Source organism: Typha latifolia, chromosome 13 (genome assembly GCF_019914945.1).
Source record: "Typha latifolia isolate L0001 chromosome 13, TyphaL0001v2, whole genome shotgun sequence".
Lineage (NCBI taxonomy): Eukaryota > Viridiplantae > Streptophyta > Magnoliopsida > Poales > Typhaceae > Typha > Typha latifolia.
In genome coordinates this window covers 8,108,276-8,180,364 of record NC_133098.1, presented here as the reverse complement: position 1 = coordinate 8,180,364, position 72,089 = coordinate 8,108,276, and the positions used below count along the sequence as shown (strand labels likewise).

General features: G+C 38.0%; 2 protein-coding genes across 12 annotated transcripts; both read left to right on the top strand.

Moving 5' to 3' along the window:
- The first annotated feature begins 33,281 nt into the window (after nucleotides 1-33,281).
- LOC140800323 (histidinol dehydrogenase, chloroplastic) lies at nucleotides 33,282-44,172 on the top strand. Of its 2 annotated transcripts, none has more exons than XM_073155050.1 (16): nucleotides 33,282-33,435; nucleotides 33,617-33,711; nucleotides 38,594-38,670; nucleotides 38,890-39,011; nucleotides 39,101-39,153; nucleotides 39,274-39,346; nucleotides 40,923-41,024; nucleotides 41,107-41,208; nucleotides 41,317-41,388; nucleotides 41,458-41,520; nucleotides 41,604-41,645; nucleotides 42,213-42,272; nucleotides 42,760-42,870; nucleotides 43,194-43,364; nucleotides 43,523-43,613; nucleotides 43,715-44,172. In XM_073155050.1, the coding sequence occupies exons 4-16, from the start codon at nucleotides 38,919-38,921 to the stop codon at nucleotides 43,987-43,989; spliced, it is 1,308 nt and encodes a 435-aa protein (XP_073011151.1). In that variant the 5' UTR covers nucleotides 33,282-33,435; nucleotides 33,617-33,711; nucleotides 38,594-38,670; nucleotides 38,890-38,918; the 3' UTR covers nucleotides 43,990-44,172. The 2 variants fall into 2 exon arrangements, with proteins under 2 accessions (XP_073011151.1, XP_073011150.1); XM_073155049.1 differs by having other exon boundaries at nucleotides 33,285-33,435; nucleotides 38,532-38,670.
- Nucleotides 44,173-55,743: 11,571 nt separating this feature from the next.
- LOC140800092 (probable beta-1,4-xylosyltransferase IRX14) lies at nucleotides 55,744-69,269 on the top strand. Of its 10 annotated transcripts, none has more exons than XM_073154746.1 (7): nucleotides 55,752-56,790; nucleotides 56,884-57,432; nucleotides 64,846-64,965; nucleotides 65,057-65,300; nucleotides 68,473-68,505; nucleotides 68,787-68,920; nucleotides 68,986-69,269. In XM_073154746.1, the coding sequence occupies exons 1-4, from the start codon at nucleotides 55,997-55,999 to the stop codon at nucleotides 65,199-65,201; spliced, it is 1,608 nt and encodes a 535-aa protein (XP_073010847.1). In that variant the 5' UTR covers nucleotides 55,752-55,996; the 3' UTR covers nucleotides 65,202-65,300; nucleotides 68,473-68,505; nucleotides 68,787-68,920; nucleotides 68,986-69,269. The 10 variants fall into 10 exon arrangements, with proteins under 10 accessions (XP_073010856.1, XP_073010847.1, XP_073010848.1 ...); XM_073154747.1 differs by having other exon boundaries at nucleotides 65,057-65,314; XM_073154750.1 differs by lacking the exons at nucleotides 64,846-64,965; nucleotides 65,057-65,300 and adding an exon at nucleotides 67,278-67,375.
- Nucleotides 69,270-72,089: the final 2,820 nt, after the last annotated feature.

The following is a 72,089-nucleotide window of genomic DNA, read 5'->3' as shown; positions in this document are numbered from 1 at the left end:
ATGCGAGACGGTATAGATGATAGTTTATATAGAAATTGAGTTGTACCAGTATTTGATATTTGTACTCTTTTGTATGAGACGATGATCTATATAATACAGGTCGAATCATGGCGTACTCTTATATTAGTTGTTTTAATTGTATCTTGATGGTTTATTGTGGCCTGTGTGGGTCCTGTCATATTATGTAGTAGTTTAATGTATATATTATGGACTGGGATATTCATAAGTTAACAGGTTTATTTAGTTAATAGTATGATTTATCTGATGATGGATTATGTGATCATGGATAGGTTAGTAGGTTTTATTTGATGATATCATAATTTTATGTGCACAGGAGAATCTATGCGTGGCAGGCCCCGCTCGACCTATCGCGTGCGCCGTGTGTGCCGTGTGGGCGCGTGGGCAAGCACATGCCTATGCCGGGCGAGGGTGTTATAATTCAGGTGGTATATGAGCCTAGGTTTAAGAATGATCTAGCAAACCATCAAGTATAGTAGTTGTCGATTTGATTTAGGGTTACGCTAGTAGTCAATCTCGATGAGTTTGATATTAATTAGTTGAGATAGAAATCTAGGTTCTGATGTTGAGATTATTAAGTTTTGATACTCTGACGATATTGATAGAAATAATTTGTGATGTTAGTATATTGAGAATTTATTTAAGCGGCTAATGAATAAGAAGAGATATTACTAAATCATGCATTGATGTTATTGATATTGAGGTGTTATAGTCTGTGAAGCCTAATATTGGATATATAGACTTACTCATATGTTGTGATAAAGTGTAGAAATTGTTCAATATGTGGAGATATGTATTTTGTGCAAAAAGACTATTATCAGTAGAGTTGAGGTTATTTTTAGCAGATATATCATATTTTGAATTTTTGATCTTTTATGGATATATGTGAGATTAGGAGATTGATGTCAAAGATATATGTGTAGAGAGACTATTCTGATTTTTATGAAAGTTATAATTATGGATTGTGAATGGATGAGTAAGACATATGATGATTTTGTATAGTGGAAAAGAAATTATGTGTTGTGATATAGGTGATTGTAGATTATATATAGAATTTTTTTTTCGGATGACTAGTATGATAAATTATGTTTGCAAGATACTTGTGTTAGTAGGTATGAAATTTTGAGTGTATCGATAAAATGGGTGATTTAGTAGGGATATGTGTGTCTAATAATATTATTAGTGTGACACCCAACTCTAAACACGTGCATGGCACGAGCCCACACGGCACATGCGTAGCACCTGACTATTTGGTTAGATACTAACAATCAAATAAACCTGTAGCAACATCATAATTTTATCCACAACCTCTAAATTAAGAATAACTCAAGTCTCACTGTCAACAGCATACAAATAACCCTACATGAGCCCTACACAGGCCACAACACATCATCAAGAGCTTTTCACAACTATATCTACACAACAGTAGTATATACATAATTATACAAGTACAATATCACCTGCTAAAATATAAGGCAAGGATACAAATACACTTTGGAGGATGTCCACTAGTACATCGGATAAGATAACTCATCTGGCATATAACACTAACCCCACTCTACTCCACACTCACCGGCAAGTCTAAGGGAGTATCTTGCTCCTCTCGTTCACCTGAGTTTTTGGAAATGAGAAAAACAAGAGAATCATGAGCTAAAGGCTTAGTGAATAGACCTTACCCCGAATCAGTGATGCCAAACAGAGAGTAAATCAAGTACTAGATAATATAAATCAGAAAGAGTATCATGTCATGAATGAGTACATGAATGTGTCATCAATAATACATAAATGAAATATAGATAACATGTCATAACTGATAAAAATACATAATCCTCGACAATGAGTAAACAGGTCACCACATCATATGATCCTCATAACTCTCTCTCAAATATGATATATGATGCATGCCGGCCATGATAATGCTATGATATCAAATGTAATCATATGTGATGTATATTGACCACTAAATAATCAGGTATATCAGATAATAATGAAATCATATGCATTTCTCAACATCACGATCATCACCGCCCCTTGCAGAGTGCAGCCAGGGAGAGAAGGGAAGAAGGAGGAGGAGAGGAATAAGAAAGAGAAGAAGAAGAAGAAGAAGACGAAGAAGAAGAAAGAAGAAGAAGAAGGTTGGGCCATGGGGGAGGGGTGCGGCCGCTGGTGGCCACTCAGCAGCCGGCCTCTCGCCGACGGCTCAACCCTCTGGCGGTCCGAGAGAAAGCCGACAAAGAGAGAAAGAGAGGTAGATAGAGAGAGAAAGAGAGAGAGAGAGAGAGAGAGAGAGAGAGAAAGAGAGAAGAAGAATGAGAGAAGCTCACTGACGTTAGTGGATGTGGTGGCGGCAGTGGGTAGAGAGAGAGAAGGAGTGTTAGAGAGAGAGAGAGAAAAAGAGAGAAAGATGAGAATGAATCCGAGAGAGAGAGATAGAGAGAGAGAGAAACGGTGGGGAAGGGGCTGCGGCGGCGGCGGCAGGGCCCACTGCGCCAGCTGGCTCGGCTAGGTTGGTCGAGCCGGCGCTTGGGGCGCGTGGCGCCCATCACCACTGCCACTGCATGGCACGAGCTGTCGTGCCATGCAGTGCAGTTTTCATTTTTTTTTTTTAACTTGGGCTTGGGTTATTACAGTTAGAGGATTAACGTCTCATTTAAAGCTTTGAGTTGATTACTAAATAGGGTAATGGGTATAGGAAATATGACATGGATATAGTTATTGGATTGTGAGTGATGTTAGTAGTTGAGACATAAGGTATATAGTTTTGGACGACATGATAGAAGGTTAGTTTAGAAGTTCCTAATTGTGTGAATTTGATTAGATGAAAAGAATGATAATGAACTGAATAATATAGGGTGATGATAGTTGTTAAGTTGATAGCCCCATGACATATATTGTATGATAGCGAAAATATATGTCGACTATTAGTTTAGTTTTGGGCTTTGATTTAGAGGATAATAATATTATAGCATGACGATCGTGTGTTTTGGGTGATGAAGTCTCGCTACAAATATACAAAATTATTTTTAATGATTATTAGGTGATATTAATGTTGTGATAGAATGATTTTTTTTATGATGCTATAAGATTAAATTGTTTAGTATAGGTGGGGGACTTTATATAGAATTATAGAGGATGTGATAGAATATCAAGTTGGGACTATTAAAAAATATGAGGTTTAAGTGATTTAATTAGAAATGAGATATATTGGTAAAGATGTTAAATTGAGATATTATGTGTTTTGACATGTTAGTTGTTTCGATGATACTAATTGAAGAGATAACTTGATATAGTTATTCATAGAGCCTATAGATATAATTATTTATTATGACTGATATATGATTTGGAAGTTGAACTAATTGCTTCATAGGACAGCAATGAAAGGAATATAGAGGACTATGATATTTCATATACAGTGTATCGATCGATGGATGTTTATTATACTGCTAGATGATGAATGGATAATGATGTATAGGAAAGTGATTATATTAGCATTTGTTTAACCGTTGGCTTACATGTTCGATTATTACTGGAGGTTATGGAGCGAGCCTTTTAGAATGATGAGGTTGATCTTAATGATTGTAAAGACTTACAGGTTTACATTTAAGTCTTAAGATAAAGATACTTGATTAGGAGATAATAATTTCATAATTGGGATATAATGATTTCATGATTAGTTCTATTATAGTTTGTGGAAATTTAATCTTTTAATGAATTGCAAAGTTAAGATTGCGAGAAGGTTATTATCTATATTTTTGGATATCTTCTAATCTATAGGAATCAGTTAGTGTCAGTTAGTTTATTAGCATATCATAATAGCATTATCAATTCGGGAGATTAATCTTAGTAGCTTTAGTTCATGTATAATGGTTTTGTGGATTTGTTTAAGATGTGTTTATGTATTCTTAAAGATCAAGGATGATGGATTAGTAAATATTTGTGTGGCAATGGATTAATATTATGAACTAAATATTATATCTGTCGAGATATTGAAGAGATTATTGGATTACATAATAGAACTCCGTGGATAGTCTTTGGATCTGAATATCGATATCATTAAGTGATATTTTGGTGGATATACTTGTAATGATAGTAATTAAATAGATAATGATCAAACTAGAATTATATGAATTGAGGAATGAATAGTTTGGATATAAAAGTGATTGATAGAAAGATCATTATAAAGTTTATCATGTATGTTTCTTGAAATAGTTTGAATTTTAACCTTTCAGATGTTGCACATTAAGAAGGAAGATAATGTGGAGAATCAGAAGGGTGTATAAATTCGTTTGAGGTTGCATTAGGATTTACATTGATAGGTTGGAGTTGATGCACTACACGTTATTCTAAAGAATGTATTATGAATACATATTGATATTGTAGCCGAGCCGCCAGCGAGAGGCCAGCCGCTGGTTGGCCAGCAGCGGCCGGTGCGCTCCCCGCCGGCCTGGGTTCGCAACCCCCTCCCTCACCTTCTCTCTTTCTTCTCTTCCTCTTCTCCTGTTCTTCTTCTTCTTCTTCTTCTTCTTCTTCTTCTTCTTCTTCTTTCTTTCTTTCTTTCTTTCTTTCGTTTTCCCTTCTTCCTCGGCTTCTTCTCCTTATTTTATTTATGTTATTTATTTAGGTATTTTTCTTCTTAATTAATGCAAATATATTATTTAGACATTAACTATTTTAATAATATTATATATTCTTCAATATAATTATATTAATGATAATTTTTATAATTAATGATTAATTAGGTATAAATATAGGTAATACTTATATTTATTTATTTATTTATATGTCTATTAGATTAATAGATAGATTTGTAAATTATAATTATTAGATTTATATTCTAATGCCCTCATCATATATATTTTAAGTATTTCTATTAATTTTTTTTTATATGATTATTCTGCAACAAATAAAATACTAAGCTTATTTAGTTATTTATTTATTATTTTATCGAGTAAAGACTGCATTGTCCCTAATTAATCAAGATAGTGTATAAATTATAAAATTAATTATAATTAGACCTTGTTTATACTTATAGTTATTTAGCCTTTTTTTTTATTTTATAATTATATATTTAGAAATATTCTCATATAAAAGGAAATAGACATCTTCTCCTTACGTTATAACTAACATTTTATGATAATAATATAATTATAGTATTTAAATTGTATGTAGAGGGAAAGAGAGATATAGAGGGAGAAAAAGAGGCGGTGGAGGGGAAAGAGCGGTGGTGCCGGGGCCTGCCGCAGCCAGCTAGCTAGAGCCGGTTGGCTGCAGCAGCAGCGGTGGGTGCGTAGCGCCTCACCACGCAAGATGCTCATGCGGCTTGCTTGGGAACGAGGCCGACCGTAGTGTGGTCAGCTACGTCGTGCCCAAATTATTATTTTTAATTTATTTTTAATTTTTTTAGGGCAGGTTGTTACAAACATATCCCTATTAAATCATCCATCTTGTCGGTACAATCAAAATTTTATACCTACTAACACAAGTATCTTGCAAACATAATTTATCATACTAGTCATCCCAAAAATTCTTTTCCATATACAATCTACAATCATCTATATTACATCATCTAATATCTTTTCTACTATACAAAATCATCACATATCTTACTCATCCATCGAGAATCAATAATTATGACCCTCATAAAGAATCAAAATAGTCTCTTTGCACATATAACTTTTTGCATCAATCCCCTAATCCAAAATTCCAAAAATCCAAAATAACCTCAAATTTACTAATAATAATCCTTCTGCATAAACTAAATATCTCTACATGTTTATGAATTTCTACACTCCACGACATCATAAGAACATGTATACATCTCCAATATTAAGCTCCATAGATTATAACACATCAATATTAATATATGTCCTTTGTAGTACATCAATGCATGATATAGTAATAATTCTTCCCTGTCCATTGGTAGCTCTGATAAATTCTCAATCTATAAATATCCTAAATTATAATTTCTATCGATATCACCAAGTATCAAAATTTTTGAAACTCAACATCACAACCTAGACTTCTATCTCAATCAATTAATATCAAACTCATCGAGATCAACTACTAGCGTAACCCTAAACCAAATCAACAACTAGTGTACTTGATGGTTTGCTAGATCATCCTTAAACCTAGGCTCTAATACCATCAAAATTGTAACGCCCCCGCCCGGCACGGGCACATGCATGCCCACGCGCCACATGGCATGTGCGACTTATGCGACAGGTTAGGCAGGGCCCATCACGCACAAATACACTCCTGTGCATATATAATCATGACATCATCAAACAATACCCGCTAACAAATCCGTGCTCATATAATCCAACACCAAATAAATCATATTATCAACCAAGTAAACATGTTAACATATGAATATCCAAGTCTACAATAATATACATTAGACCACTACATAATCTAGCAGGACCCACACAGGCCACGACAAACCATCAAGATATAACTAAACAATTGATACACGAGTACACTATAATCTGACATGTACTATACAAATTATCGTCTAATACAATAAAGTACAAATATAATAAACAATGATACAACTCAATTTCTATACAAACTATTATCTATACCGTCTCGCACCTATAGCTCACCTTATCAATCTAAAATATCTTCTTGGGATATCACAAGTCGCTATCACGTACTACATATCTTAAAGGGTTAGAAAAGAAATAAAGAGAGTCATGAGCAAAAGGCTTAGTGAATATACCTTACCCCGAATTAGTGATGCCAAATAGAGAGTAAATTATGTACTGGATAATATGAATCAAAAAGAGCATCATGTCATAAATGAGTATATGAATGTATCCCCAATAATATATAAATGAAAATTAGATAACATATCATAACTGATAAAAGTATATAATCATCGACAATGAATAAACAGATCACCATGTCATACTATCATCTTAACTCTCTTTCAAATATGACACATGATGCATGCCAACCATGACCATACTTGATACATTTAGTTAGGATCTTTTCTTACTGCATTAGTTATTTATTTTCATTAAAATTAAATTCATGTAAGTCGCGTTCGAATGCCCTTACGAATGCTTGCATTAGGTCCGCAAATACAGAGAACGCATATTGTGCGTTGGAATGCGGTAAGGCGAGTTTGAATGCGGTCGGGTGAGTTCGAACACCCGCGTTCAAACGCCTGCATCGTGTTCGCACATACAGAGAACGTCTTTTGTGCGTTCAAATGCGATCGGGCGTGTTTGAACGCGATCGGCGGGAATCTTCTAGAATTATGGTTACATATTATTTTAGGACTTCTTGGCTAGTCTCTATAATATGTGGATGGCAGCCAATTCATTATGCTATTGGAATATTGATTTCTTGCCTCTCTATCATCTATCTACCCTAATCTCCCTACTCCCTCTTCACCATCCTTCCACCTCTACCGTAGGCAAGGTTTCTCCTAACTTATAATCTCCCTCGACTGTCGAGCCACCCCTCTTCTTTGGGATTTCGACCACTTCGTTCCCTTCGTCGATATCCTTAAATCACATCCACAATCCACCTTCACCTCCATATCCATCCATAACCCTAACATCCACTCCACCCGTCATCACCACCATCACCCACATTATTTTGTATTTTTGTCCTAGTTGTAGTTTGAATCTGCGAATGGCATAAATACGAAAGTTGTAGATTAGGAAGTTATGGATCTAATCCACTTAATTTCATAATTGTCTAACTACCGGAGAATATTTGATAAATATTTTTCCACGATTACGCGGACTAATTCTTGTAATATATTCAGATCTTGAAGGAATTGTTGCATAGTCTATCTTTGGTGCGAGAACCTATCAATGTGGTGCCAAAACTTATCATTTGGTATTAGAGCTTATCATTTGGTATCAGAGCTTATCATTCGATATCAAAGCTTATCATTTTAGTATTAGAGCCAGATTTCGATCCTAGGACCTGTGGGTTACGGGCCCACCACGCTTCTGGATGGGCTCATTTTTGTAGGAGGATTACATATAGATTTGGGACAACGGCATATGAAGATTTTGCTGCTGCATTAAGCAAGATGGTTCAAAGGACGACTATATTGGAGTACCAAGCTGAGTTTGAAAGAGTTAGTAGTCGTTGTGAGCCACCTTGGCCGGAATAGACATTGATGAGCATATTTATTTCAGGGCTGCGGTAAGAGATACAGGCAGATATTTGTGATCTTTTTCCTACTACTCTTGAGGAGGCCTTTGAGAAGGCTGTCAGGATGGAGCAAAAATATAAGGCTCTAAACATGACAGCGAAAACCAATTGGGGAAACCGAGAGGGGAGGTTTGTACCTATAACGCCGACTGGAAATTCTACAGGTTCAAAAATAGCAATTGCGAGTACTAGACCACGACCATCTTTGAGACCTTCTTCTGATGTTAGAGGAGGCATAAGACTCCCCGTTCGAACTCTCACACCTAACCAGGTGGAGCGAAGAGCGAAGGGCCTTTGCTTTTGATGCAATGAACGTTTCACCCCCAGTCATTAGAGTACCAAACCGATCGGGAGTGTCATGCTCATTGATGTCTCAAAGAGGATGATGAGGTTGTTGATGATGGAGAGTGTCTAGAGGAGGCCTACCAGGAGGCCGTTGAGGTGGGTGCGGAAGAAGATATCCAAGCTGAAATATCGATGCATACATATTCGGGTACTTCCGCACCGAGGACGTTACGAGTAGACGGACTCATTAGAAAGCATTGTGTGCATATCCTCATTGATTCGGGGAGTACACAACTTTCTAAATGAGAGGTTGGTGAGGAGATTGGGTTTGGATGCCAAACCGACCACGGGATTTGACATTACTATTGGAGACGGCACGATGCTTAAGGCGGAGAGCTTGTGTCGTCGGGTCGGTATATGGGTGCAAGGACACGACATCATTATGGATTTGTATCCGTTGGCACAACAAGGAGCGGACATTGTCCTTGGTACTTAGTAGTTACAAAGCTTGGGACCCATCACATTTGATTTCTGAAGCATGTGGATGAAATTTAAACAAGGAAACAAAGATGTGTGGCTTGATGGCGTACGGTCTTCGCCGATTCTGCGATGCCAGCCTATGGTGGGGCTGCCTTGTGCGTATGATTTGGCCTATCTTCTTCAGTTAGGACCAGCAGGAGATGAGCCTCAAATGAGTTCAGGTACTACCATTGAATTGTCTAATTTATTAGATAAATTTTCTGGACTATTTGAGGAGCCACAAGAGTTGCCACCAAGTAGAGCGGCAGACCATCGCATGGAGATTATACCCGGGGCTGCACCGGTGAATGTGAGACCATATCAGTATCCATTCAACCAAGTCATAGCTCATACTCATCCCCCGTGCTATTAGTGTGAAAAAAGGACAGGACATGGCATTTTTGTGTTAACTATCGGGCACTAAACGCTATTACCATCAATGATCGATATCATATTCCCGTTATAGAGGAGCTACTAGATGAGCTTGTAGGGGTGACTATATTCAGCAAGCTTGACTTGAGGGACGGGTATCATCAAATTAGAGTTCACCGAGTGGATATGCACAAAACTGTGTTTCGAACTCCGGACGGGCATTATGAGTTATGGGTGATGCCTTTTGGTCTCACTAATGCTCCAGCTACCTTTCAAGGCCTCATGAATGATATATTTCGGCCTCTCTTGCGAAGGTATGTCTTAGTATTTTTTGACGACATTTTGGTGTATAGTAGGACTGAATTGGAGCATTGGAGGCATTTGGAGGATGTGCTGAATTTGTTGAAGCAAAACCAATTGAAGATCAAGAAGTTCAAGTGCCTATGGGGAGTGCCACAAGTGGAGTATTTAGCCCACATCATTTCAGCGGATGGTGTAGCGGCGGATCCTCAAAAGGTTGCATGCATGACCGCTTGGCCTATTCCTACTACTACCACCGGATTGAGAAGATTTTTGGGGCTGACCGGATATTATCGCTGATTCATTGTCGGATATGGCAAGATCACTGTCCTCTCACTTCTTTGTTAAAGAATGACTCTTTCAGATGGATGGATGAAGCCACTTTAGCCTTTGAAAAACTAAAAACAACAATGATGACGGCGCCCGTTCTAGTGCTACTACTAGACTTCACCAAAGAGTTCATTGTGGAATGTGATGTGTCGCGTGTTGGCATAAGAGCTATACTAATGCAAGGAGGACGTCCCATTGCCTATCTTAGCAAGGCTTTATCACAAAAATCTCAGCAATTATTGACTTATGAGAGAGAGATGTTGGTAATTCTGCATGCGGTGACAAAGTGGAGGCCTTATTTGATCGGTAGACGATTCATTATACGAACGAACCGATCAAAAGAGTCTTCTATACTTTATGGGACAACATATACACATTCCGACATAGCAGAGATGGGTCACAAAATTATTGGGGTATAATTATGAAATCCAATATAAGAAGGGAACGGAAAATAGAGTGGCAGATGCACTATCGCGCCAATCCGATACCATCGAGCTTGCAGCCTATTCTTCTCCTATCTTTCCCTTCCTTGACGCGCTGAGGTATGCATGTACATCTGACCTAGATGTTTTGAGATTGTTGTAGGAGGTGTTGGATGATCCGAAGTGCCATCCAGAGTGGGAGAATCGAGGTGGTTTGCTGCTAGACCGCGGATGCATTCGAGTGCTCGCAAATGATGGATTGCGGTAGAAATTGTTGGAGTACTTCCACCAAACTCCAGAGGCTAGTCATGAGGATGTCTTGTAGACTTATCCGTGCATACGAATTCTGTCAAATGGCTAAAGCAACCATATTGAAACAGGCCGGATTACTTCAGCCTTTACCTATACCAGACCTTGTTTGGGAAGACATTTCTATGGATTTCATAGAAGGTCTTTCGCTAGTACATGGTTATATTATCTTTGTGGTGGTTGACAAATTGAGCAAGTATGCGCACTTTTCGACATTGTCACATCCGTTTTCAGCCAAGTCGGTGGCTGAAATTTTTGTGAGATATGTTACTTGGTTACATGGCATGCCATGCACAATTGTCTCGGATCGTGATCGTGTATTTATGAGCGACTTTTGGATGGAGTTTTTTAAATTGTAGGGGACTCGATTGAATTCAGTTCGGCCTACCATCCATAGACGGACGGCCAAACCGAGGTGTCAATCGAGGCATTGAGCAGTACTTGAGGTGCTTTGTTGGAGAGATACCGAGATAATGGTTGGAGTTTTTACCATGGGCAGAGTGGTCCTACAACACTTTCTACCATAGTAGCATTGGCATGACTCCATTTGAGGTGGTGTATAGACGCACGGCTCCGACGTTACGCGCTTATGATCCAGTGGCATCGGCAGATCGGATGGAGGTGGACTTAGCTTTGATGGATAGAGACGCCACATTGAGGAGGTTGTGTACCCATCTTAAACTTGCTTAGAACCGCATGAAGCAAGTTTATGATCATAGCCATAGGGAGTAGGAGTTCGACATCGACAGTTGGGTGTTTATGCGAGTACAGCCATATTGACAGGTGACCTTACGTCTGATGCGTAACCAAAAGTTGGCATATCGCTACTTTGGTCTATTTCGGGTGTTAGAGCGTATCAGTCCAGTTGCATATCATTTGGAGTTGCCGGAGGGATCGAGAGTGCACCCTATCTTTCATGTTTCATTATTGAGGGAGCGGATTGGAGATCATGAGGTTATTGGATCAGCTCTACCAGAGCCATTGAAGGAGATAGAGATCGTAGAGCTAGTTCGTGTACTTGCTAGACGCCAATGATGACATGGTACCAAATTGGAGATGGAGATTCTAGTTGAGTGGCTTGGCAAGCCATCCAATGAGGTGACACGGGAGTTGGAGACTGATATTTTAGAGTGTTTCCCCGACTTTTCACCTTGAGAGCAAGATGGGGGAAGCGTGGTGGACTGATACATTTAATTAGGATCTTTTTTTACTGCATTAGTTATTTATTTTCATTAAAATAAAATTTATGTAAGTCGCATTCGAATGTAGGAGGGGTCGCATTTGAATGCCCTTGCGAACACCTGCATCAGGTTCACAAAAACAGAGAATGCATATTGTGCCTTCGAACAAAGTCGGGCAAGTTCGAGCGCTCGCGTTCGAATGCCTGCATCACATTCGCACATATAGAGAATGTCTTTTGTGCGTTTGAACGCGATTGGCCATGATCAAACGCGATTGGGCGCGTTCGAATGCGATTGGCGAGAGTTTTATAGAATTACGGGTACATTGTTTTAGGACTTGTTGGCCAGCCTCTATATATATGTGGATGGCAACCAAATTCATTATGCTATTGGAATATTGATTTCTTGCCTCTCTATCATCTATCTACCCTAATCTCCCTCTTCCCTCTTCACCATCCTTCCACCTCTACCGTTGGCAAGATTTCTCCTAACTTATAAACACCCTCGACTGTTAAGCCACCCCTCCTCTTTGGGATATCGACCACTTCGTTCCCTTCGTTTACATCCCTAAATCATATTCACAATCCACCTTCACCTCAATATCCATCCATAATCCTAACATCCACTCCACCCGTCACCACTACCATCACTAATGTTATTCTATGTTTTTGTCATAGTTGCAGTTCGAATCTGCGAAGGGCATAAATACAAAAGTTGTAGATCAGGAAGTTACGGATCTAATTCACTTAGTTTCATAATTTCCTGACTACCAGAGAATATGTGACGAATATTTTCCCACAATTGCGCAGACTGATTCCTGTAATACATTCAGATCTTGAAGGAATCGTTGCGCAGCCTATCTTTGATTCGAGAACCTATCAAAGTGGTATCAAAGCTTATCATTTGGTATCAGAGCTTATTAGTGATATTGTACTATATGCAACCATATATGATGTATATTGACCACTCAATAATTAGGTAATCAGATGATAATAAAATCATATACATTTCTCAACTCTTAGTCATCATTGTCAGCTCTATATGTCATTATCATACTAGACCACTATGCATAGTGAACACCTGGAATCCGGTCCCAACATCATGCCCGAAGGCTCAGAGCCTACTCTACCACCCGCAAGGAGTATCTCAAATATAACCATACTCTGCCACCCACTAGGGTATCAACATCTTTCTAGATCGGGGCACCCTTCTAGCTAATAGAAATCTCGTGAGGATAACTCACCACATATGCCCAAGCGAACGGTATATGTCCGAATGTCTACTGCGCACACAAACTAACGACCTTGGACGTAAGGCCACAAGATCACGACTATGCCAAGCGATCAATCATCCACCAAGTGCATCCTAACCCTCGCGCCCACTCGGGTATCCTCATGCTTTCTATTAACTATCCTATCAATCACATTTTATGCTCTCCTTCTAAATGACAGATCATATGCATATATCCAGTACAATAACAAGTCAATGCATAACAGAAATTTAGGTGGAACAAGAATCAAGAGAAAAATAATGCAATGTAGTCTCCAACCATGTATCTAACACATGCATAATCCTGCTAGTGTATCACATGCACACTCATGATAGAAATCATCTTGACATAAAACTATAACAATATAGTCATCTCCAATCATCTTTATATATCACCAATGTACTCATATCCCAGATCAGCCTAATCAGATGCATAATAAAATATGCCTGACTGAAATCATCTCTAGATAAAGTCATATAATCATGCTGGCTACCAAAACATACACATACATAATTATATAATAAATCCTAATTTGAGAAAGGCATCTAGGGGATAAGACTACTCACCCCTGATCAGAAGACGCAAACCACGTATCCTTCACATTCGCTAATCAACCGAGTGACAACTCATTGCTAGCAAGGTCCACGAGGTCTCAAATAAGGGGGTTTGGAATCTGAAAATATTTAAGTAGTATCATGTTAGCCGTTTATCCAATTAGAATTAATTTATATAAAATATGATGATTTATTAGGTTTAGAATTTCTCTTTTTATATTTTATTAACTATCTAGATTTAATTATAGATATAATTCTGGTAATATAAATATGCTATTATTATAAAATGCTATCCATGGAATAAGAATAAAAGGTTTGTTCTTTTTATATAAAAGTAGTATAAGTATATAATTATAGAATAATAATAAGAAGCTTATATATATAATTATAACAATATAAGTATAGATAAAACCTAATTATAGTTAATCTTTGCAGTTCTTACTCTTTACTTTAATAATTGCTAAATACAGGTAAAATAATTATTATTCAGTCATATAAAAATGATTATCAAAGTTTAGTATTTTATTTTTATACAAAATAGTATATATCAATAAAGTGCTAGAAATACATTATATATATATATATATAATGAAGGGTATATTTATAAATCTCATGACTATAATTAATGAAGCTCAGTATTAATCTATTATATGCAAGTAATATTATATGTAAATAATACAATTAGGTGTCTATAATATAATAAACTATTAATTCTACTAATTATAATTAGCTAATAATTATATTACTGAATATATATATATATATATATATCAATATAGTTAATTTTCTATTTAGACTAGTTGCATTAACTATGTAAAATACTTAGTTAAAAAGGAAAAAAAAATAAAGCTAAAATAAAACCCCTAACATAGAGTGCTGGGCCGAGCCCAGCACTGTTGTAGTCAAGAGATAGCAATTGAGGTGGGAGGAGAAGAAGAAAGGAAGAAGAAGGAGAAAGGAAAAAGAAGAAAGGAGGAAGAAGAAGAAGAGAAGAAGAAAGGAAGGAAGGGGAGGAGGAGCCGGGCCAGCGGGGAGGGGCTCAATTTCGGCGAACCTGAGAGAGAAAGAGAAAGAAAGGAGAGAGAGAGAGAGAGAGAGAGAGAGAGAGAGAGAGAGAGAGAGAGAGAAAGAGAGAGAAAGAAAGAAAGAAAGAGAAGGGAGGAGAGGAGAGAGGAAAAGAAGCTCACCTTGGCTATCATGGCAATGGTGGCAGCAATGGCAACAGCGACGGTAATAGTGGGAGAGAGAGAAAGGGAGTTTGAGAGAGAGAGAGGAGAATGAGCGAGAGAGAGAAATATAAAGGGGGGAGAGAGAGAGAAATATAAAGGGGGAGAGAGAGAGAGAAATATAAAGGGGGAGAGAGAGAGGCGGTGGGGACATTAGCGCTACGGCTGTGGCGTCGGCGGGCCCACTAGAGCTAGCTGACCTAGCCTAGTTGCCTGAGGTAGCGACTAGGAGTGCATGGCACCGCCAGCCCGTGCCAGCCCAGCATGGCATGGGGCCGGCCACATCGTGCCATGCAAAATTTCTCTCTTTTTTATTTTTTATTTTTTTATTTTTTTAAGGATAGGTTGCTACATCGAATGTTGGCTGTGCAGAGTGGTCTAGTATGATGATATTATACCGAGATATCAATGATGATCGTGATGTTAAGAAATGCATATGATTTTATTATCATCTAATATACCTAATTTTTGAGTGGTCATTATGCGTCATATGTAAGTACATTTGGTATCATAAGATAGTCATGGTCGACATGCATCATATGTGTCATATTGAGAGAGTTATGATGATGGTATGATATGGAGATTTGTTTATTCATTGTCGAGAATTATATACTTTTATTAGTTATGACATGATATCTATCTTTCATTTATATATTATTGAGAACACATTCATATACCCATTCATGACATGATGCTCTTTATGATTCATATTATCTAATACATGATTTATTTTCTATTTGGCATCACTAATTCAGGATAAGATCTATTCACTAAGCATTTTGCTCATGACTCTCTTTATTTTTTTTCTAAACCTCCAGATATTATGGTACGTGATAACGACTTGAGATATTCTGAGGAGATAGTTTAGACCAAAGATGAGGTGAGCTATAGACGTGAGATGGTATCGAAGATAGTTTATCTAGATATTGAGTTGTACTATTATTTGATATGTGTGCTCTATTGTATAGACGATGATTTGTATAATACAAGTCGGATTATAGTGTACTTATGTATTAGTGATTTTAGTTGTATCTTGATGGTTTGTTGTGGCCTTGTGTGGGCTCGCCAAATTATGTAGCTGTCTAGTATGGTTGTTGTGGACTTGAATATTCATATGTTAATAGATTTATTTGGTTAATAGTATGATTTATTTGGTGATAGATTATGTGAGCATGGATATGTTAGCAAGATTTTATTTGATGATATTGTGATTATATGAGCACATGTTTATATCTGTGCATGGTGGCCTCGCCCGACTTGTCGTGTCTGCGTGCGTACCGTGTGGGCACATGGGCGTGCATGTACACGTGCCCGTGCCGGGCAAGGGCGTTACAATTCAGGTGGTATTAAAGTCTTGGTTTAAGGATGATCTGGCAAACCATCAAGTGCACTAGTTATTGATTTTGTATAGGTGATGTGATATAGATGATTGTAGATTGTATATAGAAAAGAATTTTTGGGATGACTGATATAATAAATTATGTTTGAAAGATATTTATGTTAGTATGTATAAAATTTTGATTGTACCGACAAGATAGATGATTTAATAGGGATATGTTTGTCCAATAATATTGCTAGAGGATTAACGTTCCTTTTAAATTCTTAAGTTGATGATTAACAAATAGGATAATGAGTATAAGAAATATGACATCGATATAGTTATTGGACTATGACTGATTTCAGTAGTTGAGACTTAATGTATGTATTTCTAGATAACATGATAGTAGGTTTAGTTTAGAAGTTGCTAATTATGTGAATATGATTAGATGGAAAGAATGATAATGAAAGAAATTATATAGAGTGATGATTGTTGCTAAGTTGATAGCCTCATGACATATCTTGTATGACAGTGAAAATATATACTTTAATTATTAGTTTAGTTTTTGAGCATTGATTTAGAAGATAAGAATATTATAGCATGATGATCATGTATTTTGGGTGATGAATCTTAGTTACAAATATACATGATGATCATGTATTTTGGGTGATGAATCTTAGTTACAAATATACAGACTTATTTTATTATGACTATTAGGTGATATTAATGATGTTATAGAAGAATTTTGATGATGCTATAAGATTAAATTATTCAGTATATGTGGTGGATTTTGTATAGAGGATGTGATAGAATATTAAGTTGAGACTCTTGAAGAAATATGAGGTTTAAATTATTTAATTAGAAATGATATATGTTGGTTTTTTAATCAGAGATGTTAAATAGAGATATTATGTTCTTTGTCATGTTAGTTGTTTTGAGAGTACTAATTGGAGAGATAACTTGATAGAGTTATTCACAGAGCCTATAGATTTGATCATTTATTATGACTAATAGATGATTTGGAAGTTGAACTAATTGCTTAATAGGACAGTACGGAAAGGAATATGAAGGACTATGATATTTCATATACAATGTATCGATGGATGTTAATTATACTGCTAGATGATAAATAGATAATGATGTATAGAAAGTGATTATGTTAGCATTTATTTAACTGTTAGCTTACATGTTCAATTATTACTAGAAGTTATTGAGCGAGCATTTTAGAATGATGAGATTGATCTTAATAATTGTAATGCCTTATATATTTGTATTTGAGTCTTAAGATAAAGATATTTGATTGGGAGATAATGGTTACATGATTAGTTCCATTATAGTTTGTGAATATTTGATCTTTTAATGAATTGCAAAGTTAAGATTGTGAGTTGATCTAAAGTAAAATAGAAGATATACTAGTAAGATTGTAATTTATATTTTTAGATGTCTTCTGATCTATATGAATTAGTTAGTGTCAGTTATTTTATTGGCAAATCATAACAGCATGACCAATTTGGGAGATTGATCTTAGTAGCTTATTAGTTCATGGATAGTAGTTTTGTGGATTTATCTAAATTGTATGTATGTACTCTTAAAAATTGAGTATATTGGATTAGTTACCTAATGCTATGTTGATGTCATTGAGTATATGTTAATAGTTATTTGATATGGATTGGTATTATGAATTGAGTATCATATTGTCGAGCTATTAAAATGACTGTTAGATTACTTAGCAGAATTTACTAAATAGTCATTGCATTTGAATATTATTAAAAAGATTTTGGTGGATATTCTAGTAGCGATAGTGATTGAGTTGATCATGATTGGATTGGAGCTATATGAATAAATGAATAAATAGTTTGGATACGGAAAACAATTGAGAGAAAGATCATTATAAATTTTGAACATGTATGTTGTTTGAGGTAGTCTAAATTTAATCATTTAGATATTGCAGGTTAAAGAGGAAGATAATATAGGGAATCAGAAGGTTGTATAAAATTTTATTTGATGTTATAATATGATTAATATTAACATGTTGGATAAGATGTGGTGTATGTTATTTTGAAGAATGTATTATGAATACAAGTTGATATTATAGTCTTATATGGATAGGTGTGATCTCTTATAATGATTTGTTTAAAAACTTGTATAATAATTTAAGCATATGAGCGGTGCACTTTAAATAAGAGAGTTTGTACTATTGCCTAAATTTATGAGGATTGATGATGGTGAGTATGTTTAGATTGGTGACATAATTTGTCTAGAAAGAGAAACATGAGTTAAATGTTTTAGATGTTCTTGAAATAATGTGTTTATTGTTCTACTCAGTATTAGTGATAATATTGATGGATGATCGTTTGAGCATGTATAGGTATTAGAGTATATATCCAGTAGATTGGAGATAATTTACTTAAATATGTTGCATTGTATTATCATAGGTGATTATGGCTTTACATTGTTATATGGTTGCAGTTAGCAGAAGAAGTGATAGATTTGGATAGGTTGAGATATTTTGGAGTATAACATAATTCAATTAATAGATGACAACACTTTCTATGTTGTAAAATTAGTGTACGTGATCACTGTGCTACAATAAGTCTTTCTTGTAGACTAGTGGTATTATCGATGTTTATAGATATAGTATGATTACTTGACTAACCTAGATCTATGAAATTTATTCTTATATGGAGGTTATTTGTGGTTGTGTAATGTTACGAGTTAATGAGTAAATTAGCAAACGAAGTATGAGTTATGGATCTGAAAAAGTGAGATTAGACCGTTGTCGATTTTGATTAGAAGGTGGTAGAACTAGACATGTTGATTTTCTTACAAAACCAGTGTATTTAAATTTTGGGGTCAAAATTTTTATATGCGGGGAACAAAAATGTAACAAATCGGCTGTCGCACCCCCCTAACGTCGCTGTCGCAGCAAATCGGCTGCGGCCAGTTGGTCGCGACTGGGCCCAACGCCACCCTTTCCCCACTGGCCCGGCTCCTCCTCCTTCCCTTCCTTTCTCCTTTTTCTTCTATTCTTCTCCTTTATTTCTTCTTCTTCTTCTTCTTCTTCTTCTTTTCCTCTTCTCCTCCTTTCTCGATTCCTCTCTCTTGACTGCAACGGTGTTGGGCTTGGCCCAGCACTGTGACAGTGGTTTCTTTTTATTTTTATTTTCTTTCTTCCTTTTTCCTTTTAGTTAAGTATTTTATGTTAGTTAATTATATATATATATATTTGGTAATATAATTATTAGCTAATTATAATTAGTAGAATTGATAATTTATTATATTATAGAAACCTAAATATACATATTACTTATGTATAATATTACTTGCATATAATAGATTAATACTTAGCTTCATTAATTATAGTCATGAGATTTATAAATATACCATATAATTATATATATATACATATATTCAGCCTTTTATTTTTATTTTATTTTATAATGTCATACTTAGACTATTTTATTATCTAAAACGGAGCAACCCTTTTATTCTTATTTTATAACTGATATTTTTATAATAATAGTATAGTCTTAACATTAAAAGTTTATTTATAATGTAAATCTAACTAGTTATAAAGATAAGTAGAAACTCTAGAACTTAATAAATTTTCATGTTTTACACAAACGGATTTTAGTTAGATAAATGGCTAATTTCATGTTACTTAAATATTTTCAGATCCCGAACCATTTATTTGAGACCCCGTGGACCCTGCTAGCGATGAGTTGACACTCGGTTGATGGATATGAGGGTTACGTGGTTCGTGTCTTTTGATTAGATGTGAGTAGTCGTTGAGAGGAGAGCATCAAAGTCTTCATACCCTGACGCTCCAAATCGCCGCGTGATATCGGCACAAAATTCAGCCCAAGTTTCAATAGCCTCATTGGCATTAGCTACTCGAAACCAGTGAAGCACCGCTTCTTCAAGGTGGAAGCTCGCAAGTGTCACCTTTTATTCTTCCAACGTACCCTGGTATGCGAAGAATTGCTCCGCTCTATACAACTAATCGATCGAATCGCCACCTTTGAACTTGGGAAATTCGAGATGCATGATTTGCCCACGGATGTCGTTGTCTCGATCTGGATCATGTCCAAGTCCTTGCCTAACTGGAGGAGGATGTACCATGAATGGTTGATGATTCCTCCTTCAATTTTGATTAACTTGCCGCGGTTCAGGTTCATATTGCCCCGCCCACGGATCTAGATCTCCAAGGTGATCTCCATAGTGGTTCGCTCATCGAATGCGTTCACCTACAACTGGGCCTGGTGGAACCATCCTTGCTTGCCTTTGCCCAAAGGGTGGTGGCAGCAGCGGGTCTTGTCGTTGCAAATTCTGAACCGGTGACGGTGGGTTCATGGGAATGGACTCGCGTCGTGGAGTCGATGGTGCGTTCTTGTTCGCCGTGGCTTCCCTTGTCGCTCGTAATTCCTGCATTATCTCCATCATCATCTGGTTGTTGATGGCCATTTGTTCGGAAAGTGACTCCAACACAGCTTGAACACTAGGCTCTTCCGTATTACGATTTGGTCGGGCAGTTCCGTGGGTGGAAGTCCCCACAACCGTTTCCCCCTCCTCTATTGGGAGAACCTCTTCTTCATCATCTCGCTGTGCAGCCATGGCTCTGGTTGTAGTTAAAGGAAGCACGTGTTCGAGGAACGGTGGCTCTGATACCATCTTGTTACGATCTCCCCTTAGGCCAAGGTTCGATCTATCCCGATTTTCAGATCTAGACAAGATCTGACACAGAACTTTGAAAATAGATCTCAAAATATGCCGTCGTTGGATCGACGTAAGATTTTTATATATCATAGCCCCGAAAAAGTGCTTTCTAACCAATTGATTTTAGGTGAATCGGATTTAGGGATCTCGAGATATCGTCTGATTAGTGGACGAACATCAGGGAATCTGTCTTAGGAACCGTGGATGGAGGCACGAGATCCTAGATGATGATCGATGGTGGTGGACCGACGTTAGTGGGTGGCATCGGTGAATAAGTGGTGGTGGAAGGGTTATGGGTGATGGAAGGGTTAGGGCAAGTGTTGGATAGATTGGAAGAAAGGGGAGGAGAGGGCCGCCCCTAAGGGACTAGGGTGATTGGCCGGTCGAGGGAGATTAGAAGCGGCGTCGTCGGGGATCGAGAGAACGGGAGTGAAGAAGATGAAGGAGACAAGGCAAAAACTCAATTCATCAATAATAACTCCATGGTTGCCATCCACACCTTTAGAGGCTAACCAACAATTCAAAAATAACCCTAAATAGTGCATTTTTGCCAACCGTGTTCGAACGCGCTCGATCGCATTCGAACGCACACATTTCTCACTTCTCTGGATTTGCGAACACGAAATCATAGGTGCGTTCGAACGCGGTGTTCGTAGGTGTGTTCGAACGCGGCATTCTTAGGTGCGTTCGATTGCAGAATTCACGCTCTCTAGATGTGCGAACCTGATGCAGGCGTTCTAACGCACTCCACCTGCGTTCGAACGCAATATACAGAAAAGTTATTTTTCTAGAATTAAACACTAAAACAAAAGACAAAGACATCCCTAAAGTGTATCAATGCTCGAGACGACATCGGTGAAGTCCGAATCATATGAGAATGCTATTGGATTATTGATTTCTTGCCTCCTTTCTTCTCTCTATGTTCTCTACCCTAATCTCCCTCCTCCCTCTTCACCAACCTACCACCTCTACTGTTGGAAAGGTTTTACCTAACTTCTAATCTCCCTTGTCTGTCGAGTCCTCCCTCTTCTTTGGGATCTTGACCACTTCTTGTCCTTCGTCTTTATCCCTTAAACAACATCACCCATCCACTCTCATCTCCATTATCATCCATAACCCTAACTTCCACTTCACCTGTACACCACAACCTTCATCCGCATTATATCGTATTTTCGTCCTAGTTGCAGTTCAAATCTATGAAGGGCATAGATTGATTTCATTTAGTTTCGTAATTTTCTGATTATGGGAGAATATTTAGTGAATATTTTTCCTTAGTTGTGCAGACTGCTTCCTATAATAAATTCAGATCTTGAAGGAATTATTCCCTGACCCTATCATTGGTATCTGTAACACCCACAACTATAAACACGTGCATGGCACGTGCGTGGCACCTGACTATTTGGTTAGTTACTAACAATCAAATAAACTTATATCAAAATTATAAATTTATCCACAACATCTAAACTAAGAATAACACAAATCTAACTGTCAACAGTACACGGATAACCCTACTTGGGCCCCACATAGGCCACAACACATCATCAAGAGCTTTTCACCATAATATATACACAATGGTGGTATATACATAATTATACAAGTCATCTGCTAGAATATAAGAAAAGGATAAAGACACACTTTGGGGGATGTACACTCATACATCAAATAAGATAACTCATCTAGTATATATAACACTAACCACACTCTACTCCTCACCCGCTAGCAAGACATCCAAGGGAGTACCCTACTCCACTCGTTCACCTAGGTTTTTGGAAAGGAGAAAACAAAGTGAGTCATGAGAAAAAGGCTCAGTGAATAAACCTTACCCCGAATCAGTGATGTCAAATAGAGAGTAAATTATATACTGGATAATATGAATCATAAAATAGCATGATGTCATGTATGAGCATGTATATATGTATCCTCAATGACATATATAGGAATGAAATCAATTCTCATGAATGAGCATATTATATCCTCAACCTAAAATATATCACATGATAAAATTACCATATAACATCACCGAATATAACAACATATCATGTATAACAATCATGATCCAATGAGACCAGTCACATCAATGATGATGCATGATGCATGTCAATCACTAGGTAATCGTATATGTCAATGGTAGATATAACCCACATATCTCTCACTATCATAATCATCCGTCTCAACTCTGAATATCATCCACCATGTTGGACTACGATACCCGGCCACAAACTCGATACTCATTATGCCACAAGCTCAGAGCATACCCTATCATATGCTAAAAGTATCTCTGTAGATAAATCATACCCTACCATACGCTAAGGGTATCTTAGAAGAAAATAATCATATTGATAAGCTCTAATACGAATTAATAAGCTCTAATACCAATTTGATAGGTTCTTGTACCAATGATGAGATCTGGAACCAAAAGATCGGCTACGGAACAATTCCTTAAGATCGGAATTTATTGCAGGAATCGGTCCGCGCAACCATGGGAAATCAATAATCCAATAGCATAATAAAATTGGTTGCCATCTACATATTTATAGAGGCTAGCCAACAAGTCCTAAAATAATATAAAACCCTAATTCTAAAGGATTCCTGTCGATCACGTTCGAATGCGCCTGATCGCGTTTGAACACACTCAAAAAAGCCCCTTCTCTGGATTTGCGAATGCGACACAGGCATTCACAAGGCGTTCGAATGCGGGCGTTCACAAGGCGTTCACAAACGCGAGCTTCACAACGCATTCATAAGGCGTTCACATGGGCATTCGAATGTGACCTACAAAAATTTTATTTTAATAAAAATAAACACCTAATGCAATAAGAAAAGATCATAACTAAGTGTATCGGCCCACTACGCTTCCCTCACCTTGCCCTCAAGGTGAAAGGCCAGGGAAATGCTCCAAGATATCAGTCTCCAACTCCCATGTCGCCTCATCAGATGGCTTGCCAAGCCAATCAACTAGAATCTTCATCTCCAATCAGGTACCATGTCATCGTCGACGCCTAGCAAGTACACGAACTGGCTCTACAATCTATATCTCCTCCAATGGCTCTGGTAGAACTGATCCAATAATCTCATGATCTCCAATGCGCTCCCTCAGCAATAAAACATGGAAGACATGATGCACTCTCGACCTCTCCAGCAACTCCAAACGATAGGCAACCGGACCAATACACTCCAACACCTGAATGCATCACCGGTCCAGAAGCAAACTGTCTCGATTCTCCAACTCTAGATGGAGCTCCGGATCATCCATCACCTCCTGCAACAATCTCAAAATATTTGGGTCAGATGTACATGCATACCTCAGCTCGTCAAGGAAGGGAAAGGTAGGAGAAGAATAGGCTGCAAGCTCGGCAATATCGGGTTGGCGCGATAGTACATCCGCCACTCTATTTTCTGTTCCTTTCTTGTATTGGATTTTATAATCATGCCCCCAGCAATTTTGTGCCCGAGTGTTTATGCGTTGTCCCATAAAGTATGAAAGGCTCCTTTGATCAGTTCGGATAATGAATCGTCTACCAATCAAATAATGAATCGTCTACCGATCAAATCATACGCACAAGGCAGCCCCATCATAGGTTGCATCGCAGGAATCGACGAAGACCGAACACTATCAAGCCGCACATCTTTGTTTCCTTATTTATATTTCATCCACATGCTCCGGAAATCAAATGTTACGAGTCCTAAACTTTGTAATGACTAAGCACCAAGGACAATGTCCGCTCCTCGCAGCGCCAATGGATACAAGTCCACAATGATGTCATGTCCTTGCACCCGTATACTGACTCGGCGACACAAGCTCTCCGCCCTAAGCTTCGTGCCGTCTCCAATAGCAAGGTCAAATCCCGTGGTTGGCTCAGCATCCAAACCCAATCTCCTCACTAATCTCTCATCTACAAAGTTGTGTGTACTCCCCGAATCGATGAGGATGTGCACGCAATACTTTCTAACGAGTCCATCTACTCATAACGTCCTCGGTGCGGAAGTACCCGAATATGCATGCATCAATATTTTAGCTTGGATATCTTCCTCAATGCCCTCCACAACGGCCTCCTCATTGGTCTCCTCTAGACACTCTCCATTATCATCAATCTCATCATCCTCCTCAGGACCATCGATAAGCATCACACTCCCGATCGGTTTAGAACATCGATGACCGGGGGTGAAACGCTCATCACATCGAAAGCAAAGGCCCTTCGCTCTTTGCTCCTCCCCCTGGGCAGGTGTGAGAGTTCGAATGGGGGGTCTTTTGCCTCCTCTAATATCGGAAGAAGGTCTCAAAGGTGGTCATGGTTTAGTAATCGCAGCTGCTGTTTTTGGCACCGCAGAATTTCCAACCGGCATTCTAGGTGCAAACCGAACATGCAACTCTGAGATATCCTCCTATATGTCCTCAAGACACTCTCTTGACCAACCTCTAGAGTATGGTGGAAGTGCTCCAATAATTTCTGCAACAATTCATCATTTGCGTGCACTCGAATGCATCCGCGGTCCAGTAACAAACCACCTCGATTTTCTAACTCTGGATGGCGCTCCGGATCATCCATCACCTCCTACAACAATCTCAAAATATTTGGGTCAGATGTACATGCATACCTCAGCTCGTCAAGGAAGGGAAAAATAGGAGATGAATAGGCTGCAAGCTCGGCGATATCAGTTTGGCGCGATAGTGAATCCGCCGCTCTATTTTCCGTTCCCTTCTTGTATTGGATTTCATAACCATATCCTAGCAATTTTGTGACCCATCGCTGCTGTGCCAAAGTGTGTATGCGCTGTCCCATAAAGTATGGAAGGCTCCTTTGATCGGTTCAGATAATGAATCGTCTACCGATCAAGTAAGGCCTCCACTTTGTCACCGCATGTAGAATTGCCAACATCTCTCTCTCATAAGTCGATAATTGCTGAGATTTTGGTGACAAAGTTTTACTAAGAAAGGCTATGAGACGTCCTCCTCCTGTGCCAACTCCCGATGCATCACATTCCATAATGAACTCTTTGGTGAAGTTAGGTAGCTCTAGAATGAGTGATGTCGTCATTACTGTTTTCAGTTTTTCAAAGGCTGAAGTGGTTTCATCCGTCCATCTAAAAGAGTCCTTCTTCAACAAAAAGTGAGAGGAGCAGCGATCTTGCGATATCCGGCGATGAAGCGTTGATAATATCCGGTCAGCCCCAAAATCCTCCCAATCCGGTGGTAGTAGTATGAATAGGCCAAGCAGTCATACATGTAACTGGTACGATCCTTCCTCGGCTATAGGCTCTGATACCAGCTTGATACGAACCCTCTTTTGGTGCTATGGCTCTGATACCAGATTGTTACGATCTTGCACGGAACTTTAAGATAAGATCCCGAAATATCCCGCCGTTGGATCACTGTGAAATTTTGATATGTTGTAGGCCCGGAAAAGAGCTTTCCAACGGATCTAGTTTCAGGCGAATCGGAGTTGGGGATCTCGAGATATCGTTCGTTTAGTAGACGAACGTCAGGATACTCTGTTTTTGGATTCCGTGGATGAAGGCACGAAATCCTGGGTAATGGTGGATTGTGGAGGGCCGGTGTTGATGGGGTGGCACCGGTGTAAAAGTGATGGTGGAAGGGTTATGGATGATGGAAAAGTTAGGGATAGCGATGGATAAATTGGAAGAAGGGGGAGAAGAGGGCCACTCCTAAGGGACTAGGGTGATTGGGCCTGTCGAGGAGATTAGAAGCGGCGTCGCCGGGGAGATTGAGGGAACGGGAGCGAAGAAGACGAAGGAGGCAAGGCAAACTCAATTCTCAATATTCAATTCCTAATTTTGGTTGCCCTACACATACTTTTATAGGCTAACCAACAACTCAATCTTATCCTAAAACACAATCTTATCCTAAAACTCAATCTTATCCTAAAACACAATCTTATCCTAAAACTCAATCTTATCCTAAAACTCAATCTTATCCTAAGGTAAATCCAAGCTCGAGACGACGTCGGTGAAGTCCGAATCGTATCAGTAACCTTTTGAGGATCCACCGCTACACCATCCGCTGAAATGATGTGGCCTAAATACTCCACTTGTGGTACTCCCCATAAGTACTTCGACTTTTTTTTATCTTCAATTGGTTTTCCTTCAACAAATTCAGCATGTCCTCCAAATGCCTCCAATGCTCCAATTTAGTCATGCTATACATCAAAATGTCGTCAAAAAATATCAAGACATACCTTCACAAGAGAAGCCAAAATATATCATTCATGAGGCCTTGAAAGGTAGCTGGAGAATTGGTGAGACCAAAAGGCATCACCTGGAACTCATAATGCCAATCCGGAGTCCGAAATGCAGTTTTGTGCACATCCGCCGAGTGAACTCTAATTTGATGATATCCGGCCTCAAGTTAAGCTTACTAAATATAGTCGCCCCTACAAGCTCGTCCAGCAACTCCTCGATAACCGGAATAGGATACCGGTCCTTGACGGTAATAGCATTTAGTGCCCAATAATCAACACAAAAATGTCATGTCCCATCCTTTTTTTGCACCAAAATCACGGGGGATGAGTATGAACTATGACTCGGTTGAATGAGGCTTTGCTCTAACATCTCGGCAACCATCTTTGAGATAACTTCTTTTTGCACATGTGGATACCGATGTGGCCTCACGTTCGCCGGTGCAGCCCCGGGTATAATCTCTATGCGATGGTCCGCCGCTCTCCTCGATGGCAACTCTTGTGGCTCCTCAAACAGTCCAGAAAAGTTATCTAATAAATTAGACAATTCAATGGTAGTACCTAAACTTGTTTGAGGCTCATCTCTTGCTAGTCCTAACTGAAAAAGATAAGCCAAATCATACGCACAAGGCAGCCCCATCATAGGCTGCATCGCTGGAATCGGTGAAGACCGAACACCATCAAGCCGCATATCTTTGTTTCCTTATTTATATTTCATCCACATGCTCCGGAAATCAAATGTGACGAGTCCCAAACTCTGTAACCACTGAGCACCAAGGACAATGTCCGCTCCTCGCAGCGCCAATGGATACAAGTCCACAATGATGTCATGTCCTTGCACCCGTATATCGACTTGGCGACACAAGCTCTCTGCACTAAGCTTCGTGCCGTCTCCAATAGCAACGTCAAATCTCGTGGTCGACTCGGCATCCAAACCCAATCTCCTCACTAATCTCTCATCTAGAAAGTTGTGTGTACTCCCCAAATTGATGAGGATGTGCACACAATGCTTTCTAATGAGTCCATCTACTCATAATGTCCTCGGCATGGAAGTACCCGAATATGCATACATTGATATTTCAACTTGGATATCTTCCTCAATGCCCTCCACAACGACCTCCTCATGGGTCTCCTCTGGACATTCTCCATCATCATCAATTTCATCATCCTCCTCATGGGTCTCCTCTGGACACTATCCATCATTATCAATCTCTATGCGATGGCCCGCGCTCTCCTCGGTGGCAACTCCTGTGGCTTCTCAAATAGTCCAGAAAAGTTAACTAATAAATTAGACAATTCAATGGTAGTACATGAACTCGTTTAAGGCTCATCTCCTGCTGGTCCTAACTGAAGAAGATAGGCAAAATCATACGCACAAGGCAGCCCCATCATAGGCTGCATCGTTGGAATCGACGAAGACCGAACACCATCAAATTGCACATCTTTGTTTCCTTATTTATATTCATCCACATGCTCCGGAAATCAAATGCGACGGGTCCCAAACTCTGTAACCAATGAGCACCAAGGACAATGTCCGCTCCTCGCAGCACCAACGGATACAAGTCCACAATGATGTCGTGTCCTTGCACCCGTATACCGACCCGGCGACACAAGCTCTCCACCCTAAGCTTCGTGCCATCTCCATCAAATCCGGTGGTCGGCTCGGCATCCAAACCCAATCTCCTCACTAACCTCTCATCTACAAAGTTGTGTGTACTCCTCGAATCGATGAGGATGTGCACACAATGCTTTCTAACGAGTCTGTCTATTCGTAACGTCCTCGGCGTGGAAGTACCCGAATATGCATGCATCGATATTTCAACTTGGATATCTTCCTCCACGCCCTCCTCAATATTCTCCTCATGGACCTCCTCTGGACACTCTCCACCATCAACAACCTCATCATCCTTCTCAAGATCGTCGATAAGCATCACACTCCCGATCGGTTTAGAACACCGATGATCGGGGGTGAAACGCTCATCACATCGAAAGCAAAGTCTCTTCGCTCTTCGCTCCTCCACCTAGGTAGGTGTGAGAGTTCAAGCGGGGGGTCTTGTGCCTCCTCTAACATCGAAAGAAGGTCTCAACTTGAAACACCCAATCCATTGGATCACCGCCTTAGAATTTTGGAAAGTCCAAGTGCGCGGTTCTCCCCTGAATAGCATTGTCGGGTTCGCAAAAGATCCTTGGTTCCGATCTAAACCCTTATGCAAGTTGATCACCTTCTCTAAATCCTCGAGCATGTCCATCACCATCTCCATAGGGATCAACCTCATCCTCAAAGTGCCAATCCTCCTCATTGACGAAGCACGCTAGTGCCACACGCCTCTCAAGTTCCACTATCGCCTGTCTTAGGTTTTGTAACGGAGGGGATCATTGACACTCGTATGACGCACCTGGACCTGTGGGGTATCAGTTCAATAGGGTCCCACCGTTGGTCCTTCTTGAAACTCCAATCGTCATCGAGGAGATAACAAATCAAATTGGTTCTTGACATATTCCTTGAAATCATTGTGATCCTTTTGAATTGAGTAAACTCTATGCATCAATGTATGGAACATGCCCCTAATTTCATCCATATTCGCACTCATGGATGTTGGTTGACTCGATCCTATCATGGTCGCTCCAAAGGAATCGACCTCACAGTTAGCGTCATTGTGGATTGAGTCCTCCCTTATCGGTGTACTCTCCATAGGTTTCCTTGTTGATGTCATCTTCCTTATTTCAACTATTAATGGAGGTCTGAGGTTCGCTTGCTTTGATACCAATTTGATATGCTCTGATACCACTTGTTAAGTTCCGATACCAAAGATAGGCTATACAACGATTCCGTCAAGATCTGGATGTATTATAGGAATCATTCTACGTGGCCGTGGGAAAATATTCATCCAATATTCTTTGGTAATCAGAAAATTACGAAACTAATTGGGTTAGATCCGTAACTTCTTGATCTACAACTTTTATATTTATGATCTTCACATATTCGAACTGTAGAATAATGTGGATGATGGTGGTGGTGACTGGTGGAGTGGATATTAGAGTTATAGATGGGTATGGAGATGAAGGTGGATTGTGGATGTGGTTAAAGGATGTAGACGAATGGAACAAAGTGGTCGAGATCTCAAAGAAGAGGGGTGGCTCGATAGTCAAGGGAGATTAAAAATTAGGAGAGGTCTTGCCAACGGTAAAGGTGGAAGGTTGGTGAAAAGGGAGGAGGGAGAAGTCTAGAAAGAAGATAAGAGGCAAGAAATTAATAATCGAATTGCATAATGAATTCGGCTGCCATCCACATATATATAGAGGCTAGCCAATAAATCCTAAAACAATATGAAACCCTAATTCTAGAGGATTCCGAACGCACCAAAACACGTTCTCTGTAAGTGCGAACGCAATGCAAACGTTTGAACTCGCCCGACCATATTCGAACGCACAATATGCGTTCTCTATATTTGCAAACCTGATGTAGGCATTCGCAAGGGCATTCGAACACGACCCCTCCTGCGTTCAAACGCGATCTATAGGAATTTTATTTTAATGAAAATAAACACCTAATGCAATAAGAAAAGATCCTATCTAAGTGTATTTGCGAACCTGATGCAGGCATTCGCAAGGGAGTTCGAACACAACTTATAGGAATTTTAGTTTAATAAAAATAAATAATTAATGCAATAAGAAAAGACTCTAACAATGTGTATCATAGAATCATAAATTTTGGGAGAAAGTTAGGGCTTTCTCCCTATTTATACATATCCTATCAAGATCCAATAGTTATAAATCATATATATATATATATATATATATATAACCGAGCCTAATTGAGTCGAGCGAGCTAATGACTCAGCTTGATTTTTTTTCGAGCTTGATTTTTGGGCTCGGCTCGACTCATTTAGAGCTTGAGCTGAGCTCTTATTGAACCAAGCTCGAGCCAGGCTCTTATTGAACCGAGCTCGAGCCGGGCTTTTATCGAGCCCATGAGTTTTTTTGACAGGCCTAATCATGCTGGAGGTCAAAACATGCATGTACATAATATATAATCTAATCTAATTTGAGAAAGACGTTTAGGGGATAAGACTACTTACCTCATATTAGAAGACCCAATACACGTGTCTCTCATGTCCATCAATCAACCATCACTCATCGCTAATAAGGTTCATGGGATCTCACATAGGGGGTTCGGGATTTGAAATATTTAGGTAACATGAAACTAGTCGTTTATCTAATTAAAATCCGTTCATGTAAAATATGATGATTTATTAGGTTTTAGAATTTCTAATTCTCTTTATAACTAGTTAGATTTATAATTATAAATATAAATATAAATATAAATATAGATAAAAACCTAATTGTAATTAAGTTAAGGTTCTCACTCTATCTTAATTAATTAGTGATTATGTAGTCTTTACTTTATAAAATAATAAATAAATAAGCCTAGTATTTCATTTGTTAAAAAGTAATAATATATAATAAATTATTAGAATTACTTAAAATGTATCTCATAAGAATATTAGTATATAAATCTAATAATTATAATTTACAAATCTATCTATTAATCTAATATAAATATAAATAAATAAATATAAGTATTACCTATATTTATGTGTAATAGTTTATAACCTAATAATTAATTATATTAATTATAATTAATAATAATCATATTGAAGAATATATATATTACTATTAAAATAATTAATATCTAAATAATCTATTTGCATTAATTAAGAAAGAAATACCTAAATAAATAAACAAAAATAAAATTAAATTAAATAAAGAAAAGCATTCCTACTTGTGTTGGGCTCGACCCAGCACTGTTGTAGAAACATGAGGAGAAGAAGTTGAGAAAGAAGAAGAAGAAGAAAGGAAGAAGAAGAAACAAGAAAGAAGAAGAAAGAAGAAGAAGAGAAGAAAGGGAAGGGAAGGGAGGGGAGGGGAGTACAGACTCGGACTGGCAGGAAGGGCACTCAGCTGCTGCTCGCCAGCCAACGACTGGCCTCTCGCCGATGGCTCGGCTTGGCTCTAGCGAGCCCGAGCTTGGGCATGTGCGAGAGGGAGATAGATAGATAGAGAGAGAGAGGGAGGGAGAGAAAGAGAGGAAGGGCGGGAGGGAGAGGAGCTCATCGACGCTTGTGGAGGTGGCAACGGTGGGTTCCAAGGATGATGGTGATGGCGACAATAGGCTGGCGTCGGCAAAAGAGAGAGAAAGAGATTTAGAGGGAGAGAGAGGCGGTGGGAGGGGGGCTATTGGTGGCGGGGCCCGTGTCACGTGGCCGGCCACGTCGTGCCATGCAATAATTTTTTTTTTAAAGGTTGGGTTGTTACATGTCTTGAATATGGATACTTGATACATATGGTGATTTTAAAAAAGTTTGGATTAGAATATAGATAATTTGTAGCAAAAAAAGCCATTTAGTTGGCAGAAATAGTCCCCCCCCACCCCCATTTATCGAATTACAAATTTAGGCCTTTTATACTAATTTAGACTAATTTACCCTTTTCATCTCAATGCGTACATTGTTAAAAATTAGAGCCTATCTTTTGCATAAGTGATGATTATAAATTACACAGATGATACATAACATCTTTTCTGAAATCTTAATATGCACATTGTTGAAGATTGCATTGTATATTTTGCATAGGTGATGCGTAACGTTTTTTTGAAATTAGAGCGTACCTTTTGTATAGACGATGTGTATAAATTATATAAGTGGTGCATGTCATTGTTTTTTAAATTAAAACATACATTTTATATAGTCGATGCGTATAAATTATATAGGTGATGTGTAACATTTTTAAGACACGACAGTCTTTTTGAGATTTGTCAGGGCTAAATTAGTATAAAAAAACAGGCCCAAAATTGTAATTTTATTAATGGGGAGCCTATTTTTGCCGATTAGAAAATTGAAGGATTTTTTGCTGCAAATTGCGAGAATATAAATACAAATATAGGAAAATTTGTATATGATAGGAATAATGAATATTTATTTATCCGCATATTATAAATAACGAAACAATCCTAAGACCCAAACCGACCCGACTACTGATTATTGATTAACAAAGTTAACAATTTAACTTCACTAACCCTATCCATAACCCGTCTCACCCTACCCGTCTGCATCTCTCTCCCCCCTCTCTCTCTCTCTCTCTCTCTCTCTCTCTCTCTCTCTCTCCCTCTCCCCGAAGGCCTCCCAATTCATCCGCCGGTCGACGCCCCCATCTCTCTCCGACGGGTCTTTCTTTCTTTCTGGAAAGGTCTTCTACTTCTTCTTCCCAATGCCCATATCTTATTTGCCATATTACTCAAGAAGAACATTTGATCTTCTTGTTTCTGTCCTTGATTGTTTTGTCCTTATTTTTTTAAACCTTTCTTGGCCGATTTTTCTTTGATTTGTGATGATTTCTAAAGTGGGGTTTTCTTTTGGTTGGAGAAAAGAGTGAGTTTAAACCCCGGAAGAGATTGCTTCAAGCTCGGGAAGCAAAGAAACTTAACCAAAGAAGTTTCCTTTCTGTGATCATACTGAGAACTAGGTACTTTCTTGCTCTGCCTTGTAATTTGTTCAACTTTTTTTGGTGCTTCGATGATTTGTGTAATGTGCCACTCTTAGAAATAAGTGGAATGATATCTCCTTTGTCTTTTCGTGCTTCTTCAATATGCATAACCCCTTGTTATGCTTTGCTTATTAATGTTATGTAACACTTGCTAGATGCTATAATATGACTGTTTTTGTAGATTGCCCAACACTATTCTAGTTTTTTAGAATGTGGGCTTTGCTCTTTTGATTTAATTGTGAACTTTTGCAAAAAGGCTAGATAAGAAAAACTGCTGTATCTTTCTGTCTTCCATTATGTACAATTTTTCTGTTATATAATAGGAGTATCAAGTCTGCTATTTTTTTTTTATTACAGTATAGGAAATTGCAGTGGCATCTACAACTGCAACAGTTCAAGATGATAACTGTAATATTGTTATTTAAGATGAACAAAGAAAAATAAGTTGATGTCAGATGTCTGGAAGGATTTTGAGAAAGTTTATTTAGAATCATTGCCTTCTATAATTTAAATTATAAGCGCTATAAGAGTTATAATTTTCAGATTATTTTTTTCCCTGTTTGAGATGCCATCAATTCAGTACAGACTACTTATTCATATAACTTTTTATGAATTTGGGTTGTCTAATGTATGTATTATGACTGTCATATTGACACTCTCCTTACTTTGGTAGAAAATATGCTTTGTGATTAGGAAAATTTGAGTTCAAAACTATTTTTGAAATTTTCTTAGTAAGCTTTGCATTGGCGATCCGTTAATTACTAAATTCACACCCAACCTAGTTTCCTTAAGAGAATACATGTGATTCTCATGTTAGGATGCACAGTACAGTAGTGCGGATCTAGTCCTACCAGTTGAATTTGAATGTAACGATATGTATCGGCCAGATCAGCCGTATTGGTCGTCTGGATCGGATCAGACTTTTTAATTACGTAAAATTTTAAATATTATTTAAAAATACAGGAAAACTTCTAAAAATTTAGAAAAACATTCACCAAAATAAGAAAATTAAGAAAGAAAAATTATGGTGCAACAAAAATTGAAAAGAAGAAGAGATTAGAAAGAGAGTGAGTAGAATAAAGTCAAACAAAACAAAGAAAAACCAAGGTGCAGTGAAGAAGAAGAAGAAGAAGAAGAAGAAGAAGAAGAAGAAGAAGAAGAAGAAGAAGAAGAAGAAAAGAGAAGAAAAAGGGAGAGAGTGGAAGAAATGAAAAAAATTGAGAAAAAAATAAAAAATAAATTAAAAAATTATACTACGGAGTTCGTCGGAGTTCGCCAAAGCTAGATCTCTCCGTAAGAGAAACAATGATTATATGGTGAGGAGATAAAAAAAAGAATGAAAGAGTGAAAGAAAGAGAGTAATAGAGAGAGAGAAGAAAGAGTGAAAGAGAGAAAGAGAGAGATTTCGGATCAGTCGATCCGTATCGGGATCAGCTGATTCGGCGAACCATGATTTGACTTGTTCAGCATCGGTTTTTTGAATCTCTTCGCATGTACAATCTTCCATAATGTATGTTTTTTTATCTTACATTAATCTTAGATTGTACAATATGTTTAAGTGTTTTGTGTCGACAAACTTGCCATTACATAAAATTGTATGAACTAATCCAATATATCTTATTTTGAGTGTGGTCGTGACTATTAAATACATACAATCGATTATTGTCATACATTGAGCAATGCACCCACCTGAACGGGTCCAAACAGGTATATCAACACCAACACCGTAATCTAATTTACCATTACATAAAATTGCACCAACTAATCCAATATATCTTATTTTGAGTGTGATCATGACTATTAAATACATACAATCGATTATTGTCATACATTGAGCAATGCACCCACCCGGACTCGTCCAAACAGGTACATCAACACCAATATTGTAATCTAATTTACCACATAAGCTAATTGGTTAGACTTGGAGCTAATAAATCACATTGTTAATCAATTAAAATGGTTTAAGTCAACAAAAAATAATTATTAGGACTTGGATCTAATAAATCACCCGTGGGAATTTGGGTTTCCAAATAGGCCTTACGACTAGAATGTATTCGATAGTCACAGTCGCATCCTTGGCTCGGATAGTAGTGTTGTGTTCCTCCTTGTTTTATCCTTCGGCAGGAGGTGACTATTCCTAGAGTTTTCATTTTCTTTTTGTAGTTAGGGATTTTTCGCTTCTCTAACCTTTTAGGGATTTCTAGGGCCGTGTATCTTTGACTGGTAGATCGCGACGAAGTTGTAGGCTAACTTTAGGCCTTTTGCTCCTATGAATCCTACAGGGTTGTGCTTTATGTTGTATTTTGTTTGTGCCTTAGGGCTTGCTATTATGTTTTTCATTATAGTGTTGTTTCATTGTGGTAACCAAGTGTAAGACTTGCTCAACGTTGCCATATTTTCCCTCTCAATTTGTCTATCAAATTGTCGTCAATGATTTAATGAAGCTTTGTGTCTACGGGCTTTTCCTAAAAAAAGAAAAAAAAAGTCAAGGCCCTAAGATGTCAAAATCCAAAGGTTCCATGCACTTAATAGAAAGGAATCCGTATAAGAGCCATACATAATTTCTAAGTTATCACCATTCTGAATCTGAAGGGAAGACGCTGCCATTCCATCCACACGTGCCCTAGCAACTGTCTGATCTTATTTTGAGCATGATCGTGACCATTAAAACATATGATCGATATGCTTGGCATACATAAAGCGATGCACCTGGACGGATCCAAATGGGTACACCAACGCTAATATTGTTATCTAATTTACCACATTAGATAACTGGTTAGACTTGTTAATGAATTAATATGGCTTAACTCAACATAAAGAGTTAATATTTAGGGCTTGGATCTAATAGTTCACCCATGGGAATTTGGGCTAGAGTGTATACGATATCATCTCTAGCTCGGGTCATGGTGTTGTGCTCCTCCTTTCTCCTTTTTGATCCTTCGATAGTAGGAGATCGTTCGTGGAGTTTCTATTTTCTTTTTGTAGGTCGAGGATTCTTACTTCTCCATCCTTCTAGGGATTTGTAGAGTGGTATTTTTGACTGCCTGATCACAACGGAACTGCAGGCTTATTTTAGATCTTTTGCTCTAGAAATTCTTTAGGGTTGTGCTTCGTGCTGTATTTTGTTTGTGCCTTAGGGCTTATTATCTTGTTTTTCATTGTTGTGTTGTATCACTATTGTAACCTTATTTTCTTTTCAAATTTTGTATCAAACCGTCTTCAATGATTTAATGAAACTCTGTGCCTATAGAAATCATGGATATACCCCTAAAAATAGGCCCTAAGAAAAATCCAAAGGTTCCATACACTCATGGAAAGGAAGTCGAATAGAAGTCACAAATATACCCTAGGTTATCACTATTTTGAAGCGCTGAACACAAGTCACTGCTACTCCATCCACACGTGCCTTACCCTCCCCACAACCCCTGACCTACCCATCCCTAACACCCAATCCCTTTGAAGTTCAAAAATTTGGCACGTCTCCACTTTATTTATCTCTTCTCCCTCTCCTTTTGATCTCATTTTGTTCCTTCTATTCTATTTAGTTCTTGGTATTTGCTCCTACCACTCACTCTTTGATTCTACTTAACTTCACTCGTTCTCTTAATTCCATCAGTTGATTTGTTAAACACAAATCAAATTTGATTGTGTAGAATGCTTATGGAAGTGAATTTTTGGAATAAAAATTGCACCTTTTTTTAATTGCTTCCATGTTCTCTTTCTTTCTTTTTCTAAAAAGAAATTGTCTCAAATTTTGTCAAACTTCTGTCATTTGGACTTTTTTCCGAATTAATTTCTTGAAAAGTTTGTAATTCTGAATTTAGTCATGATTCGCGGGATCGGCTGAACTCGATCTCGATCCAGGTCCGATTCGAACTCTCTCTTACTCTCTTTCTTTCACTCTTTCTTTCTTTTTTTCTCTCCTTATCATATAATTATTGTTTCTTTCACGGAGAGATCTAGCTCTGGTGAACTTCGGCGAACTCCAACAAACTCCGATATATAATTTTTTTAATTAATTTCTTTATTTCTCTCTCAGTTTTTTTTTTTCATTTCTTCCACTCTCTCCCTTTTTCTTCTCTTTTTTTCTTCTTCTTCTTCACTGCACCATGATTTTTTTTTATTTTCTTCCGCTCACTCTCTTTTTAATGTCTTCTTCTTTTCAATTTTTATTGCACCATAGTTTTTCTTTCTTTATTTTCTTATTTTTGGTAAACTTTTTTTTAAATTTTTAGAAAATTTTCTGCATTCTTAAATAATATTTAGAATTTTACATAATTAAAAAGTCTGATCCGATCTAGGCGACCAATACGACCGATATGGCCGAACCAGCCGATACATATCGTTTCTTCAGAAGGCCAATCCCTATCCCGATCTCAATTTTTTGAACCTTGAATTTAGTTTTATCCATTTGAATTAGACTTGCATTCATTAGTCTCTTGAATCTATTATCTCGATGATGGTATGTTGAAGTAAATAACCTCTAAATATAATATGTTTTAATGGTATGGAATGATGATGTATTCCTCCGTGGACACATTGGGGTTGATATTTGATGGATTTTCCATCAGAGCCCTATATGCATATGGTTTGGGCTTGTTGTGGTCCTGTTTGGGAGGGTTGGCTAGTTATCCAACCCATACCGGGAAAGACTAGCCCTTTTGTCTAGCCTATAGCTTAACAAAAATTTTGTTCACTATTACTGTATACATAGTTTCCTTTTACCCTGTTTCCATGACCATGAGGATAATTTTGAGTATGATTCTTTTTGTATCTATTTTTTCCTATCTAAATTACAGGACAAAAGGTTATTGATGGATGTTGCATTTGTGTCTTTTGCATGGACTGACCAATTTATCAGCTCGCCAATTGGATGCCAATTTCGAGTATTTAGTGGCCCTAAGCTTACAAATTATAACCGTTATCTTTCGCCTAAAGGTATGTGAAACAATCATCTTGTTCATTTCTTCAAATCTTGGTTTTGGTGGTAAATAGTAATCCCAGCTGTGAACTATTTTACTAGCTTGTTTATGATTCATATTTATTTATCAGTGTTTGACTATGAACTAAGTGTGAATTGCAGAACAGGCAGTATGCAAATAATTAAATAGAAGTGCCAATGGTATGTGTGGTAATATATATTTGTGATCATTGCAGTTTTCAGAGGCCATACTATTAGGTGCTCCATGAAATCTTATAGACTGGCAGAACTAAGTCACGCTGAGGTTGATGCCCTTAAGGCTCGTCCTCGTATTGATTTCACTTCCATCTTTAGTACGGTGGGGTTCCTATTCTTTTCATCATACAGAATCATTGCTCAAGTAATTATTTCAAATGATGATGAAAATATTGTACCTTTTGTTTTTAGGTTATACCAATTGTAGATGATGTTCGGGATAGAGGTGATGCTGCAATAATAGAGTCAGTGTCCCCACTATGTATACTATAATCACATTCTATTATGAGCGATGATGAAGTTGTTATTACTTCTTGAGGTCAATTTTTAGACATTTTAATTCTTAATTTCTGATGTCTTTTCAGTTACACTACAAAGTTTGACAAGGTTGTGCTGGATAAAATAGTTGAGCTTGTGTCTGATCTGCCAGATCCAGAGGTATGCCGTTTGTCTTTGCATAATTTTGACCGGCAAGTTAGTGAACGTGTTGATGAAAGAAATTCTTCTTGGGGTTTTGTTAGTAACTTCTGTTATGTAACACAATCTTCTGGGGGTTCTCTGAACTGGGGAATCTTGGGAGGTGTCTACGTAACACAAATATCTTGTATAGCTTTTGTATCATTGCTCATACTTGTATTCTGTCCTCTCAGCCACCTTTTTCATCTTAGAATTAGCATAGTGTGTTATAAGTTTGTGGAAACTTCTAGATAGATATAGGTAATGCTTACAAAAATTCCTGTCTTACTAAGAGATAAAAGTTATAAAATTATTCATCTTATTATAGAAGTTAAAAAAGAATTTTAGAGGAACTGCTAACTTTTTTGGTTAAGCAAATCTTATCAATATCTTTTGCCTGACTTCAAGCAATGGAGCTCAAAAGAGTGCATCTTGGTGCATGGGATCCTACATGTGATTAGTCTGTATGAAGTGATGCCTGTTGATGGTTGATCATATGGACAATTTTTCTTTTCTTTCTTTGACCTATCATAATATATGATTCTCTTCCTGTAAGATCTTGATAGGGGATCTCAAGATGACTATGTGATAGGTTACGGAATAATTCCTTTAAGATCTAAATTTATTGCACGAAACAGTCCGCGCAACCGAGGGAAAATATTAGCCAAATATTCTCCCGTAGTCAGAAAATTACGAAATCAAGTGAAATCGATCCGTAACTCTCTTATCTACGTTTTTCGTATTTACGCCATTCGCAGATTCGAACTGCAACTGGGACAAAAATACGATATATTGCGGATGATGGTGGTGGTGACGGGTGGAGTGGAAGTTAGGGTTATGGATGATAATGGAGATGAGAATGGATGGGTGGTGTTGTTTAAGGGATATAGACGAAGAGGAAGAAATGGTCGAGATCCTAAAGAAAGGGAAATCGATAAACGAGGGAGATTAGAAGTTAGAAAAGACCTTGCTAACGGTAGAGGTGATAGGTTGGTGAAGAGGGAGGAGGAAAATTAGGGTAGAGAGAATAGAGAGAAGATAGGAGGCAAGAAATCGATAATCCAATAGCATAATAAATGTGGTTGCCATCCACACCTTTATAGAGGTTAGCCAACAATTCCTAATAATAATAACTAACCCTAATTCTAGAGGATTCCAGTCGATCGCATTCGAACGCGCCTGATCGTGTTCGAACGCGCAAAAGGCGTTCTCTGTGTGTGCAAACGCGATGCAGGCGTTCGAACGCAGCGTTTGAACACGCCCGACCGCGTTCGAACGTGACCCCTCCTACGTTCGAACGCGACCTACCGAAATTTTATTTTAATAAAAATAAATAACTAATGCAGTAAGAAAAGATCCTAACTAAATGTATCACTATGTTTCATAATTCTTTTGTATTTGAAATGAGAATATGTTTATTGCATTTATTTCATGCACAAAATATTATTTGTTATATCAATCTTCTCTAAGAAGTTTACTGTCTGCACGCGCATGTGTGTGTGTGTGGATATTATTCACTTTTTAAATTTGATTATCCTAATTATTTGTCTCATTGTAGCTTGATCCAGCTGTGAAGGAAGCATTTGATGTAGCATATGACAATATTTATGCATTTCATGTTGCTCAAAAGGTTCCTGAAAAAATTACTGAGAATATGACAGTAAGGCCTATATTCTATATTAACCTCACTGTCATGCTGTTTGCTTTCACACGCTTATTTTTCTTGTGATGAATGTGGATAGGGTGTGAGGTGCAAAAGATTAGCAAGATGCATTGGCTCTGTGGGACTTTATGTTCCAGGGGGTACTGCAGTCTTACCGTCAACAGCTTTGATGCTTGCAGTAGTATGCTTCTTCCTCCCTTCAAATTAATTTAAAGGGTTAGTCATATTTATGGCAAGTTTTTTTGCCTCTTGTAGACCTGGTTGACTTTTGATTTCATTTCTGGGACAGCCTGCACAGATTGCCGGGTGCAAAACTGTTGTTCTTGCAACTCCTCCAAGTCGTGATGGTAGTATTTGTAAGGTAATGTTTGTGGAAAATCATAGTATTACTGATTTCATACAGGTTTTAGTATAATCATTCTCTTTCCAGGAGGTTCTTTATTGTTCAAAGAAAGCTGGCGTGACACACATACTTAAAGCTGGGGGAGCTCAGGTAGAAGAATCTTGATAGTTGATTTATCAGAAAAATTCATTTAGGCACTTTTGTCAACAGTTATTGTGGCATTCTACCTGCAGGCTATCTCAGCTATGGCTTGGGGAACTGCATCATGTCCAAAGGTAATAACATGTAAAGTATACTATATACTAGTGGAAATAATTGATGATACAGAGATGTATGGCTGCTAGCTATTTTATTGTTCCCCCTAAAAGTTGGAATATTTTGACTTCATGTATATGGGAACCATGCTACAGCTTATTGACTGACATTTGGAACCTATCAAGACCCTTATTTCAGTTGTGTATTTAGTATAAACAGTTGGCTTGCAAACTACGGGATGAGATTTTCAACGTAGATTTTATTTATTTCTTGTTTAAGGCAGCTCCCTCCTTAGGGTGCTTCTGTTTTATGTTTGATGCTTTTCAATACAACAAATATGCCTCCATATGCTTAACATTTCTTGATTTTGTTCTCACTTCACAGTATCCTTAGTGGGCTCAATCTGTTGTTTTATAACTATGAAAATATGGAAAGATGGTTGAATGTTGATGCATATTTCTATTAGGTATTTTAGCAAGTATTCTTACAATTTAGTTTGTGGGCTATTTACTTTTCACTTTTCACTTTTAAGATCTCTTCCTATTTTGTGAATCAGATTGTTAGAATTTTTTTTGTTTCTCTTGCAGGTTGAGAAAATTTTTGGGCCAGGAAACCAGTATGTCACGGCTGCAAAAATGATACTCCAAGTATAATTTTTCACTTTGCAGCTTTTTTAATTTCTTTACTGCACTACCCCCAAAAAAAAATTCTGCAACATTATCTTAATTTTCTTTATTATTGTCTGCATTGTATTTTTATCAGAGCAGCTGCTTATATGTTATCTTCCTTGATGATAGTACAGACCTTTGCATGATAAATGACTGCATTGAGAAAAAAAAAGAAAATCATACTGTTGGAGAAAATGCTATTCCTATGTACCTTAGGCCGGAGCGATATCTAGATTATTTGTTGGCCTAAACAACTTTAATATCTTATTAAAACAATTATGGTTTCAAAAGTCATTTGTTTATTATACAGGCATCTTTGGTTATGACATTCCAAAATCTTGTGTGTATGTGTGTAGTGTGTATACACACATATGTACATGTACATAGGTATGTATATAGCCATACATATTGTGTCACTGGCTATTTCATTGATCTGAACATGATATGACTGTTGAACGGAGTGCAGAATAGCGAAGCTATGATTTCTATCGACATGCCTGCGGGGCCTTCAGAGGTTTTAGTTATTGCTGATAAATATGCCAACCCAATTCATGTAGCTGCAGACCTACTGTCTCAGGTATACTCACATTTCAGTGCAATTTTCCCTCCATTTGTTTAACATTTTTTTTATTTAAGGATTATGTATTACTTGCTTGTGTATGTCAGTATGTACTCACACTTCAGTGCAATTTTCTCATATTATGTGACAAGTGATAGTATACAATAATACATCACCTATTACCTATATACATAGACTCAATGAATAGTGAACCTTGTTCTTTAAAGATGTTACAGCAAGAGACTGCTTAAGTGCCTATCGAATAACTTATCCTTGTTGATAATCTATATTGATCAATAAATCCATTGAGTTCTTATTGGCTGGCGTGGTACTTTCTACAGGCAGAACATGGTCCAGATAGTCAGGTTGTCCTTGTCATTGCTGGAGATGGTGTTGATGTTGGCGCCATTGAGGCTGAAGTTAGCAAACAATGTGCATGCCTTCCTAGAGGAGAATTTGCTTCAAAAGCACTTAGCCACAGCTTCATAGTGTTTGCCCATGATATGGTAGAGGTTGGTGTCTGCCCTAGATATTTTTTAAAAGCACTTGTGCTTGTAACCATGGAATTATTGTTAGGATTTCATGCGCGACCACAGCTTCAATTGTGGACTTGCTTGCTCTTTGAGGCCCATCAAACATGTTACTTTATCTTTTTCCACCCTTTGTGCAGGCAATATCCTTCTCAAATTTGTATGCTCCTGAACATTTGATAGTTAATGTCAAGGATGCAGAAAGATGGGAAGGTTTCATTGAGAATGCCGGTATTTTATGGACCGTTGGACTGGGCGTATTTATTTTAATTTGCTTATTTGGTTTGCCATGCTGATTTGAACACTTAACTGGATTATATTTCTTCTTACAGGTTCAGTGTTTTTAGGGCAATGGACTCCAGAGAGTGTGGGTGACTATGCAAGTGGGACTAATCATGTCCTTCCAACTTACGGATATGCAAGGATGTACAGCGGTGTTTCACTAAGCTCTTTCCTGAAGTACATTACTGTGCAGTCTCTTTCAGAGGAAGGGCTAAGAAGACTTGGACCATATGTGGCCAAGATGGCTGAAGTTGAAGGGCTAGAAGCCCATAAGAGAGCTGTTACACTTAGGCTACAGGAAATTGAGGCTGTCTCACCTGTTTAGTCGATTGGCATCAGCCTTAACAGTGTCTTTCTTTTCAAATGTGCAATAAGCACTACTGAGTGCAACCTTTATATTTATGCTTTCAACTTGGGAAGCTATTGGGATTGCAGGATTGGTTTCTGGCTGAGTTCATGAATTATGCACCAAATGTTTATTGTAGTTAATCACGATTTTGCTTCAGCAGTCTTGATGTGAGAAAGAATGTGATATGCAGCGCAAAACAATAGGCTGTGTTTGTTGGTACTCTTGAAAGAGAATTTCTGCAACTGAATTGAAAAACAATTAAAAGAAGAATAAAAAAAAAACATTCTAGATGCAGTGTTTTCATCAACATTTCTTCCCATAATATGTTGAAATGTGGATGCTTCTGACAACAATGTACAAAGTACTGTAGCTTTAGTATGCATGCTGGGAGTACTGAAAAGATCAAAGCTTTATATATTTTTTTCTTGATGCATGTATCTCTTTTTATTTATTTTTTCTTTAGTAGCTGCCTTTTTAAGGATAGTTCCAATCATCAGTACCATGTATTGTTGGAAAGAATTTTCTTCGAATTTTCATTATTTTCATCATTAATATTTGGGTTTGAGAGGTCTAATCTTGGTCCTCTCCTCTTGGTACTATAATAGTGTATATGATGTAGCATAGAACAATTTCTTTGCACATTAGAAGACTGACAGTACAAGAGTGAATGTTACATAGAAGCATACATGGGATGTATTCTAAGTTGGAATCGGTTTCATATTTTGTGCACATAAATCAAATCAGTTGAGGATAATATGTGGGATTTATAGAAGCTACAAAAAGTTCAAAGTGAACTTAATTTAACTTTTACTTAAGCAGGAAATGAAAAATAAATTACAGTGGGTTTAAACGATATGCATATAGTAGGTTAGTAAAAAAATTACTAAATATCAACTTCAGTGTTTGTAAGGAAATTAAATTCATGATATCTATCATGAAGCAAAGAGTCTTCAAAACATGTCGATTTCGGTCATGATTGGAAGCATGAAATCTCTAGCCACGTTATGCTGCCATCCTCGGAGGGACTCTTTAAGTTACAATGAGATCTACACATGAAGGTGGACATTCCTGAGTCTGAGGGAAGGATACAACTAGATGACTTCTATGTTGTGGAGCAAATATTTGAGTACAGTGACTCTCGTAGGAGCATACTAAGGTGAAGATTATGGCAATTAAACTAGAGAAACATGCCTCAATTTGGTGAGAACAACTCATACTTATATGAGATTATGAAGAAAGGTCAATGCGCTACTTAGGAAAAGATGAAGAAGTTTTTTTTTTTTTCTTTCTTGATTTAAGGTAGGAATTATAATGATAAAATTGTGGGATTAGTGAATGTTTCAATAGATCCGAAGAGTGGGTAACAATAATTTCTTTTTTCTAAGAGATAGTAGGAACCTCTGGCATATACTCTATTCTAAATTTTATATTTATGTGCATCTAATGTGTGCATCCAAAATTTTTACGTGAATATCCTTAACGTTACTTTTTGATATCTTTCGGGTAAAATAAATAGATAAGAGGGCATAAATATATGGTTTTAATGTAATTGGCAAATGAGATAACAATATTTTCTTGTTCTTCATGTGTCTAGATAAGAGAGCATAAATATAAGATTAATTGTAAGTTTCAAGTGGAAGGCAAAATTCTTTGATGAGGTTTGAACGTCATTTCGAACATTTAGATACTGGGAACTACAAAAGCATATAACAAAAGCATATGAGCTAGAAGGAACAAATTCAAATATAAATTTAGAGAAGAGCATGGACTTTTCATTAAGGGTTACAAATTAACTAAAAGAAGAAGCCAGGACAAAACTCGAAATACTTAAGAAAACTAAACCTGAAGTGCCCAGAAGTACCAACAACTTTGGTAGTGAGAATTTGCGCAAATGGAAGGTAAATCCTAGTATTAAAATCCATAATGATATAAGAAAAAGACTTTTTTCCTATTTATTTTCACTATGGTATTATAGGACATAATAGACCTCATTGCATATTGCTACAAAAATCTATACATGACTTTTATTATGGTGTTAGAACAAAATCTATATAGGTTAGAAAGAATTATCTTAAATGTTATATTGTGCACACCACTTTGAAGGCCTTAATTCTAAAATATGGTATTTGGATAGCGGATGTTATAAGCATATATGTCTATGGATAGGTGTTGTAACTTTTGGAGATGGACTTACTGCTCAAAAACCGTTGGATCGGATAACACTTAAGCGGAGTCAAGCTCATGATCAGCCGTCTCCTCTCAAGCCATTCTCTTCTTCCGTCGTTGGATGTCCATCACACCTCGACAGTTATGATGACAGTTCTGATGATGATTCATCTCATCCTGAGGGGGAGTTACCACAGTTCTTTGACCATTTTGATCAGCTTAGCACTCAGGTGCAGGACTTACATTTGGCCGTGAATGATTTACGAGCTGAGTAAGCTCGTCAGCGGACCGTGCTCGACTCCGTGTTGTCGATTCTTCATCGTCAGTTTCCTCCTAGTTCATAGTCTTTGGAATTTGTGTCAAAAATGGGGAGAGTTTAAATGTTTGGAGTGAGTTTAGAGTTTTGGAGTTTACTGGTGTAGGGGAGTTTACTAGTTTAAGTTTAATAATTTTGCTTGAAGAACTTGTGAACTTGTGTTTACTTGTAGATCCTGTGAACTTGTGTTTGCTTGAGAACTTGTGTTTGAATTATTATTTTTTCACTTCTAGTTATTTTCACTTGATCTTGGATCAGTATATTTTTATTTGCAGGGATTGATGTGCTAAATATTCTAGACTTGTTGAATGCTCATTTTGAATTATTTGTAATATCTTGTAATCTAGATGTTTTGTCACAAATTGTCAAATGGGGAGATTGTTAGGTTTTTTAATTGTTGGCAATTGTGTACAAAATATTCTAAGTGTATTTATACATGTATATGGGCTTTTATACAAGTCTAAAAAATCTCTGGTTTGAAGAATTGCAAGATTATTGGAGAAAAGTTTATGAGTTCACATCGCGTTCACAGCACATTCTCATGCGTTCACACAGATAGAGAGATGTGTTCACAAGCATGTTCGAACGCGGGCTCACACGTTCTCATAGACCGAGAGCTGCGTTCACAAGCGCGTTCGAACGCGGGCTCATGCATTCACACAGATCGAGAGCTGCGTTCAAAAGTATGTTCGAACGTGGGTACATGCGTTCACACAGACCGAGAGTTGCGTTCACAAGCGCGTTCGAACGTGGGTACATGCGTTCACATAGACTGAGAGCAGCGTTCACAAACGCATTCGAACGCAACCTGAGAAATTCAAGCTGTTGCGTTCGAATGCACTTGGGCCCGTTCGAACGCACCTAAGATCAAGTCAGGCCGTTCGAACGCACCCGGGCCGCATTCGAACGCACCAACGAAGTTTGAAATTCTTGGACTTTCGTGAGTTCGGATAAGACTTGGATTTGGCTTTATCTTGAAGATCATATATAAGTATTGTGATGCCCTAACTCTAGGGGGTTGAAGAAGCAATTTTGAAGGAGACTTCTTGACGCTACATCGGTTCTTCAACTAACAAGGTCCTACTCTTCTAAAAAGCTTAATCTTTTGTCCTAAGGGCTATCTAGACGAAAGATCAATCTTGAGGGCTACTGAGGTTGGACATCAATCACAAGAAACAGTGAATCGTAGGTTCTAGTGAGCAAGACTGAGAGGAACAAAGTCGTTTGGATCGATGGATTGTTTTGTGAGTCAGTCTTGTAACTGCTACTATCCTAATGATTGGTTTTGATCTGAGTTTGGATCTGTGGTTTTTTTCCCGTTTGGGTTTTTTCACGTTAAAATCTTGGCCTTCATCTCTGCTTTCATTTTTTATATTTCTTCGGACTTTTGCTTAAGCGAACGAGTGATATCATTGCCTAGTATTTAGATACATACTTATGTCTAGGGGTTTTTTCATGAATGCAAATCAGGCGTTCTGATAAGAACGGAATGTCCTATTCTCAATCTAGATCGGCTGTAGGAAGTAGCTCGTGCAGCCAAGGGAGAATATTCCGCAGATATTCTACCATAGTCAAAATATTACTAAACTAGGGGTGTCGATCCGTAACCTCTTGATCTATATTTTTTATATTTATGCCTTTCACAAATTATGACTGTAACTGAGAAGAAAATACTCAAAAGTGGGCGTGATGGTGGTGATGAGGGTGGTAGTGATGATAAAGTTAGGGATTATAATGGAGATGATGGTGGATGGGTTGTGGAGCTTAGGAGATAAGGATGAAGGGGAAAAAGGGGCCGAAATCCCAAGGAAGAGGGAGAACTCGACAGACGAGGAAGGTTAGAACATCAAGATGGTGATAAGTAAAGAAGGTCCTCTTCAATAATTGGATCGGTTGCAGGAAAGCAGTCCGTGCAATCGAGAAAAAATATTTATCAGATATTCTCCCATAGTCAAAAAATTACAAAACTAAGGTTGATTGATTCATAACTTCCTGATCTACAATTTTGGTATTTATGCCCTTCGCATATTCTAACTGAATATGCAAAAAGTGGGGGTGATGTTCTAATACGAAAGAGTGGTAAAAATTATAGTTTAAAAATACGAAAGAGTGGGGGTGATGGTGGTGGTGACGGGTGGAGATGATGACAGGGTTATGGATGAGAATGGAGATGAGGGTGGATGGTTGATGTAGTTTAAGAGATAAGGATGAAAGGGGAGAAGTGTCCGAGATCCCAAAGAGGAGGGAAGACTCGACAGGCGAGGGAGATTAGAAGATAGATGAGACCTTACCAACGTTAGAGGTGGGCTGGTTAGTGAAGAGGGAGGAGGGAGATTAGGGTAGAGAGACTAGAGAGAGGATACAAGAAGATAAAAATCAATATTCATTTATCATAATAATTTTGGTTGCCATCCACACCTTTTAAGAGGCTAACAAATAAGCTAAAATAATAATTATTAACCCTAATAATAGTGGACTCTCGCTGATCGCGTTCCAACGCACAAAATGTGGGCATTCAAATGCGCCCGACTGCATTCAAACGCACATTTTGCATTCTCTGTCTTTGTGAACTAATGCAAGTGTTCGCAAGGGCATTTAAGCACCCCCTTTCGCGTTCGAATGCGGCCTACAAAAACTTTATTTTCTTAAAAATAAACAACTAATGTAATAAGAAAAGACTCCAGCAAAGTGTATCAGCCCACCACGCTTGTAACGCCCCCGCCCGGCACGGCATGTGCACGCCCACGCGCCCACACGGCACGCACAGCGCACGCGACAAGTCGGGCGGGGCCCGTCATGCACAGATACTCTCCTGTGCACATATAATCATGACATCATCAAAAAAACCTGCTAACCTATCCATGATCACATAATCCATCGCCAAATAAATCATACTCTTAACCAAATAAACCTGTTAACATATGAATATCAAAGTCCACAATAATATACACTAGACTGCTACACAATCTAGCAGGGCCCACACAGGCCACAAAAAACCATCAAGATACCATTAAATAACTGATACAAGAGTACACTATGATTCGACCTGTATTATATAAATCATCGTCTAATACAAAAGAGTACAAATATCAAATACTAGTATAACTCAATTTCTATATAAACCATCATCTATACCATCTCGCATCTATAGCTCACCTCATCATCACTCTAAAATATCTTCTCAAGATATCTCAGGTCGCTATCACGTACCACAAATCTGGGGGGTTAGAAAAGAAATAAAGAGAGTCATGAGCAAAAGGCTCAGTGAATAGACCTTACCCCAAATCAGTGATGCCAAACAGAGAGTAAATCATGTACTGGATAATATGAATTAGAAAGCAACATCATGTCATGAATGAGTATATGAATGCATCCTCAATAATACATAATTAAAAAGTAGATAATATGTCATATTGATAAAAGTATACAATCCTCGACAATGAATAAACAAATCTCCATGTCATATGATCATCATAACTCTCTATCAAATATAATATATGATGCATGCCGACCATGACCATGCGATGATATCAAATGCAACAATATATGATATATATTGACCACTCAATAAGCAGGTATGTCAGATAAAAATGAAATCATATGCATTTCTCAACATCATGATCATCACCGACATCTCGGTATAATATCATCGTACTAGACCACTGTGTACAATCAATACTCAGTAACCGGTCTCAACATCATGTCCAAAGACTCAGAGCATACTCCGCCACCCGCAAGAGTATCTCTAATATAACCATACCCCGCCACCCGCTAGGGTATCAACATCCATCCGGACCGGGCACCCACATAGTTGATAGAAATCTCGTGAGAATAACTCGCCACATATGCCCTGGCGAACGGCATGTGTCCGAAATTCTGCTGCGCACACAGACTAACGACCTCAGACGTAAGGCCAACAGGATCGCGACCATGTCGAGCGATCAATCATCCACCAAGTGCGTCCTAACCCTCGCGCCCACTCGGGTATCCTCACGCTTTCTATCAACTATCCTATCAATCACATTTCATGCTTTCCTTCTAAATAACAAATCATATGCATATATCCAGTACGATAACAAGTCAATGCATAACAGGAATTTAGGTGGAATAGGAATCAAGAGAAAATGATGCAATGTAGTCTCCAACAGTATCGTCAACACATGCATACTCATGCTAATCTATTACATGCATACTCATGCTACAGATCAACTCGGTAAACAATCATAATAGTAGAATTATCTTTGATCATCTCTATATATATCACCAATGTACTCTTATTCCAAATCAGCATAATCGAATGCATGATAAAATATGCTCGACTATAATCATCTCTAGATAAAATCATATAATCATGCTGGAGGCCAAAACATGCATATACACAAATATATAATATAACCTAATTTAAGAAAGGCGTCTAAGGGATAAGACTACTCACAGTCTGATAAGAAGACACGAACCACGCATCTCTCACGTCCGTCAGTCAAACATCAACTCATCGTCAGGATCCACGGGGTCTCACATAAGGGGTTCGGGGTCTGAAAATATTTAAATGATATGATGTCAGCCATTTATCCCATTTAGAATTCATTGGTGTAAAATATAATAAATTATTTGATTTTATTAAATAACTTGATATACATTATATATATATAATTATGATAACCTTATTCAATTATTTGGCAATTATTACTTTTACTTAACTAGTTACTAATCATACATATATTAATCATTATTCATAAATACAAAAGTAATTATCTGAGCTCAGCATTTTATTGCATAGAAAATAATATATAATAATAATAAGGTGCTAGAAACACATTGTATACTCAAATGTATTAAATATATGCATGTATAAGCATACATAAACATTAATAGAAACTTATAAAATTTAATTATTTTTAATAGAACTAACTATATAAAATATAAGATTATTATCAATATGATTACATGTATTAATCTAATAAACAGTGGCAAAACTATATATAATCATATGCAAGTACTTATAACTATAATTAATAAATTATTATACTAATAATACTTAACTAATACTTATGTTAGTGAGTATAAATTATCAAAATAATCTATCATCTAGATAACTGATTTACCTATATTTTAGAAACTAAATCATATGATTAATATAAACAAATTAAAAGGGAGCAATCCCTTGTCACTGATCTTGGGCTCGGCTTCTTTGCTGCTCTGATCTTTGGGCCAAGCCCGGCACTATTGCGAAGGGAAGAAAAAGCCGAGGAAGATGAAGAAGAAGAAAGAAGGAGAAGAAAGAAAGGAAGAAGAAAAAGAAGAAGAGAAGAGAAGAGAAGAAAAAGAGAAGAAGGGAAGAACGAGGAGGGAGGTGCGGACCCGGGCGGCGGGGAGGGGGCTGGGCGGCGGTGGCCGGGTTTGCCCGGCCGCCTCTCGCGGCGGCTCGGCTCCGACGGGCCCGAGCCCAAGGTAAGAAAAAGAGAGAGAGAGAGAGAGAGAGAGAGAGAGAGAGAGAGAGAGAGAGAGATAGTGAGAGAGAGAGAGAAGAAGAGAGAAGAAGAGAGAGGAGGAGAAAGAGCTCACCGACGCTCGTGGAGGTGGCGGCGGCGGCGATAGTCCGGCCTCGGAGAGAGAGAGAGAGAGAGAGAGAGAGAGAGAGAGAGAGAGAGAGAAATTTAAAGAGAGAGAGGGAAGGCGGTGGGAGGTTGGCGGTAGCTGCGGCGACGCGAGGGGGGGTGCGTGGCACCTCTCCCACGCAGCCCCATTGCATGGGCACGAGGCCGGTCACATTGTGGCCGGCCACGTCGTGCCCATGCAAAAATTATTATTATTATTATTATTTTTTGGGATTGGGTTGTTACAATGCTTCTCCTATCTTGTCCTCAAGGTGCAAAGTCGGGGAAACACTCTAAGATGTTCGTCTCCAACTCCCATGTCGCCTTGTCGGATGGTTTGCCCAACTACTCGACTAGAACCTCCATCTCCAATCTGGCACTATGACGTCGTCGGCGCCTCACAAGTACACGAACTACCTCCACAATCTCTGTCTCCTCCAATGGCTCCAGTAGAACTGATCCAACAACCTCATGATTTCCAATCTGCTCCCTCAATAAGGAAACATGGAAGACCGGATGTACTCTCGACCCCTTAGGCAGCTCCAAGTGATACGCAACCGGATCGATACGCTTTAACACCCAAAACAGACTGAAGTAGCGATGTGCTAACTTCTGATTTCACATCGAACACAAGGTCACCTATCGGTACGGTTGCATCCTCACGAACACCCAACTGCCAATGTCGAATTCTGCTCTCGATGGCTACAATCATAAACTTGCTTCATGTAGTTTTGAGCAAGTTTAAGATAGGCACGCAACCTTCTCAATGTAGCATCTCTATCCATCAATGCTAAGTCCACCTCTGTCCAATCCGCAGATGCCATAGGGTCATAGGCATGTAATGTCGGAGCTGTACGCCTATACACCACATCGAATGGAGTCATAGAATACTGCTGCGGTGGGCGGTGTTATAAAGCCACTTCGCCCACGATAAGAACTCCAACTCATCATAAATACTGCTCAATCTCTTGATTGACCACCTCGGTTTGGTCGTCCGTCAGTGGATGGTAGGCCTAACTGAACTTCAATCGAGTTCCCTACAATCTAAAAAACTCCACCCAAAAGTCGCTCACAAATACACGATCACGTTTAAAGACAATCGTGCGTGGCATACCATGCAATCTAGCAACATCTCTCACAAAAATTTCAGCTATTGACTTGGTTGAGAATGGATGCGACAATATAGAAAAGTGCTCATACTTGCTCAATCTGTCAACCACTATAAAAGTAACGGAATAGCCACGTACCAATGAAAAACCTTATATGAAATCCATAGAAATGTCTTTCCAAGCACGGTCCGGTATCAGTAGAGGCTGAAGTAATCCGACCGGTTTCAATGTGGTTGCCTTTGTCGTTTGACAGACTTCATGAGCACAGACAAAACTCCTCACATCTCGCCTCAACCCTAACTACGTGTAGCTCTGTGATAGCCTCCTATAAGTCATCAAGACACCCTCATGATCAGCCTCTAGAGTTTGATGAAAGTGCTCCAATAATTTCTGCCACCCGAATGCATCCGCGATCCAGCAGCAAACTGCCTCGGTTCTTTAACTCCGAATAGCGTTTAGTGCCCAGTAGTCGACACAAAAATGCCACGACTCGTCCTTCTTCCGCACCAATAACACAGGCGATGACTAAGAGTTATGTCTTGGTTGTATAAGGCCTTGCTCCAATATCTCGGCCACCATCTTGGAGATAACTTCCTTCTGCACATATGGATACTGATATGGTCTCACGTTCATCGGTGCAGCCCTAGGCATAATCTCTATATGATGGTCGGATGTTCGCCTCGGTGGCAACTCCTTTGGCTCCTCAAACAATTCAGCAAATTTATCCAATAAATTAGACAAATCAATTGTAGTACTTGGACTCATTTGAGGCTCATCTCCTGCTGGTCCTAACTGTAAGCGTTCGCAAAGGCGTTGGAATGTACCCCTTTCTGCGTTTGAATACGACCTACATAAACTTTATTTTTTTAAAAATAAATAACTAATGGAATAAGAAAAGACTATAGCAAGGTGTATTATATTGTTAATAATTTGTTTTAAATTCGTCCCTTAGGGAAACAAAAGTATGAGCGAGATGCTTAAATATTGGAAGAGCATATCTTAGAGCATCTCCAATGCTTGCTCCATATTTGGAGCCCAAAGGCTCCAAATATGGAGCCAAAAATAGAGCAAGAGCCCGGTGCACTCCAATGCACCGGGCTCCATATATATTATAAAATAATATAATATATATTATTATATTAGCTATTTTAAATTTCTTAATAGATCATCTTAGCGTTATTATTTTTTATTAAAAAATATATAGTTAGAAAACTCTCATCGAGATCTTTAAAATAAGATTAATATTCAATAGTTTTAGAAGTAATTTTAAATTACTAATTTTTTAATTAAATGCATCGAAATTACATTACACGAAATAAACATCGAAATAAGCATTACATGTCATTAACTAAAAATATCAAAATTACATTACCTAAAATAAGCAGAAATTAACCAAACATAATAAAAGCAATAGATGTTTAATATTCTGGTAAGTCATCTCCGTATCCACCAGTTCCGATTCCGTAGCCACCAGTTCCAGTTCCGTAGCCACCTTCTCTTTCTTGATTGTGTCCACCTTCTTGCGATGAACCTCCGACTTGAAAATGAATATTGCTTCTTCTATAAATTTCTTGTCTTTTTCCAATGGTATTATTTTTGTTAAAAACCGATTAGTAAAACTAATTATATACTTAGCTTAACTAACTAAATTATTTAACAAAGGATACAAATGGAATTAAAATTATTGAATATAACACTTATTGGGCAATTTTGGCATTTTTAAAAAGTTGATGTGACAAATGGAGCCCGGCTCCATTTTCATGGTGGGGCTCCAAATTTGGAGCCCCACTATTCATGGCTCCAAATTTAGAGCCCCATATAGAGCCCGGTTGGAGCTCCACCAGGCTCCAAATTTGGAGTTTTGGAGTCCGGTTGGAGATGCTCTTATAAATAAATAGAGGGAGGGTCTCCAAGGATAGAAGGTACCATATTTAAATTTCATGCACTCATCAGGATGGAGCCTATCATTATGAAGAAGCTCGAAAGCCTTAGGGGCATAAGGCAAGTCTAGCCTCTCAAAGAGCAAATGCCCAGACCCTATTGGCCTTGGGCTTGGTAATAATCTCCTGCCTAATGTGATGTATAGCCTGTTTTCAAGACCATTATTCCAAAGAAAATCCCTAATAATAGAATCAGTGATAGAAATAGGGACAAACGTATTGAAAAATTGATAGGCTGACAAATAATTAAGGGTAGAGGAGAGAGAGGATCTCTTTCAATTAGACCATCTAGACTTGGCACGATTTTAAATGCCCAAATTATTGAACGGGAAGGAGACTTTAGTAATGTAACGATCTAGGCATATGACTTAAGAGTAGGGGTGATCTAGGAAGGGAGGTAAAAGTTTAATTTCAGCTTATTGACTTTCTAATTGGTAAGAGAAAAATAGGTATTTAAAGTATGATCAATTGTCATAAGATTGACATGATTTGCTATAGTAATGATCAGCAGATTATCCGTAAATATTAAACGAGAAATTTTAATATTTGTGTCTAAGTAGGACCTAGTTACAAATTGATATTACGACACGCATGAGTAAAATGCATGACCACTCCAAAGTTGCTTGCAAAATCCATCCTTACCATGTAACACCTTCACTCCAAAGTCTCCCTCCAGTCTAAACCATCGTCCCCTCCTACCTACTAGTCCCATGTCGAAGGACTTCTGCTGTACCTTTCCGTCTCTCTCTCTATTATTTATTAAATAAAGTAAATCGACCCACCAGCTTTCACCCCTTTACTTCCAAATAATTTGACAGAGAAAAGAACAAAAAAAAGGAAAAAGAAAAAGGAGAGATGAAGTTGCCCTTGTTCCAGAACAAAGGCATCCGCCGGGCTGCCGTCGCCTCCCGGCCGCCCTCGTCGGTTTCGGACGGCTGTAGCCTGTCCGCATCTGCGGCCTCCTCCGACGGACCGGTCCGATCATCGACGTCTGCCTTCTGGCTCCTCCTCCACGCTCTCTGCTGCCTCGTCAGCCTCGTCCTCGGCTTCCGCTTCTCTCGCCTTATCTTCTTCCTCCTCTTCTCCACCACTACGATCTACAACTCTGTCCCGATCTTCCATGCCACCACCACCACTACCACCACCACCACCACCACCACCACCACTACCGAGACCATCACCGTCTCCTTCCACCCCTCACATCATCCGCCTTCCCTCCCTCTTACCAACGATACCGCCAGTTCTGCGCAGAGCCACGTGGTCGTTGGTCGCCACGGCATCCGGATCCGACCCTGGCCCCACCCCGATCCAACCGAGGTCATGCGCGCCCACCACATCATAGATCGCGTCCAGAGCGAGCAGCGCCGGTGGTACGGCCTCAAGAATCCCCGTCCCCTCATCGTCGTCACGCCCACCTACGCCCGCACTTTCCAAGCCCTCCACCTCACCGGCCTCATCTACTCCCTCCGTAACGTCCCATATCCCCTCACTTGGATTGTAATCGAGGCCGGCGGGCTCTCCAATGAGACAGCCTCCCTCCTTGCACGATCTCGCGTCCCCTTCCTCCACATCCCCTTCCCTGAGAAGATGCCCACCGAATTATCCGAGCGCCGCCAGACGGAGAACCGGATGCGGCTTCTCGGATTAAGGTAAAATCCAGTTGTATATTACCTCCACTTTTGGTAATTGGCTTCTTTTGCTATTAGATCTGATAAAAGGTTTCAATGGTTTGTTGTATTCAGAGTGGTTAGGGATCGGCAAATGGAGGGGATTGTGGTTTTTGCTGATGACAGCAATGTGCACAGCATGGAGCTCTTTGACGAGATCCAGAAGGTGAAGTGGATAGCTGCGATCTCGATTGGAATTCTCACTCACTCTGAGAGTGCTGAGCCCATGCAACAGCTGAGTGAGGAGAAGCAGAATTCTCCTATTCCACTCCAAGGGCCAGCTTGTAACTCGTCCGGGGGTTTGATTGGCTGGTACACCTTTGATTCTTTTCCATACGCAGGCAATACCGCAAGCTTTGTTGGAGACATGGCCACATTGCTGCCTGGGAAGATGGAGTGGGCTGGGTTTGTTTTGGACTCAAGAGTGCTGTGGAAAGAAGCTGAGAGCAAGCCTGATTGGATTAAGGATCTTGATGCTGTGGGTGAGAACGGAGAGGGAATTGAGAGCCCACTTGCTCTGTTAACTGATGCCTCCTTTGTCGAGCCTCTGGGGAACTGTGGGAAGAAGGTCTTGCTGTGGTGGCTGCGCGTGGAAGCCCGGCCGGATAGCAAGTTCCCACCAGGGTTAGATTATGAAACCTTCTACTGTGACGTTTTCGGTCATTGTGACTAGTGATTCTTTTCTTTGGAAGAATAAGCTTATTAGCAGTTTTCTTGTATTTGTCTTGTTTTACCATTATATATGTGCTGAGTGATATAGCTTTCATGCAGTGGTGAAAAAATATTCTGGCCACTATGTAATCTTACAAAGATATGTCTAGAGATGAAGATTTCTGTAACCAATTGGTGTCATATTCCATATAGTTAAATACTAAGGGTTCCTTGTTGTTGAAACTACCTCAGAGCGAATTCTGTACAATCATGGATGTAGTGAATTACTAGAATAGTTTAATTAACGTTCTTGAGTTGCAAAGTCATCCAGTTTTATCTGAGGGTAGACTAAAGGAAGCTGTGACAGAATTGGATAACCAACTCCTATCAGCCAAGTACCAGGTTTTCGAAATTTTCTACTATCTGGATTATATAGAAATCATTATATGTTTTTTTAACTCTTTTTAATGGAATTATTGGTTGAATTTTACAATGAATACTCTTTACCTTTTATTGTGATTTTGTAGGAAAAATGATTACTTTAGTATGTAGTTTCTAGTAAATGCTACTATGGAGAGTTTTTATTAGAAATGTATTGCATCAAATGGGTTTCTCATTTCTTTTTGACATTGCCTATTTGTTAGGTTTTTGGTAATCAATCTTTGGTAGGTGGTTTGTATTTATGGTTCAGATTTGTGCTTTACTGATTCAACGCAATAACATCTTCTCTCATCTACCTAGATTATTCTTTCGAACTGTTCATACTTGTGCTTGATAGGCTAATACAACCTCTTGTAATCACATATAATTTTAGGATTTGGATCAGCAGAGCCACATAAATAATTATTTTAGACTTTGTAGTGATATAAATTCTTTAGAGTTCCAATACAAACTAGTTGTGTCAAAATTAAGGTTCCCAATTTCAATCGATCTCGATCCTAGTCGAAACCCTATCCGTTTCGGTCGGGTCGGCCGATCCCGACCGAAATGGGTGGGTGGGAACGGGTCGGATCCGACTCGAGGGACATCAATAATTGATGTCCCCCCACCCACCTGCCTTTCTTTCTCCCTTTTCTCTCTCCCTCTCTCTCTTCTTTCTTTTTCTCTTTTCCTTCTTTCTCTCTTTCTCACGGGTCTCTTCTCACCGGTCTCTTTCTCACCGGCGACTGAGTAGATCTTCGGTGATCTCGACCTTCGGCGATGTTCGACAAAGATCCGACGACCTCGACGTCCGGCAACCTCGGGTGAGTTTCTTTTGCAGTTTCTAATCTTTTTTTTTTCATTGCGCACACCTACAGTAGCAACACCTGAGCAGCAACAGCACCTGCTGTTGCTGAGAACTTGAGAGGCTGAGAGAGACAAAGAGGGGTGGAAATTGAAAATTAGAAAGAAGTAAAGAAAAAAAAATAGAAAAAAAATTGAGAGGGTTTTATCTTTGTAAATTTTAAATTATTTTATATTTGATTTTGATTTTGATTTATATTTTTTAGTTATAGAGTTAAAATATTAATGGCTTCCAAAGATAAGTCATATGATACTGACATTGGGTGGCAACATTACAGCACTATTGGGCAAGATAAAAGATGTGTTAAATACAATTGGTGTGGAAAGAAAAATGAGTGGTGGTGTTAGCCGTTTGAAAGAACATTTAGCTGGAAGACAAGGAAATGTAGCAGCTTGCACTCAAGTGTCATTGGAAGTTAGAAAGCAGATGTTGGCTATTTAATTGGCAAAAAGAAGGATAAACAATATACACAACAAAGAGAGTCAATGGTTCGTGAAGAATTGATGCAGAATCCTATACGCATTGATGATGATAGCAGTGAGCAGAGTGGAGAGGAGGAGAGACAGATGAGGAGGACAATTTAAGAGAGCTGAAATATGTATAGAGGAGAGGAAGAGATGAGAACAAGCACTAGTGGTAACTTTCAGAGATTTATATCAATTAATATATAGGGAGAGAGAATATGGGGGCAACAGTTCTACTTTTAGAACTCCTGGTGTTACAGTAGAGTCTGAAAATATTGGACCAATGGATACGTATCTTCAAAAAAAAAAGGGTCATACACAGGCTTTCATCAAGACAACTCTCAAAGGAATTAAAAATGCCAAGAAATACATTGGTAGGGCTGTCTCTAAATTTTTCTTCTACAACCATATTCTTTTTAATGTAGCTGATAGTCCTTATTATCACACTATGGTAGATGTTATACAATCAGTAGAGTGGTGTTTTGCCTCCTAGTTCAAATGATATTGCTATTAAATATCTTAACTCAGAGGTAGATGAGCTTCATATTTATATATTGAGATATTTAAACGGTATTAGGATGAATTTGGGTGTACGCTGATGTGTGATGGGTGGAGTACACAAAACAGAAGAAATATACTTAATTTCTTAATGTACTCTGACATTAGGATAATATTTCTGAAGTCTGTGGATACTACTGCTCATTTAAAAAATATAGATTATATTTGTCAATTGATAGATGATGTGGTATAAGAAATCGGTGAAAAAAGAGTAGTCCAAGTGGTTACTGATAATGGGGCAAGTTATAAAGTTGCTGGAAATTTACTTATGATAAAAATACCTCATTTATATTGGACGTCATGTGCTGCACATTGTATTGATCTAATGTTAGAAGATATTGTAAAAGAGTCTGAAATTAACATGATCATACATGAAGGTCAGAGGTTGACAAATTTTATATGTAACCATGGTTGGGTTCTTAATTTACTCAGGCAGATGACTAGTGGTAGGGAGATCATCAGATCCAATGTCACTTAGTGCTGCTGTTACTTATGCAGTTATGCTGCTCAGCACCTGCAGCAGCAGCACTATTGGGCCTAGTGTTCTACCTCATAAATTTTAAATTATTTTATATTTTATTTTGATTTTTGTTTATGTTTTTTAGTTGCAGAGTTAAAATATCAATGGCTCCAAAAGAGAAGTCATATGATACCGATATTGGGTGGCAACATTGTAGCACTATTGGGCAAGATAAAAGATGTGTTAAATACAACTAGTGTGGAAAAAAAATGAGTGGTGGTGTCAGCCGTTTGAAAGAACATTTAGCTGTAAGACAAAGAAATATAACAGTTTGCACTCAAGTGTCCTTGGAAGTTAGAAAGAGGATGTTGGCTCATTTAATTGGTAAAAAGAAGGATAAACAATCTACACAACTAGAGAGTCAATGGTTCGTGAAGAATTGATGCATAATCCTATACACATTGATGATGATAGTAGTGAGCAAAGTGAGGAGGATGAGGAGGAGAGATAGATGAGGAGGGCAATGAAAGAGAGCAGAAATATGTATAGAGAACAGGAAGAGATGAAAAGAAGCATTGGTGGTAACTTTTAAAGATCTAGATCAGTTAATATATGAGGAGAGAGAATATGGGAGCAACAGTTCTACCCATAGGACTTATGTTGTTACAGCAGAGTTTGGAAATATTGGACCAATGGATACATATCTTCAGAAAAAAAGAGTCGTACGCAGACTTCCATTAAGACAACTCTCAAATGAATTAAAAATACAAAGAAACACATTGGTAGGGCTCTCTCTAAATTTTTCTTCTACAACCATATTCTTTTCATTGTAGCTGATAGTCCTTACTATCACATTTTGGTGGATACTATATAATCAGTAGGGTCTAGTGTTCCGCCTCCTAGTTCAAATGATATTGCTACTAAATATCTTGACTCAGAGTTAGATGAACTTCATACTTATATTGAGATATTTAAACGGTATTGAGATGAATTTGGTTGTACACTGATGTGTGATAGGTGGAGTACACAAAATAGAATAAATATGATTAATTTTTTAGTGTACTCTGGCATGGGGATAATATTTTTGAAGTCTGTGGATGCTACTGCTCATTTCAAAAATGCTGATTATATTTGTCAGTTGATGGATGAGGTGGTACAAGAAATCGATGAAAAAAGAGTAGTCAAGTGGTTACGGATAATGGGGCAAATTATAAACAGTTGGAAATTTATTAATGATAAAAAGACCTCATTTATATTGGACGCCATATGTTATATATTGTATTGATTTAATGTTAGAGGATATTGCAAAATAGCCTGAAATTGACATGGTCATACAGGAATGTCAGAGGTTAACAAATTTTATATATAACCATAGTTAGGTTCTTAATTTACTCAGGCAGATGACTGGTGGTAGGGAGATCATCAGACCCGGCGTTACTAGATTTGCCACTCACTTTTTACCTTTGGAGAGCATCATGCGTTACAAGGACGATATTATGCGGATGTTTACATCACAGGAGTGGTCTATAAAAATTAATAATATGAAACCTAGAAATAAATCTTTATGTGAAACTTTGAAAAATCTGACTCTTGGAAATACATTTTGGGATGATATTATAATTGTCACCGCAGTATTTGAGCATCTTATTAAAGTATTAAGACTTGTAGACAGTGATGACAAGTCTGAGATGAGTTTCTTATATGAGGCAATGGATATAGCAAAATAATTAATAAAAAAATATGGGTCAAAGTTATAGAAAGTGGTGAAAGATGATTGATTCTAGATGGAATAGACAACTATATAGAGATAACACGCTGTTGGTAGGCATGCTTTTAAGTTTTAATTTACTATTTACTTTTATTTATGAATATTTTAAAACTTGAATGCTTACAAATTTTAAATTTCTACAGGATATTTTCTTAATCTAAGATTTCAATTCTCTACAAATGTCAATAATGATAGTGAAGTCTTGTTGGGAGTTAGGAAGGTAATCAGTAGGCTTGAGCATGATATTCATAAACAAATCCTTTGCGATAAAAAAGTGAGTTATGATTTAATTAAATAATTTTATTATTATTTATTTTAAGTTTAACTTTCAATATAACCAGTATGTAATAATATATTTCTGTTTTCAGATGGAAAGATATAGATTGAGAGCTGGGCAATTCAGTACTGCTAAAGTTGCTGTAGCTATATTTCATAACACTCTAGCTGAATGGTGGTCTATCTATGAATGGGAGGAGGCACTAAATTTGACGCTAATAGTAAACAAAATTTTAAGTCAAACTATGTCTTAATCATAGTGTGAAAAAAATTGGATTACTTTCTTCTTAATCCACACAAAAACATGCAACTGATTGAGAATGGAAAGATTGGAGAAGTCAGTTTTTTGTCATTATAATATGAGATTGAGGGAGAAAAATTTAAGAAGAAAGGCAAAAAATGAACAACTGATTGATTTAAATTATGTTTTTTGATAAAGAAGACCCTTTGACTCCATGGATTAGAGAAATAGATGACATGTTATTAGATGACAGAGATAACCCATGGTTAGATGAGATATTAGGGGAAACCACGACGAGAGCAGAGGTTGGTACGAGTCGTTCAGCAGCGAGAGATAGTATATTTATCAGTACTAGTCATAATCCTGATGATACATATGGTGGTGAGATCGTCTTATCTACATTTGGATTGAAGACAGAGAAACTGAGGATGTATATACATATCAACGACGTCGTTATGAGAATGTTGCTTCTTATGATTATGGTACATCGAGTATTTATTATTTGGAGCCATCACAAGATCCATATGCTAATTATTATTCTCAATATTCTCAGGCACAAGATCCAAATGCTGGTTATTATTCTCTTCAGATGCAAGTCACACAACAAGATCCATCAAATATGACTAATATGATGGAATCACTTTTTGGAGCATCAGGTCCCAAATATTAATATTTATAAATTTATGGTGATTATGAGGATGAAGACTAGAAATTTACGAGAACCAGCTCGGTATTCATCAAAGTTTTAAATTTTAAGTAAGTTAATACATTTTTTAAGATTTTAGACTTTATATGTGAGTAATTTTTGGTTTCTTATTTTTCTATCATTTTTTCTAAATATTTTTATATTTTTAAATAATATTTAGAATTTTATATAATTAAAAAATAGTCTGATCTGATACGAACGGTTGGTACGTATCGTTTTTCTGGACGGTCGATATCGAGCCCCGATCTCGATAATGGAAACCTTGGTCAAAATTGGAAACGATTATAGAATCATTAAAGTCAAAACTAAGGTTTCGAAATTGGTATCGGTATCAGGATCAGCTAGTCAAAAAAACAATACATTTTAGTTATATCGGATCGAACTATTTTTTAATTACGTAAAATTTCAAATATCATTTAAAAATGCAGGAAAATTGCTAAAAATTTAGGAAAAATGACAAGAAAGTGAGAAAAAAAAATTAACTCATATATGAAGCCTAAAAACTAAAAAATATATTAATTTACTCAAAACTCTAATGATAACTAAACTAACTCTTATATATTCTTGTGGTTGTCATCATTATAATCACCATAAATTTATAAATAATAATGTCTAGGGCTTGGTTCTCCAAAAAGGGATTATATCTTACTAGTTTTATCTCTTGTTGTATCTGAGCAAGATAATAATTAGTACGTGGATCTTGTATCTGAGGATAATGAGGAGACAACTGAGGAGAATAATAACCATCATATGAATCTTGTAATAATTCTAAACAATAAATACTCGATGTACTATAATCATAGGGAAAACCATCTTCATAACATTACTGATATGTATGTAAATCCTTAGATATTTTGTCCTCAATCCCTGTACCTCCTTGACTTTCCGTAGCTATTGTGGAAGGGATGATCGCACAATTAGGTTTATTATCAGGATCACCAGGGTTATCATTAGTATTGATGGCTGTACTATCTCTCGCTACTGAATTACTTGTACCTGCCTATGCCCTCATTGTGGACTCCTCTAATGGCTCATCTAATCATATGTTATTTTTATTATCTAATGTTCTGTCCTCTATTTATCTGATCAATGAAGTCAAAGGGATTTTTTTCATAAAAAATATGATGTAAATTAATCAGCCAATTATTTTCTGCCATCCTTGTTAAATTCTTGTAAATTAATCCTTGTTAAATCGTCAATTGATTGTGTATTTTAATGTGGGTCATGGAGAAGATATTCAAATTTTTTCACATTATGATAAAGACAATTTAACATAAGATTTTTTTTGCTATTGGTGTGAAATTTGATGCCTTCTCCTTCCATAAATAGACCACCAGTCAACTGGACTATTATAAGATAAAGTTGTAGCAACTTTAGTAGTATTGAATTACGCAGCTCTCAATCTGTGTCTATTTACCTGAAATATATTATTGCATATATTTTATAATCTACTAATAAAACTTGAAACAAATAGTAATAAAATTACTTAATTGAATCATAACTCACTTCTCTATTGGAAATGATTTATTTATGAATGCCAGACTCCAATTTGTTAATTACATTCCTAATTCCTAGCAAAACTTTAGCATTACTAGTGACATTTGTAGAGATGGAATCTTTGATTACAGGTGTGGGAGTATGTCTAAGGGCCCTTCAAGCATGCTTCACGTCGGCGGAGGGCCTCAAGGGGGTCCTCAGTCTAGCACCTACAGTAGGTGCTCTCCAACTTGTCGTGGCAGCATCAACGGGTGCACCTAGTTGAGCCCTTTATCAATTGTCTCATTCGGTCCAAAGTGGTCGCTAATGCATCCTCAGTTCTTGGTGTTTCTCCTTTATCAGCAATGCGTCCTTGACCATCTCCTCTATGCTCGTCGGCCTCAGGGCTTTCGCCTCCACTTGGATATCTCCACAAAGACCAATAAAAATGCACCTCCTTGGTGGAGATCAGACCATGGTGGATCAAATCGGCTATGGATGTGCTTGACGGTTCCAATGCGTTCGGGTGCGATCTTGATTAATCACCTCTATTCGAGCAGCTGCCAATAGGGTTGATATGATCTGGGTCAGATCGGGCTACCTCATGGTCATTGGGCTCATGTGCTCGAGCTATTTTTCTAACTAGCTTACTTATCTCAGTATTTGATCTATTTTTATTTCAGCATTTGTTAGTTGGTTTAATTGGATGTTGCTCTTGATGTTTGAACTTGCTTTAATTAATTAGTTTAGTTAAACGGATTAGCCTCCAATATATATTGTTGAGTGCAACTAGGTTTGGGCATACTTGAGTAATCAAATCATTCTCCTTAGTCTCTAATCTCTCCATCTTCAACTTGGTCTCTCCTCCCCCCACTTTGTTCAACCTTAGCCGAGCAAGCCACCAAGGCCGTCGACATCCTCCCTCCAACTGTTAGACCTCCCCTTTCTGCTGGGCACCGACCACTCTCTCCCCCCTTTTCCATCTCACCTACTACATCCAGCCATCTCCTAGAAATTTTCGTGTGGTCCAAGGTTGATGATCTGATACCAAAGATGTTACAAACCGATTTGATCCGATCTGTAAATGTTCTTGACAAAATTTGGGATGGACTTTGTGAGTGAATTTTCGGAGGATAGGAATCCAATGGACCCAAAATCATGGCGTTTGGCCGGTTAGATTGAGAGATATGATCAAAATAGTGATAGAAGGTTTGAGAGCATGAGACGTACGGGATGGACAGGACTTAAGGTAAGATGGTGGTGGTGAGCAAGGCAGAGATTTAGACGAGGGGGGAGAAGAGGATCGTTTCTCCGGAACGAGAGGGGTTGGTCGAATGAAGGGGTAGTACCGAAGTGGTGGTGGCCATGACCGTGGTCGAGCTCGACGTAGGGAAGGGAAAATGCATGAGGAAGAGAGAGAGAGAGAGAGAGAGAGAGAGAGAAGATTAGGTTAAGATAATAATTCAATTGATGATATGAAATGTGGTCCGCACTTAAGTATATATAGGTGGCCACAGTACAAGACGGTTCGACTAACCCGACAGAATGAACTTAAGTGAAATCAAAAGAGAGAAACTAGGGACTTCAATTATTTGATGTCCTCGGTTTAGATACGGGTCGGACCTAACCCGTACCAATAGATCTTACTAGAACGGGATCAGCCTAAACAGTCAATCCCAACCCGACATTGATGGGGTATTGGCCAATCTAGCCGACAATGGATCAAGATCAGCCAATCCTAATCCATTTCAGCCGATTCGACTCGGGATTGGTCGAAACTTGAATTCTTGGTCAAACCATGTTATATTACATGAGAATACTACTTGAATCAATTTATCTAATACTCTAACCGTTGTCTCAAAATTTGTTAGCTTGTCAGTTTTGCCCTTTGTCAACTACTATGAAGCACAGATACTTCGTTTGCCCCTCCATACCGGTATCTGATACGTATCGGATATCGATACGGCACCGATATGGCCCGATACATATCAGATACGGTTGAAGGAGTATTCGAATTAAAAAAATTAATTTTAATTTTTCGATACGGCTCCGATATGGCGGGATATGGCTCCTATACGGCTCCGATACATTTCTTGATCATCCAATCATTTTTCTTTTTTCTTTTTGTGCTAAAAGATGATATAAAATATATACTTTATATGTATATATGATTGTCTAATCCTTCATGATACTTTAAGGCTTTGTTTATTTGATAATGAATTAATCGTACAACTTGAAACCTATTTAAAGATCAAAATTAGTTGTAGACTAATAGTTGAATTAGGTTTCGATGTTTCACTAATATTTTAAGTTTCATATCAGTTTATATTACAATATTATTCTAAAGTTTTAGGCATGTAGATATTAAATATGTAGCTTTCTTTCTTTCTTTTTATCTTATTATTTATGGGATAATCATCTTTTACCATATGTCATATTGGTTGACAACAAATTAAAAATATATTATTTATTTATTTATTGGTGTATCCATGCTGTATCCGTATCCTACTTTTAAGAATTTATCGTATCTCCGTATCCGTATTTCCGTATCCTCGTATCTCATATCTGTATCCATGCTTCACAGGTCAACTAATTTCGGCCAATTTGATTGGATTCCATCACCATTATTTGGTGAATTTGGCGATTCCACTAGTTTTAGGCTTTTAGCCAAAACTTCAAAATGTAGCTAACTTGTAATTCACTACTAATTCCTAGTTTGATTCTATGTTCTGAGTTGGACTATAAACATTATGTTTAATCCTTGTTAAATGTTTTAGGACATGTTAATCCTTTGGTTGCTCCTCTGGATACTAAAAGTTATCAGATCTTCAGATGCATTTAGAGGCTATACAAGTGTTAATTTTTTTTTCAGAGATTTAACATTACTTATTTCTCATTTCACAATTACAGCTACCAGAAATATTCTGTATAATGAGAATAAGTTTGACCTGGTGATTTGAGGCACTAAACAACCATATATTATACTGATTACCACCTTAAATTTGTATCAAATGTTATTTGTTTTCAATCTTGATATTTGACAACAGTTGGAACACTGAAAATGGCAATCCTTTCAAAAATTTATATCTTAAATAAGTTTGCAAGATCCTGCTCTAGTGTCTCTTGCTCACAAATTCTGACTAGAATTAGCTGCTATGGCCAAATAACTGCACAGCAGGTTTGCGATTACATGAAATTCAGAAAGTAGTTTCTGCAGTGTAATATTATATATCCAGTATAGGCAATCTCTCTTTTTTCACTTTGGCACTTTGTCTACTCTGCTTTTCTGGCATTGTTGTGTTTACCTAGTCTACCTACTCTGTTAGTCAATATATCATTCCGTGCATGCAATACGATTGGTCTAATTGGTTGCTATATTGCTTACCCAAATGTTGCTTTTGATGCTCACCTTTTATTTTATTTCCTTACTCTTTTTTACCTCTGCCCTTGCAGTTATAATAATTGATTTGAATTGGTTGCTTTTGATGCTCACCTTTTATTTTATTTCCTTACTCTTTTTTACCTCTGCCCTTGCAGTTATAATAATTGATTTGAATTGGTTGCTCTATCTCTTGCCCAGAAGGTTCTTTTGATGCTCAGTTTTCTGTTCTTTTCCTTTTATTATCTTCTCCCATCCTAATTGTAGTAGCAATGGAAGATGATCTTTTTCTGGTTAGATGAGCCAAAAATGTGATCCATATTGCTGATCTCTTTACCTTCCATGTTGTATAATCCTGTCTTTCATGTAAGTTCGTTTCTCACTCAAATTTGCTTGTCAGGTAATGGACTGGTGCATAGAGGACTGAAATCAGGTAGTGATTTGTCATAAGTCTATATTTTATGACCCCCTAAAATATAGCTCTTTCTATGCATAGTTTTACTTTTAACACTATCCCCTGCTTTATATGCTGATGATGATTCAATTTAACAATTTATAGTCATATAATCCTCTGTTATATCTTTTACTCCACTCCCTAGGTTTTCTATACTTATCTCTATTATGAATTTGATAATTTCATTGTAGTTAAATTCGTTCTTATTCTTTGGATGGATAATTGATCCTTGTATTGAGGTCATTGTTCCTACCAAGCAGACATGGATTGATACAGAACCGGAACTTCCACCCGAGCTGGTGAGCAAAGAACATTATCAGAGACGATTTTTAAGAGCAGATAGATTTTCAAGGTCTTGGAGAAACTCCGAAAGGGAAGAATGACTCCATGAGAGGTACTGTTTACTTCAACTATGGTAGGTCTTTTCCTAAAATTAACTAAATGATCTCTGGTCTATAGGAACTGCTTATACATGAGTACTGTGGCTTCACCAGAAAAATTAGAAGACATCTGGATTTCAGCATTCAATACCCCTTTAATATTTCCTGATCATTGCTTGAAACGGTGTTATTGGTCATGCTAGAAAAATTATTGAAGTAAATTATTTTGATTGGTGAGTCTAGATACACGATGATATAGGTCGGTCCATAAGTTCTGTTCTGGGAGAAATATTTTACTTCACTCTGTAATTTGTGGTCTTTATGATATACTTAACAATAGAAAAACTACTACATTATCCTTTACGGATTTGTTGTGTATTAGCAATTCTGCTTCATATGTAAATGGTTGTCATAGCACTGCTAGGTTTTCAGAAAAATAAAAATTCTATTATAATTGCCATTATAAACTGCTGTGTTTTGTGATATCACCTACTAGTCAAGATGTTAAATGGATGCAATATGAACCAAACATAACTCGGATCTTATCCGGATGTGAATACAAGATGGATCTTTCAACTTGATGCTGAACAATTGATGCAACTTGTTACGATCGGGGCAGCTTGAGTTTGGAGCTGATTGAGTCGAGTCCTTTGCTTATTATATTGAGTTTTTGACGATGATCCAAACTTTATTTATCAATATAGACGACCCCTCAATCTAATTACCAAAAGTGGTCTATGTATTGTAGCTTTACAAAAATGCTGAACTTATAAGCATATTACCTATAGGGTAAAGCACTTTCATATGGAAGTAAAGGATTAAATTAAGCAGCTAAACCACTAACTTAATTGAACTTTGACAAAATAAAACGCTGAAATGTTTGGTATTTTAATATAAGATTAAAAATGCTGAATTAGTTAGCGGTTGAGTAAAAATGTAAAATTCTCATGAGTTTAGTATTTTAGTTACGGCTATAATAAAAAAGACTCATTTTGGAGGTAATATATTTTGGGAAACAAGTTTAATTTACTCTATCACAGTATTATGTTTGCTTCATTTATTTACTTATTTAATTAGTTCGAGTTTTAGTCCTATAAGAGAATGTGGTCGGCACGTGCGGTGCACGTCTGCCTCTTTCCTTTTTCCCTTCTCACACTTGTGCTGACAATGTGCAAGTTTCGCACATGACTAGCAGTGTGGTCGCGTGCAAAGGGCTCTCACCTTTGAGCTGAGCGCCGCGCCCCTTTCTCCATCTTTAACTCCTCCCCCTTCCATCTCTCTCGATTTCTCTTGGCCACCATAACCCTCACCCCAAGCTCTGTTTCTCTCTCCTCGGTTGTGTCTCTGTCATCGATCGAAGAAAGTCGATCCAATTACACCCTCTCATTTGTGGTACGTCCTCCTTCCTCCCTTCTTATTTAGTTTGAGTTTGGGTGGGAGATTTGCTGATACGGTTCAACCAGGCGGAGTTGGATCAAGGGCGATGAGACATTGGGTTCAATGCCCAAGGCTCAATTCTGGAACTGAAATAAAGACCCTAGACTTCATTAGTTTTATAATTTTCTTAATTAAGTTGTAATTCAGATTAGACATTAGAGTCTAATCATTTATAGTCTGCACTTATTTGCTTATTGGGTTGGTCTGACCTGAGCTCATTAAGCTGGGCCAATCAAGTCAAGTTAGGTAGCCACTAAGCATATTTGTAATGTGCACTTAATAGTAATTAGTTAGGATTTGGTTCAAGTCGGTAGGACCTAAGCTAGCATATCCAGCCCGACTCAGTTGATTAGGGGGGCACTATACAATCTGTGGTGCTCCTCTAATGAGCATTATTAAATGAATTGAATCTTGACCTAACTCTATATCCTTCTCTCTCTCTCTCTCTCTCTCTCTCTCTCTCTCTCTCTCTCTTGCGCTTCTTCCCTTACATCCGACTGCCCCCTCTCATCCTTGAGAGTTAGTCCCCTTCTCCCCTCTCATCCATGAGAGTCGGTCCCTTTCTCTCCCATCCTCTTGCTCAAGGCATTATCCCACATCCACCACAGCCAATTTTTACCTACCATAACTCTAACCCTAGTCATATCACAATTTTCTACCAACCACGCCCATCTTGCCATCACTGACCTTTGGTCATTGTATCACCATAACTTTCAATCTAGCCATTCATATGATAAGATTTTGATTGTGCTGGAGTCTTGAGTTCTAGAGGAACAATACATATCCAAATCTTAGGTCATTTCGATGGTTAGATTGATCAGCATTACCATCACAAGATCTAACTCTAAATCTGTCCAAAACGACATCTCAGATCGAATCTACCTTAGTCGAGGGGGATCATAATATTTGCATCTCCAGTGTCACCCTGTCACCCCCTTTTGTTTGGAAATTTGACTGACAGTAGGTCTAGTAGATGGGCTCTATCAAAGGCTACTAGTAGAATCCTTTTCTATCCTTATGATCTGATGTGATTCAGACCACACTTCTGAGTTATCTTGTGCGTGGATACGACCTATGGACCCTTATCATATTTTGGTTCCTAGTTTTCTTGAAGAATAAGAATTCTACCTGTCGCATTTTAACGCGAGGAGGTCGCGTTTGAACGCCCCATTCGAATGCTTGTATATGTTCACATATACAAAGAACATGAATTGCCTGTTTGAACGCAGGGTGGTCGTGTTCGAACACCCCATTTGAACGCCTACATATGTTCACACATATAGAAAATGTGAATTGCCTGTTCGAACGCGCTCAACCTCATTCGAACGTGCTTAGCAAGAATGCATTATTTCTAGGTTTATCATTTGTTAGTTTTGTTTGCTAGGTTAGTCTCTTAATATGTGGAAGACAACCTTATTGGGATTATCAATGAATATTGTGTTGACCTTTCTTTTTCCTCTATTCTAGTTCTTTTCCCTCCTCGATCAAACCCTAGCCGTGTGCCACTTTGACGCCGATCATTTCTAGCCTCCCTCGACTGTCGGGTCCTCCCTCCTCCTTGGGATCTCGACCACCTTCTCCCCCTCTTCCTTCACCCAACAATACCTTGTGCAACCATCCCATCCCATCACCACCATCACCACCATCATCACTATCACCCGTCATCTCCACCTCCATCGGGCAATTATATTTTAGTAGTATTTATTAGGGCTTATGGTAGATCTCACAATCAGACTACCATTCATC

Coding starts and splice junctions, on each gene's coding strand:
- LOC140800323 (XM_073155049.1), top strand. CDS start 38,547: ATGGATGTTGCATTTGTGTCTTTTGCATGGACTGACCAATTTATCAGC. Junction 41,025..41,106: donor AAATTACTGAGAATATGACA/GTAAGGCCTATA, acceptor GAATGTGGATAG/GGTGTGAGGTGCAAAAGATT. Junction 43,365..43,522: donor TTGCCCATGATATGGTAGAG/GTTGGTGTCTGC, acceptor CCCTTTGTGCAG/GCAATATCCTTCTCAAATTT.
- LOC140800092 (XM_073154746.1), top strand. CDS start 55,997: ATGAAGTTGCCCTTGTTCCAGAACAAAGGCATCCGCCGGGCTGCCGTC. Junction 56,791..56,883: donor ATGCGGCTTCTCGGATTAAG/GTAAAATCCAGT, acceptor TGTTGTATTCAG/AGTGGTTAGGGATCGGCAAA. Junction 57,433..64,845: donor GATAGCAAGTTCCCACCAGG/GTTAGATTATGA, acceptor CTTTGATTACAG/GTGTGGGAGTATGTCTAAGG.